The following is a 66,644-nucleotide window of genomic DNA, read 5'->3' on the forward strand; positions in this document are numbered from 1 at the left end:
AGGAAAAGGGGAGAGAGGAGTACAAGATTTAGCTTTTGCTAAGATGCAAAGGCCACATCTTGTTGTCTGATACTTGACTTATCGACATGGAAACTCTTCTGAGAGGAGAGATGGCAGAAAAGAAGAGCCCCCCTTTTTAATTTCTCCGGATTGCAACAGCGTACTGTCAGGTGAGGCTGACATATAAAAACATGTATTACAGCATGCTTTACCATCAAACAAGGGAGCACATGCCATCTCCCACACAGTCCGGCCCTCCCTCTACTGTTCATCGGTATGCAGGTGGCGTGGTGGTGCACTGTGGGCAGACTGGGCTGCCCTGTTCTCCTCTACATGTCTGCTAAATGACAGTAATTATTTTCCTGGGCTGCAGGCGACTCATGCATGTTTTATTTCTACCTCCACTTCCCCCATCTGCCTGCATGGCGATGCATGGCGCACACTGAGCTGGAATGAAAAAGGGGGGGAAAAAAACAACAAAATATTTTATTTGTCTCCATGCCGTCCTATGAGTCCCTACTGGGTTCTTCAGCCTTCCTTTACGAAGGCAGCCTTTTATGGCACTGGAGGGGGTTGAAGGGACTGACAGATGCTGTTAGGCTGGTCTCATGATGGTCCAGACACAGATAAAGACACCTCATGGAGGTTTGTACACACACATTCTGCTATTCTAAGCGTTTTGTCTCAAAATGGCTACCGTGACTCCAGGTGTCACTTGACCAAACTGCCCTGACAGAACATTTGATACAAAAGAAAACTAAACTTGTCAGACTTCAGTCAGGCTGGCTGATGAATGCATTAACTGGAGAAGGTCGGATTTTGTTTTTTTGTTCACCCTCTCATGGCGCCATGTTGTGTGTCACATCGTCTTGTGACATGCAGCTCGTTTGGTGCAACTCAGGGGATCTCTAATACCCCTGCAGCTTTCATAATGAACATGTGGCTTCTCTCTCTTGGGCACAATTTAGCGTAATTCATAGGCAGAGGACGGGGCATTAGCCAGATGGTGCTGTGGGTGGCATCCTCTCTCTGGCCATCCATTAGAACAACGCTGGTGACAAAATTCCAATGTGAGGAGACAGACAAGGTATCTGGTTTCAGTATCTGTGTGTGTGTGTGTGTGTGTGTGTGCGCGCGTTGAACAGTGTGGATGTTTTACGTGGTTAAATGATCTCTCTATGCTCTCATGGGGGAACAAGTAAAATGAATAAATACATGAATACATTTAGGTACAATGGCAATATTTAAAGACGCAGGCACACAAAATGTTTCTAAAATGAGAATTCTAAACTTTAATAAGATTAGAAATAACAACAATCCTTCATACCACTACTATCATATGACACATATTTTGAAATGATGCATTGCTTATTGGTCAGTTTTCATTAGAATTTCATGTCAAATGAACATTGTTACATCCAACCAAATATCCACAACCAGGTGTGGTGATGATGATGATGATGATGATGATGATGATGATGATGATGATGATGATGATGATGACCATGGCTGCCATCTTGGTTTCCTTTGCAACAGCAGACAGCGCTGATCAAGAGTATTAAACAAACCCTATATCTGAAATGACCACTTCTGGGAAACAGAAACTAGCTGCAAACTTTGGAGTTTTTAAATTGAACTTTTTTTTTTTTTTTCATATCCTGCAGTTATGAGCATGATTACCATTAATTTGGAGTTTGCTCCAGGGTGTGTTTTAATTAATGTCAATTCATTATTTTGGTTTTTACAGAAAGTAACTTTACTCACCACTCTTCCACATCAGATATCTGGCAGGGAAAGGGGAAGTTGCTTTTATTTAGAAAAAACTTTTTTACCCCCAAATACATATTTTGTACCCAAATTCTGTTTTGTTTTTTGTTTTTTTGTAGCGCTAAAACAGTGGGGGCGGCATGGCTCAGAGGTAGAGTGGCTATCCAGCAACTGAAGGGTTGCTGGTTCGATCCTCACTTCCACCGGCGACTATGTCAAAGTATCCTTGAAGAAGATACTAAACCCCTAATTGCTCCTGATGGCCCTGCAACCAACTGGTGACCCGTCCAGGGTGAACACTGCCTCTCACCCAATGTCACCTGGGATAGGCTCCAAGCCCCCCAGTGACCCTTGATGGATAAGCAGTATAGAGGATGGATGGATGGATGGATGGATGGATGGATGGATGGATGGATGGACTAAAACAGTGTTAGAGCCACTCCTGTTTATTAGCTGACCAGAAAGATATCACGAAATGAATGCTCAAGAGCAGCATCAGCATGTCTGCACATCACATAACCCTCCGTGATACATCAAATCATCTTAACGTCTTGCAAAACTAAACAAAACAATATACGAATGTCAATGCTGAGAAACAGCTTTTTATGATAATTTGTAGATAACATATTGAACTTACACACCACAAATTATCCTTTTTTTCCTGTATATGTGAGTAGTGTGTGTGTTTCATATAGCTGCTGACTGGTTTGACCATTCCTTAATGAATGAAACCCTCTGAATACAAAATTCCCAAAATTATTCAACATGTTTTTTGAATAATTTTGAATGACAAGAAAACACATTCACCAAATGTATGTAAAAAGGCCAATTATTTTCAACCGGTTCACAAATCACAAATTGTGGTGGTACCTGCAAATACCTCAGACACACACATGCACTGGCGCGCACACAAACACACACACACACACACACACACACACAAAGGTGTGTTCGCGCACATATTAATAACACACGCTCACACTTATACACACAATACATTTTGATCAGCAACCCAGCCTTGCGTGGCTCTCACTTCGTCAGTGGAGGTGTCAGGGTCCCCATGGCAACTGTATAATGGGGCAGGCCTAATTCAATCCCAGGGGCGAATGGTGGGTCTGGCGGAGACGCTGAGGGAGAATTGGTCTGGGTCTGAAACCTATTCAAGTCAGAGCTGATGTGTTTTTGCAGCTCAGTCACCGAGGAGAAAACATTCTGTCTCCACTCGTAGCCAACTTTCCCATTCACTCAGAATCTTTCTTCTTCTCTACAGCATCCATCCTCTTCTACTGTCTCGCTCTCTCTGATCGTTTTTTACCATCTTCTTCCCCAAACCTCACTCTTTATGCACTTGCTTTCCAGTATTCTCTCCTCATGACTCTACATCCCTTCCCCTCTCTCTCTCTCTCTCTTCCTCCTTCAGTCTCTCTTCGATCAATACCTCATACACTGTCTCTCCTTCAGACTCAGGAAAATAATAGGATTTCATTAGTACCTCTGGATCTTGTTGTATTATTGTTATCCCTCCCCGAAGAAGACAGGGATTAGCGCTGGGGCTGGAGACAACTTAAAGTAATAAGCCTGGAGCCAACAGTCCACAATCACACATACACACCGAAACACATACACCCACCAAGGTGAGCAGGGAACCAGAAGAGGAGGCGGTAAAAATCCACACACGGAAAGGGAGGAGGCAGCCAGTACTCTATTCCAGTATTGTTAACACTGTACCAGACCAATCATACGGCTTCAGATGTTCAGCCCAGCGAGAGTGGGGCTTGTTAGGGAGGGAACAGTTTGTTACGGGTGGGGGGCGGGGGGGGGAAGGGGGGAACGGTGCATAACTCCTGTCACTGGTTCTGCATATAGAAAGGCCTGGGACTGGCCTGAGGCTATCTGTGTTTGCAGATGGGGGATGGGAGGAAGGAAGTGGGTAGATTTGCATCCCTTTGACTCTATATCTCCAAGCACCAGAGGAAGAGGAGTGGAGAGGCTGCTGCGTGAAAACACACACACACACACACACACACACACAAAAATTATGCTGAGAAAACTGTTGGTGGGCAGCCGTTTGTGATTGGTGCGGTCAAACTCAACTCATGCGAGCATTTAATCCAATCTGATTTACATACTGTAGTGTTCGCCACAGTTGCACTTGACATAAAGTGTTTTTCACAAATACACTCATGAGAGGGAGAGAGAGAAGACGTCGAGGCGAGGCAGCACTGTTCACAGAGCCATGCACAGGCTTAGAGATTGGCCATTACATTGACTTGAATAGATTTCTCGTGTGCATGAATAGCCCAGTGAGAGAAAAGAAGACAAGGTTTCCTCTCCATGGGCTCATATTGATATTCATAGTGGCTCTCCACACAGAGAGCACAAATGTCACTGAAAACGGCCTTGATATATGCTCTCATTCTCCCCTCTTCCTGTCGCTCCATCCCTCTCTCTCTCTTCCCCTCCTTCTTTGTTCCAGTTCGCCGGACGCTCAGTGCCTGCTGCTGCTGCCGGAAAGAAGGAAAAAAAAAAAAAACTAGACTGGATGACTGAGTGGGACATCATGCTGGTGCTCATTTAGGCTTTTAATCAAGCAGCAGCGGAATGTTAAAGCTATCTCTTCCCGTGAAGCCCGTTAAGCTTGACGATGGTGTTTATTCCAGCAGCGCAGCCTCACGACCTCCTTTTACATATTAAATGTCACATTACCTGGAATCTCAAGCTCTCTTTAGCTACCAGAAGATGGAGGCTGTCGTGAAGTCATTCCCCCACTCAAATTCCACCTCTAATTTGTTACTGGCAACAGGATACTGAATTAAAATGCGATGGAGTCCTGTTACATGCGTGTTTTATGTCTATGAAACATATTAGCAGAGGAACAGAAGAGTCAAGTGGGTTTTTCCGCCATTTCTCTGCATTCATTGTGAGATTATAAACACTGGCAGACAGATTTATAGTTTTTGGACAGGCATCTGGCAGAGAGTTGGCAATAACAGTCAGAGAAGAAGTGAGAGTATTTTTGGGTGGGAGCAAGCGGGTCACAGGTGCATAAATCTCTCTGTATTAGTTAATTGTCTTTGGAAACCTTTTGAGTGACAGCACAGTTGGCTGAGGAAGTAGGTGCAGGGTTGGGGAAGAAAAATAGGAAAAAACCTTTATATATATATATATATATATATATATATATATATATGTGTGTGTGTGTGTGTGTGTGTGTGTGTGTGTGTGTGTGTGTGTGTGTGTATATATATATATATATATATATATGTATGTGTGTGTGTGTGTGTGTGTGTGTGTATATATATATATATATATATATTCTTGTTAATAATGAAACTGTGAACAACACCTTGCCAACAAAACGTTATTCATTCCCACCTAAATGGGCTACATGCATACTACCGGTGGCGTAGACATCATTCCTGTTTGCTGTGATTTGTGTGTTTGAGAGCGTGGAGAAAGAAAACAAGTCAAAAATCACGAGTGAAATTCAGTAAAAGAGCATAAAACAAACAACAGATGAGGTCCTCTAGAGTTGTGTAGTGCTTCGCTGATCTGGTTGTAGTTCAACTGACATTTGGCTGACATGTTATACATAGTTCAATATCTTCCAATTGCTTATAATGATTACTGATATTGGAACCAATAAAACATTTGTGGGCCAGAAATTGTGAAAGAATAAAACTAAACGATGTGTGTAACTTTGTTCAAACATTTTATGTTCCTCCGAGGCTCGTTCCGCTCTGCCTGAAAATGGCGAGAATGTCAAAAGAGGTAAAAAAGATGGCACCACAGTGTGTGCTCAGGGTGTAAGTTATGGCTGTAACTTTCTCACTCTGTCAGGCGCTTTAACCGTCTGTCCTAGAGGACACATTAACTTAGTATCCTTAAATAAAGTCCTTTAAATAAAGCTGGGGGAGTTAAATAATGAGAAAGCTGCTCCCACTGTCCTTTCTGCTTTTAAATGAACCTCTGCCTTTCTTATTAATGTCCCCTTATCGCTCATCACGGCCACTGACCTGCTGCTGTAACCCCTTCCCACTCAACCACATGAGGAGCTCCGGCAAGTGGTCGCCGCAGAAGTAATTGAGGGCAATTTTCAAATTAAAATTTAAACCCCTCGTCCATCTTCATGCAGTGGGAGGGAGCGGAGGAGAGGAGCTTTGGGGTTGATGACTTGATCAGGTTTTGCGAGCCGGGCAGGTACTCAGGCTTGGCGAGGTGGGATGATGAACGAGGGGCATTAATCTCTGTGACAGAGAGAGAGAGGAGTTAGCAGCGGTGATAGCAGCGCTAACGGATTTAATTAGCATTTAATCAGACGCCTCGGGGCCGATGGAGGGGGAGAGAGGAGATCAAACTCCAACGGCCCTCTGTAAGAAGAGGAGGAAAGGAAGACAGTCCCTGTAGTAACCAAGCTGATGCTGCAGGCTGTGTTGGAGAACACATGCCTGTGATCCTTTTTTGTACCTCTGTAATGATCGCGAGCTCGATGCACCACAGAGGCCCTGGACCTTTTGCAGAATAAGGTAGTATTCGAACATAGAGTGCACTCACAAATATGGCACAAGGGCTTTTCTTAGATATAGTTCAACTCCATGAGCGCTAAAAAGATTATTAAAAGACAACTTTTTCGCTGCCTGGGGAAAGCTGGAAAGTTAGTTGGAGGACATCTAAGGCCTCGCTGAGCTTGAACTTTCACAGTCGAATCATAGATTAGCCACTTTCTTGGATGAAAAGGTCAAAATGCATTCATAAATATCTAAGTCAGACACGACTCATTTTGTTGCGAAACAATCTAGCAAAGAAGAATTCATCCATCAGAAAATTAATCCCTCCAAGATTTTCTCTTTATCCATGTTTTCTGCCTGTTTTAGGACCATGTCAAATGAATGCATCTATTCTGCTGGAGACTTGCAACTAGAATGAATTGTAGTTTCACTTTACAAAGAAACCAGACACACAGACGCACACACAGAAACCGATCAGTAATAAAAAGGGAAATCTATAAAGAATCAGAGGAGCTCTCTTCTCTGCACCACTTAAACAGGCACTCCACACATAACTCTGTGATTTGGTCATCAAGAGCTCCTCACACATTTTCAGAGCCCCACAGATGTCTGCTGTCTGCATGGAATGAAAAAAATTTACACCGACGTCTGAATCCAATATTTCCAGCAACACAGTTCCAGCCGGTTCTGCGGTCTGCACAACAGATTTCACTCATATTACAGTGAAGAACAAGAGAGCAAAGGGATTCACTGCGGGGATATATTGGATTTAAACATTTGTTGCACCCTTTGCAAATATTTGATCACTCTGGGCAAAAAAAAAAAATCTTGCGCAATCTCTGCTGGATAACCAGTTTGCAGGGCCAACAGTATGTGACGGATTCATGGAAAAATACATGAAGTATCAGAGTCACAATCGGGTCCAGAGAGCAAAACCGTAGTGTGTAAAGATTTAACTAGCAAGAACTTTTTAGAAATCAGTCAATTTAGAGACCATCTTGCAATAGGAGCTCATGCTGCAGTATAACAGGAGTACTCAGTATTCATGGGTAGGATGAGAAAGCATTCTGAGAGAAAGCATTCTGATCTCAGCCACACACCGGGAAAGTTTCATGACCGCATTTTGCACAGATCTGACACTATCAGTGTTGAGACAGTTTTGGACCTTTTGAGATGTGATTCTTTTATTCTTAAATATGGCACCAGTTTTAAATCTTGTATCCTCCACCAAGCAGGCCATGTTTTTGTCTGTGTGTCTTTCAGCAGGACTGAAAACCACAAATAAACTAACTCAACACTGGAACAACACAAAGCAGAACAAAAAAAAAATGACAGGGTGATTGTTTAAGATGACACAAGAATCTGACATCCAAACCAAAGTACAAACTCAACTAATGACACAACAAGAAACAGGTGTGAGAACGTGAGGGCAGGTAAGGAGCTGATTGGGTAAGAGACACGAGGAACAGGGCTGGGACTGATGAGGTCTGATGAACTGACGAGACACAAGGGAGAGACTCTGAAAAGGCGGGAAACTGACAGCGACAGTATAAAGCTGGTGGAGAGGCACAGGAGGGAAGGGGAATGCAGTTCAACAGCAACTGACTACAAAAACAAGAAGCATCAAGCAGAAACACAAAAGTGCAACCAAATGTCCAAACGAAGAGCCTTCTGCTAAAAATGGGCATAGGCCAGATGGGGCGTGTCACAAAGAGCGTTATAAATATGGTCTCTACCACCACCTACTTGACACAGGAAGTGAAATTTTTACCACAGTGCAATATTAGTCAAGGATCTGTTCATAATAACTTTCAACTTTAATCAGGGGCTGAACACAAAAGTGTCAGGGGCTAAGAGACTGTTCTGGAGGCGGTATACCCTCTCTGAGGAGTTACTAGTTCATCATGTGATCTTGTTCGTCCTTTGCAAGCACCCCGCCCCCCCCTTCCCCCCCAGCTTTAGATGATGACATAAAGTCTTTAGATACAATTCACCACAAGCCTCTACTGTGATGTTTCTATATCACACTTTCCAGGGTTGAAAGTTTGACAGACAGTTGTACGAGTTAACGTCGAGGCCTCGCTGTGAAGCTGTGGCGCAGTGTGTGTGTGTGTGTGTGTGTGTGTGTGAGAGTGAGGAGGAGAGATGGAGGAAAGTGAATGCTCCACATCTTTGATGGTGATGGTGAGGAAGAGGGCTTTTGGCATGAAAGGGACCCGTGTGTGATCATGATGTCATTAGAGGTATACAGTGAGACAGGCCGGAGGAGGCTGCTGTACTGCGCTACACCCAGGGGACGTCATTACCAACTGGAACTGAGCAGGGACCTGAGCACAGGTCAGACACACGGGAGGTGGCACAGCACACACACACACACACACACACACACACACACACACACACACACACACACAGGTGGACATTGGTACACACATGCATGAGTGTGTTTTACACTCAGACTATTTCTCCCAGGCAGGCATCCATCACATAACAAATGGACAGTTCTATCTAGCCTCTGACACTAGATGATGCGTTTGTTGCTCAACCTGACAAATTCCGCTATATCTAAGTGGACAAATGTGCCTCATTAATGTACACACACACACACACACACACACACACACACGCACGTGTGGACTGAGAGCACTTGCTGCGCTAGGTTGCAGTGTGTAGCAGTCTGCGCTTCATTACTGTTCACACACAGACAGTTGCAGTGTTTTTGTGTCAATGTTTAATGAGGGGCTGGGAGTCTGGGGACCTTACTGCTGTCAGTAGCTCCTGTAGTCTGGAGCTACCACCTGTTCCCATTCTCTCCCTAAAGGCCTTAACACACACACACGTACTTGCACGAAGACACACGCAAACACATGGAGGCATGCAAACAAGACGCCGCATGCACAATAACATGTCGACACAAGCGTGCACACACACCTGACAAATGACATACACTGATTTAGTCATCCTGTGGCACCGCTGTCAGTGTTGGATGCATGTAAACAGGTTATTGTGGTTGGCTGAGACTGGCTGCCTGACAGAAGCTACAAAGACCATGGGAATATCAATTGATACGTTTCATATTCCCAGTCAGCTCGCAGGGATGACAGTGTGAAAGCTGCTGCCAGTGAGAATGAGCCCCCTCTGCCTTTTTTTTCTGACACCGTCACTTGATGGAGATCTGAACTGTCCTGACTGATTGGCACTCAATGAAACGCCAACCATGGCCTGCTAGCTCACATAATGATCCATGACAGGCTCTCTGAAATACAGAGCAGCCAACTTCTTCCTCTTTTATTTTGTCAAGGGCTGGGTGTCAAACTACTTTTATGTGTATGTATTTTTTTTTCTATCAAGTATTTAAAGATATACTTGCATAACATATATAAATACTAACAGAACAAATATCCAGATTTTCCCAAATAATTTTGGTTTAAAAAAAAAAAGAGTTGAAACAGACAAATTAAGTGGAAATCGTTGTATATTTTCACGTTATGAAAATCCCAAGATGCTAAACCTAAAATGTGTGATGTCATTTCCATTTCGTTAAAGTTGTTCTTTTCAAAAGATCTCATTCAGGAACCAGCATCAAAGTCCAGGTATCACACGTTTTTGATCTATAACGGGTGCAAAAACAGCTGGGACATAAATATACATTTCAAAAAACTAACTTTTATTAAAACAAAACAAAAAAACAAAAAAAAAACAAAAAAAAAAACAAAAAAATCAATTATTGACTCATTAACAAGATTATAAAACAGTGATTTTAGTTACATAAATAAATTGATATCGGTGTATCAAATCTTAATTTCATAAGCATGTATACATGGGTCATTGTAATAAATAAAACGGGAGGGCAGAATATTCCTACACAAACCAAATAAAAAAAATAAAAAATAAAAACAGCTAGAAAGACTCAGAGGAAATTCTGAAGAGAGAGACACTGGACAATGTATTTTTCACCAAACACACGTGAGGAGTTGCTTTTTGTTAAAGCATGAGTTACACAGCCATTCACTTACTAATTAAGGACACTAAAGCTGGGACCAAGGTGGGTCGTCTCTCACCTCTTAGAACGCGTTTGGTTGTTAGATAGATCTCCTGTTTGGTTACTTTAAAGCGTTAAGACAAGGCAAGAGAAAAGGCTGCTTTTATCTTTAATGAAACACAAGATCGAAAAAAAGAAAGATGTGAAGACAGGAAAAGAAAAAAAAAAAGCTGATATAAAGAAAGGAGAAAAAAAAAGGGCAAGTAATGAGAGGACAGCTTAAAATTGCAGAGGAGACACTGGAAATTCTGTGGTGCTACGGGAGCCTGTGCACTTAATCTATGAGTCTTATTGAGATGCACAACTATTGACACTGCAGAATGAAGCAAACTTCAGCCAGGAGATGTCCTTAAATGCATGTAAGGCCGGACACATAACACATGACTTGAAATTCCCAATTAGCTCCTGCATAAAGCACATTATTTCTCATAGCATATCGTAGAAGAATATGCTAAGACAAAAGCTTACATGCATAATTAAACATTAATCGCCCACTGGCCTGAAGTAGTCTACCTCCCTCCCTTTCTAGTCGGCAGGAATGAAGTAAGACAACAAGGTTTTTTCTCCGCCATCACCAAATTGACCCAACCCACAGTACGGACAGGGTCCAGCGTCTCAAGCACGTACAGATGTGGGCTCGTGAGTCCGTTCGACAAGGTCTGTCTAGTCCTTCTGATATGTTCGACAAAAATGAAAAACATAAGAAAAGACAAAAGAAAGGAGAGCGAGAGAACAAGAGAGAGAGCAAACTACAGCGGCTTCAAGTATTTCACATTACATAGAATACTCTGTATAAATTAGTTAACATATACTTTCAGATCCTCCATATTCAGACATATACTATGGCATATATACAGAGTACAATAAATGCTCGCTCATGTTGTGTCACGTTTTCATGTTTTTTTTCTTCCTCTTCCTGTAGTCAGTCGTTCATTTGTTCCGCCTTTTTTTTCCTGTGGAGAGAAATCCCTGAGAACGTTCTGGTTGACAATTACTGAAGGTTCCACACAATGAACGAGAACAGTAGAAAGTCTCATTTCTATGAATCACATGCACAGAGGGAAATGACACTGGCCTATTCTGAAAATACCAAACACTGGTGGCTATAGAGATGGGTTTGTGTGTGTTTGTGTGTGTGTGTGTGTGTGTGTGTGTGTGTGTGTGTGTGTGTGTGTGTGTGTGTGTGTGTGTGTGTGTGTGTGTGTGCACTAATTTCGGGGTGTAAGTACCGTTAGGAGAGCAGTGACGTACAGCACACAGCACAACTCCATATCTCCTCATACCTTTCATCTCAATAGTGAATCTCTTGAATTAACGAACTCTGTTAGCTCTCATAGATGATATACATCATGATAGCATCTTTAAACTGGGAGCAGGTTCAATACCATATCATGAGGTAGTCTTCTCCCTCTGAGATTCTGCTTTAAAGGAACACACCAGTTTTTTTGATAAATACACTTATTTGCATTCCAAACAAAGCCACACAAGAAGATGCATATCCTTTTTCTTCTTGTGTGTAATAAACCAACAGAGACTGGCTGAATGCTAGTTAGCTTAGCGCAGTGAATGGTAGTATGGTGGGCGTGTTGGCATATCTCTATCTTACTAGCACAGCTTCCAAAACCTGCAGCTCTTCTTCAAATACACACATTTCTGAATTTTGGTTTGCTAAGAAGTAATCTTTCTCATAATCCATTACTGACTCGGCCACGATTAGGAGTAGCATTCGCTATTCCGGTTGCTAACTAACATTGTATTTTGTCACAGTGGGACTTCTGAGGTGCTGCATCAAATCTCCTTATCAGGAAAATAGTTCCAGCTATTTATCTGATTCTAGAATGATATCTCGTGATTTTAAACTGTTTCATTGTGAATATTCTGCCCAATTCTGGTTATATTTTCATGCTAACCTGCCCGTCTACAACCACTCACTGCGCTAAGCTGGCGAGTATCCATTTTTTTGTCTGACTGAGGAGGATGAGTGAATTTCCCAAAAAGTCAACATGTTCCTTCAGTTCGAAACCCAGTTATATCAGTGATTTAGTCCAATTTGCGCTGTTGAAATCACAGCTGTCCTCCATCACGTGAATGTAACGATTATACTCCTTATATTTGTCTGATGTGCCATCTCTTCAGAGCTTGCGTACTGTCCTCTGCCTGAAACAGCAGGAGATTACAACACTAAGAGTTAGCTAAGAGCATTGTTGTGTGTGTGTTGAAGTTAATGTCCAGGACCCAAGAAAACTAATGGCTGCTCAAGTGCTGTTGCTGTCTGGAGAAATGCTGAGGGTGGCTTTCTGTCAGTGCTAACCCAACTGTGCTGAGCCGAGCCAAGCCGAGCTGTGCAGTGCTGCCCAGCGCCCGCTGTTGAGGGTCTGGACAGAGGGGAGGTGCTCTGTGTGGTTTAAAGCCTTTAGTTTCTCTTTGAGGACAACAGTTTTCCTTTTTTTTTCTTTTTTTTTTAACACGAGCGCTATTGTAGAAGGGCTTCAGCCACTTAACAACATATAACTCAATATACACTGAAAAAAAGGAAAAAAGGGATGTTTTAAATCATAAAAATAAAAAGGAACAAAATTTAAAAAAGCCATTTCACTTTTCCTTTCACACACATGTAGAGAAATACACACATTCACAACGTGACAGATTTCCTCTCTTCTGAAAAATAAAAACACTTCTGTACACATAGTAGTAATCATATTATTAATAATAATAATAATAGTAATAATGTTTATAACAATAACAACAGCAAGAACAATAATACCGCGTGTGGCTCTGTTGATTTTTTTGTCATCTTTTCCTTTCTCTTTTTGCTTCATTCTACAAGTCACATCCCTCTTTTTTCTTGTCTATTTTATACGTCCAAAAGAAGTTCAAAAGGCAGACTCAAGTTAATAGAAAAGTACTAGCGTGGGAGGGGCGGGGCCTCAGCCTCAGCCGAACCGCTCCCTCACCAGCATCATTAGTTTCTTTTTGCCCTTGTAGATCTGTTTCAGGTTGTCTATGAATTGAGTGAACTGAATGTGTCCGTCATGAGCCATCATGAAAGTCTCCCGGGCTTTACCCAGGAACTCTATGAACTCGCTGTAGTGCCGTGGGCTGATGTGTGTTAGCCGCGAGTGTGTGGTGTTGATGTAGGCCCCGATGGTTGCGTCCAGCAGCTGCCTGAGCGGCGCCTTGTCCAGGGACATCAGCTTACCAGAGTTCCTGCGACTGTGCAGCGCCGACACCATACCCGGCGTGGTTAAAGTGCACCGTCGCAAAATGTCAGAGAGCACAGTGGCACACTTCACGCTCTTCACCACTAAGGGGATAACGGCGGCTAGCTCGTTTTTCCCTAGGGAGTGGCTAAGTGCACAGGCCCACAGCACATCATTGATGGCCGGGTGTGTGTCCTGGTTGTAACTGAGGTTCAGATGAGCCATCGCTAATGTCGCTAGCTTATAGGCTCTCATAGGGTAACCACGGTGTTCCATATAGCGTGCTATCGTGAACAGCTGTGTGTAGCTCATCCCTGTTGCCGCTGCATCCAGTACAATCTGGTAGGCTGTCTCGAAGGCAATGTGGTCCTTTTCACAGAGTGTAAGAGCAGAGAGTGCGCAGTTCTGAGGGTCCTTCATGGCACACTGCAGGGCAAGGGTGCGGGCGGAGGAAGCCAGGTTCTCCTGTTGGTGGCAGTCCAGGTGGAGGCGGACGATAGTGCTGTTGGACATGACGGTGGTGGCGACGATACTGGTGGCTTCTGTTGGGGTGAAGAGGGTGAACCAGCTCTGCATGATGCTGTCCAGCGCGTACACTCCTGACACACAAATACAAAAGAGCAAAGATGAAAGTTGGGCGCCAAAGGAACAAAATCCTGCACAACAAAATTCCCCCCGACATCACTTACCAACTTCTGTGGCACATGTAACTAACCAGCGCACCATTTCTCTCCTCCTCCAGTTTAACGTGGACAGAGTTATTCTCATCACCTGAGCAGGACGGAGAGGAGAGGAAAGGAAAGGACAGTTGTGAAAAACCCCACTCCAGCAGGACAACTGTAGATGCAGATTGTATTACATCTTGAAACATGGAATCACATTTCCTGTGGATGATTTGTCATGAAAGATCAAAGCACGACTGTTTTGCATTTGTATGTGGCTAAGGCTCACATCAGCTGTGACAAACCCCCGAGCAAACTTTCAAAGGAAATACTTTTGATGGGGGGGGGGGGGGGGGGGAGATTACAAATAAATAAATACATACACTTTTAATAGAAACATAGTCTGTGGAAAATTAGCTTGGTTTAGTAGAGCAGCACAGCTGTACATATTTGAAAGAGCCAGCACAAACCCTTTTAAAATAGCAACATATTATGTCAAAATGAAGTCCCACATGGCAGTCAAATGATACAAAAACACAAAATTAACGTGTTGCAAGGCAATGAATTGGTTGCTAGACCTTAAAATAACTTTCAAATATGTATTTAATTACAGTATTGCCTGTCGTGATGTCTGTGTATCATACATGTATGGGCCGGCTAAAAGCTGAAGCACAAAAAACTATCAGAATCTGTCTGTGAGGGTCTGTAAAAAAAAACCTACGTATCCAACACTATAACTTCTATTACAATAGATTCCTGTCCAAGTTGCACAAAAACAAACGCATGGAAAACAGCGATAAGCTAAAAGCAGAGTCAGATGTGGGTCACAGAATATGAGGCTATTTTACAAAATAATACTTCTGCTCCCTCACCGTGTCCTCATGTTCTCAGATGATAAAATAAAAGTTATTGAAATAAACGTTTGTACTTTGAAGGTCTTCATGACCGGATCACCAGGCTGAAGTTAAGCTTTGTTCACAGCCACACAATTCAGATCTAAACATAAATGAGGCATTATGGCGGGGAGGTGTCAAGTCTGTCCTCTCACAAATTTAAGTCACAAGTTGATGTGTGACAAACTTCCGAGGCGGTTTAAAGCAGTTATAAGGATCTCGTGACTTGATGTGAATACCATCCATCCATCCATTCATTTTCTACTGCTTATCCCGTAAAGGGTTGCGGTGGGGCTGGGGCCTATCCCAGCAGCTTGCACCCTGGACGTGTCACCAGTCCATCACAGGACCAACACATAGAGACAGACAACCATTCACACTCACAGTCACACCTACGGTCAATTTAGAGTATCAATCAGCCTCGTCCCCTCTTGATGTCTTTGGACTGTGAGAGGAAGCTGGAGTACCAGAGAGAACCCACACAGACACAGGGAGAACATGGAGACTCCACACAGAAAGATCCTGGGCTGGAGCCCGGGATCTTTCTGTGTGGAGTCACACTGTGTGGAGTCTTCTTTTATATCTTACACAACAGTTTTAATATCAATCAGGTTGCTGAGAACACATAAGCAAAGTATATTTATTTAGATGGAAAAAAGTTATTAAGCTTGCTGTTGTGCTGTTCAGTCATTACAAAAATACAAAATAGAAACAAAAACACCAATGTGAGTCTTAGTGGACATCCGATACTGAGCTGACAGCGACGCACTACCTGCAGTCCAAGCTCCAGAGAGACTTTGAGAAGCGTGATGTCAGGCAGGCTGTCCATCAGCGTAGCGATCTTGAATGCATCCTGCGCCAGTTTGAAGATGTGAGACGAGGAGTGAATGTTTTTCTGGATGGACTCCAGGACTGTCTCCAGCCTGCGACTGTCACCTGGAAGACAGACACCGGCTCTTACTTCATCACGCTGCTTACGTATATATGTGTGTGTGTGTGTGTGCGTGTGTGTGTATATCTGACAAACATCTGTATATGTGTGAAAATGTCAGACCTTTGGCAGCAGTGAGCATGGTGGAGGCCAGCTCACACTGCTGAGACTCGATGTGGCTCAGCGTGAACCAGCGTGGGTAACGGTTTGGCACCACGGACACGATGTGGTGAGGTCGAGACAGGTCACCAGACGAGGCCGTCGATTCCAACACCGGCAACCTAGCGGAGAGATATGGGGAGGCAGTGACATTAGTCATAAAGTAGGAAATTTACTTTAATTTAATGCACCATTAATGATGTCATGAGTGATAAGGTACAGAAATAAAATTTAGGATCATTCATTCCCGTGTGCTTTTAGTCAAAATGACCAAATTGAGCCAAAATGATTATGATTACTAGACCTACATTCGTTCCAGTACTGAGCAGCTATAAATGTCAAGTGTCCTGTAGCAAATATTTAGCTGTTGTCAACGTGAATTTGAATGTGATGGATGTTTGTATTCATCAAAAAGTGTTCAAAGTGGATAAGAGAGCTGGTGGCACTGCTGTGTTCTGATGGCTGAGCTCTGGACTTCCTTAAATGCGACCACGGTAAACAAGAAGAAGAAACTGAAAGCCGTGTTTCTCTCTCAGGATCCTCTCAGAGGTGTCGCAGGACATTGATAATAACCTTATGAGCTGGTCGGTGACAAATACAAGCAGTTTTGCTAGTTGCGGCCGTTCTGCGATGGCAACCATAGCTTTCTAGATAAATATTAAAGAAATTAGTGTAATTTTCATCCCCTGTGAATCATTTCTGCCCAGGTTGAAAAGTACTGGAGTGATCCTTTAATGTTGAGAGTAGCAGAGAGACACCCACCAATCACGATACTCTCTTTTCAAGGAAAGTCTTACAAGGAGACAGACAGAAAAAGTCTATATGAGGTTTGAAAGTGACTCCAAAATGAGAATGACTTATGTGATCACAGGACTACATCCAGCCTATCCCTGCAATTTACTTCTAACCTAGTAGTTAATCACCTAGAAACCGAGGCATAATTAGTATTTTCTTCACCCTAATTGGTCACGATGAAGTCAGAGCTGTGTAACACCTGCTAGCGGATGAAGCAGCTTCACGGGTTCCTCTTCCTCATTATAATAACACTGACGGGCCAAGTCTTCACCAGCACCACCAGCAACCATTACTACTGTGGCCGTCTCATCTCCTATGCTGCTTCACTCCTCTTCCCTCCACTCCCACCACCACTTTCAAAGGTCTTCTTTCCTTCTGAAGGCAGCACAACCTGGCCTTCTCTCAGCCAATCACAAAGCTAATTGAGTCCACGGGGAAATTAAGGAATTCACCTTGCAGCCTCGTAAGGCTGGACACACATCAAACAAATACCGACACACATGAATGAAAACACACCCGCGTTTGCACACGCACAGACACACACAGACACAGACACAGACACAGACACACACACACACACACACACACACACACACACCTGCCCTTTTGAAAGCACATCAAAGAGGCCTGGTAAAAGCAATGTGATGCTAAATGCCAGTTTCAATTTCAGAGCAAAAGTGCATGTGATACTGTTGCCACCTGAGTGAAGGCATGTACAAAAACAACCTCCTCTTTGCTGGGTTTTACCCGAAAGAGCACGAGTGGGTCTCATCTCTCTGAGGGAGAAGGTGACAGAAAAACCCTGTTTGGATATGTGAGAGTGTGAACATTGACACTTGGAGTAAAATGGAGGTTGGGTTTTTTTTTTTGTGCTTTTTTTTTTTTTTTTTAAGTCCAAGCAACAACTGGGTTCATTCCACATACATCTAAAGAGCTGCTAAAAGCTTCCACCACTCTGGGGCCTTCTGGAAGATTCCTGGGGTGTAGCAAAGCAAAGAAAAAGGGCCCTGGGTAAAGATGGAGGCCTCATCAACATTCCTGTCTTTGTTTGGTTTTCACCAGAGAGCCAGAGGCCTCCATTGGAAGAGAGCTTGAGAGGCTTGGCCTGCTGAAAAATAACCTCCTCAAAACGTTGGGAGGAAAATCCATACTGGGCTATTGTTCCGTGAGAAAAAAGATGGAAAAAAAATCCTTGTGGACTTCTGCGTTGACTCCAGTATATTCCCTTGCCTGAGCACCTTGTAAACTACTGCAAAATGGTTAGCCATAAACATAATCATCCCTTTGCAATAACACTACAAACTTGAATGTCAAGTGCACTTAAAAGCTCAAATTAATGTTAAAATTCTTTTACAGCCTTTTAAGTGAACATAAATGCGCATCAATGACAGATAAAGAGAGAGTGAGAGAGCAAGAGAGAGAGAGAGCTGTTAAAAAGGCAATCAATCCACTGTGCCAGGCAGCGAATAGCACCCTGTCACATCTGAACGGGACGCGGCATCAAAAACATTCAAGGGTGACGAGAGTCTACAAGGGACCACAAAGGACAGGCGGCGTGTAGCGAGTGCGCAATCAATGGACGGGTTGTATTCTCAGTAGATCAGGAGGATTATTTACAAGATTTAGTGAAAAAGAAAAAAAAAAGAGGGTGACATTGATAAAAAGCAGTCCAAGCTGGGTTGGGGTTTTTTTTGTTTTTTTTTTTTTACCTAAATCCTGAAGCCCTTTGAGTTTCTGGTCAGTATCACCATGACGACTGACCTCTCTACCTCATGGTCCTTTTCCCCTTCTGACTGTAAACACCCTTCAGTCTCATAATTTATTAAGTACACATCTATCAGCTAAGCTACACATCCGCTTAAAGACCTCCACTCTATACACAAAGTTTAAAACCCTTCAGCGGAACAGCTCGCCCGCCTGACAGGAAGTGAACCCCCCATCAGAGTTTGCAGCTCTTTTTTAGCAGATGCAGCCCAACTGGATGAACATTCAACAATATCTAAAAATAAAAATAAAATAGCAATCCAGATATAAAGGATTACAGTATTTTGTGATGTATTCATGCAGCAAAGGTGTGGAGACGCTAAGTGCGGAGGTTCTCTAGAGGTTCTCTCCATCCAACTTCACCATTAGCTTTATGCTAGTCATTAGGGAGACAGAAGAGAAAAAGCTACAACAACTGAGGATGAAAATCATCAAAAATGTGTATCTTTTCACAGGATAAGAATGACAATAACTTAAAGACAAGTGTATGTCAGATACCTGCAGGTGTTACTGCTATAACGTTGTCATGATTTATTCATTGTTGCAACGCAAAGATTAAGGATCATGCAGAGGATCAAAGGTGGTAGATTAGACAGAGCATCTAGATTCATTAGCTTTGGAAAACTCATATCTCACATAGAAATCTTATATGATAACGAGCACTTGGGATTCTTGGCTTCCAGAAAGCGGAGCGAAGGACTGTGTGACTGCTGAATTCAGATTCTGGGCAGCTTGTGATGCAATAGGCAAGCTCCTGTGTTTTTGTGTTGGCCGCCCACACCAAGCCATCACACAGCATATGCTGCTCACACACGCTTTAATTAACCTCACCCACAACACTAAATACACAAAACACACACACACACACACACACAGACACACACACACGGAGCGGATACACATTTGTTTACAGACCAGTTCGGACTTCCTCTCGTTTGAAAAATAAAAGCTGGTTTGGAGAGAAACTATGAAAAAAAGGGAGCAGGAGAGCTCTAGTCCTTCTCCCTCCCTCTCTCTCTCTCTCTCCTTCTCTCTTGCTCTCTCTCCATGTATCAATGATAATGTTATAATGGGTCCATTAAAATAGCCCTAGTTCCTTTACCTCTTCCTCTATATTTAACTGTCCAACGTCCCGTGGGAGTGGGGAGGTATATGCTATCATATTACACTACGCTACATTACACACATTCATTATGTGCTGAGTAGACACCCCTGGCTCCCAGGAGCACCCATAAGTGGCCATATTATTCTAAATCGCTGGTTTCACACTACAAGAGTGAGGATGGAGGAGGTGAGGAAGCAGGGAGAGTTAAAGGAAGTAGCAGGGGAGGGAGGAGAGAGGCTGACTCAGGGAAAACAAATTTGGGACAAGGTTTAGAGGTGAGGAGGGGACACTCAGTCCAGCCGTGGCTTTTAAGCAAATGGTTCCAATTCCTCAAAGTGGGCGACTGCAGGAAGATGTGAGCAATGTGTTGGCTGTCCTTTTGTTCTCCAATGTCCAACTGTGACACTTGATGGTGTAAAGCCTGAAAAAACTCACTTCCATTATCATTTGCCAGTTTCTCAGTGTCAGAGGCTTGGCTTTGTGGAAACACAACAAACATCTTTCCCACACTGCCCTGTCCCTGTTGGCCCTGCGCGCACGTACGTATGTGTGTGTATGTGTGTGTATGTGTGTGTGTGAGAGTGCGTCCTCCTCATTACAGCCACACTAATTACACTCTCATTAATGTAATTAATATTCACTGATCCAGCTCCCACTAGTCACAACATCAAAACACAGCAGCGCCGACTGATTAACACACATGTACACATTGTCCACAGATGAATACACACAGGAGCTTAAAATAGAGAGATCACATGGACAATGCAGACTCAGACCCACAACACACACGCGCACGCACAAACCCACACACTCACAAACCCACACACTCACAAACACACAATCCTCTTCATGGATTCTGTCTGCAGAAGATGTGTATCCCAAAAATCTCCTGATTACAACCCTGATTCAGTGTGTGTTAAATAGGGCAGATTGCCACAGATATGTTATCTTGTGACGTTAAGCTTGGTTAGCTGAGTCAGATGCATCACAATATGAAAAATTCTTATAAATTCTGCTGCTGGAATCTGCACTAATCTGGATATAACATCATGTTTTAAGTGATTAATGGCGGAAACCTGGAAACCGTGTGCTTAATCGCGATCTTCAAAGGTTAGTTAGACTCAATCACTTTGTTGTTTCGTTCAGTCCAAACAGAGCTGTGGTCGCTGACAACATTGTTTGTCTCACTTTCCTCTGCATACTCTTTGCTTTTATTTCTTCCATAATTGATTGCTGCAACACACTTTACTAGAACTAGCAGATCTAGCATCTGTAGATTGCAGCTAGTACAGACTGCTGCTGCCAGTCTGTAATCAGACAGCCACATCGCACAGGTCCTTGCTGCCCTTCATTGGAAAATGTCCACTTTTGGGGAAAATGCACTTGTTATTCATTATTTTTATAGTGTTGAACGAGAGCATTTGGAAGTAGGATTGTGTAAATGATTGCTGTGGGAAAAATTGATGAAAAATAAGAGATCTTGTTCTTTTAGAGTGAAAAACAAAGCCGGTACAACTTTTTTCTGAGTGATTCGATGCAGCACTGCAGAAGCCCCGTCATAACAATACAGGATAAAACAACAGCAACTCAGAATGTGACGTTTTTCCTTCTTTCTTTTTCTTTTACAGTGAATTTTAAGCACAAACACTGTTCTAACTTACACAGGAAATTTTTATCTTGCAGAAATGTGTGTTGTCTCCCACTGCTAGCATTCATCCCCAGCTAAGCTAACTTACAGGCAGCCATCTGGTGGGTGTCTGGTGGTCCGTAATGCACGCAGAATGGAGACATGGTTATCTATCTGTTTGTCTGAGGTTAAAAATGAATAACATAACATTAAATTTATGTCACAAAATTCAGCACACTCCTTTAAGATTTTACTGAATAATATAAGAGATTTATTTATATTTGAGATTTGCTAACTGCCCATGAACCAGATCGCTGCTTGATATCCTCTAGCGGGGCCTTATTTACAATTACAGAATCTTGTCATGTGACCAAAGATGACCAGACTTTTGCTGTCAAATCATCTCAGCTGACAATGTCAATGTTATCTTTAAAATCTCCGCTTAAAACTCACTTTTATTGCACAGCCTTTCCTTCACTTATGATAGTTATTAACATTTTTAAATCCTGTTCATAAATGTTTTCAGGAGTCATGTTTACGCTGTGTTTTTTTTAATTTATAGAACTACACATTTTAACTTTGTCTTGAGAGGTGCATTATAAATTATTACTCTCTTAATTGTTAAGCTGCACTTCAACATGATTAAATGAATGCATCACTGTCTAAATAGCCTCAGGAACAGTTGCTCTGACAGTAAACACATCATAGCTGGGTTGATGAGTGCTGCTTCACTGCTAAAAGCTGCTGATTTGGTCAGAGAGGATTCAGCCAAGTCAGCTGAGTTTGAAGATTTGTTTAACAGTTGTTCTGCACACCTCCAGGTCTCATTTTAAAGCTGCCCACCATTCAATTAAGGGTTTTCCACTGGAATTTTAAAAGGCTTAATTATCCCACATTTGGGAGGATTTTATTAATCCAGCAATCTGCATGGAATTCTTCAAATGAGAGTCAGTAAAATGTGATTAACAAGGTTTTGACATAATTACAGCAACATACGCACACCTACCGCATGGCTCTCAGTGCAATTTTGTACGCCAGTTCAGCGTCATGAGGTAGGAGAGAGGTGAAGAGATAGCGGGCAAAGGTGTGCATGGGAACACTCTCTCTGTGGACAATCTCCCCCAGACCAGAGTACGGACCAGCTGCACAGAAAACACACAGACATGGAGACCACTATTAGTCCAATCAGCATACAGACAGTGAGGAGGGTCTTATCTGGTCTATCCCCCCGAGCCAGGAAGAGTCAAAGTCATGCCACGTTTAAACAAACTGTGATGTCAAAAACCATATGGTCATGTGCAGACTTGGCCTTGCATTCTCTCTCTCCTGCCCCCCCCCCTCTTCCTGCATTTCCCCTCGTCTCTGGTGGGTTATTTTAAACTCCAACAGGCTCCTAAGCCACAGACCACATCACACAGTCGCGCGGCTGCAGCCTCCAGGGGCCCGCCGAGGCCTCGGAGCCGGGTGCTCTATTAGTAACAGAGCCAGAGGTGGGTGGTCGCAACAGGCCAGGCCAGCCTGGGGTTTGGGTGGGGACTGGAGTAAAATTTAAACTGGGCTGGGCCCTACAGGATGTGCCCCCCTCCCCTCCATCTCCCTTTCCATAACCAAACCCCAGCCGTCGCATTCGGCTCCAGCTCAGTCCTGTAAATGAACACACTGTTGTGTGTGTATGCATGTATGTGCTGACACAATATCCCTGGTGTTACTGTGCAAAGAGCTCATTTTGGTCTGGCCCGGGGCAGCTCAGCCTCTATTTGCACCACAAAATGAAAGGATAATAAATAGTGAGACAGAGTCCGGTGAATTTTTTCCTGTTTAGGCAAGAATGTGTGGGCTTTTTGGTGTGTGGGAGGGAGAAAAAAGACAGAGGGGAATGTGTCATATATATATATATATATATATATATATATATATATATATATATATATATATATATATATATATATATATATATATATATATATATATATATATATATATGTGTGTGTGTGTGTGTGTGTGTGTGTGTGTGTGTGTGTGTGTGTGTGTGTGTGTGTGTGTATGTATATATATATATATATACACACACACACATACATACATACATACATATATATGTATGTATGTATGTATGTATGTACGTATGTATGTATGTATGTATACACACACACACACACACACACACACACACACACACATATATATATATATATATATATATATATATATATATACATACATACATACATACATATATATATATCTGCATGTGTGGGGACAGCTTGGAGATCAAATGAAATAACAGTGCAATATTCTCTGGTCGCGTTCTCACCCTCTAGAAGAAAGACGGCTTGTTTACGGAAGATTTTGACCAAGAAGTCGTCCAGTTCCACTTCCTGCAGCTTGGCCAATAGCTGCTCTTCATTACGACACACCTTCTCTTGAGCATATAACCCGTCAGGCATCACCCGCTGCTGGCCTAAACCAATCAGAGCCGTCTCCACTGCTAGTGCAACATATGATTCACCATCTCCTAGCAATCGCTGCACGGGCATTCGCTGGAGGTCTGCTCGAGTTACCACACTAGAACAGTCTGTGAAGAGAGCAGAAAGATCTGAAAAGAAGGAAGAGAGCTGGTGTGATGTCAGACGTCTGAATGCGATGATCATCCAAAATGAACTCTGATTATTGTGTTCACTATTTCACCTCAGAGGAGATTGTTATTTCTGCGGGGAGAGGAGGAGATGAAGGACTGAGGAGTGTGAGGGAAGCGAATTTAAAAAAGCACAAGAGAAGGAGATAAGACAAGAAACTGAAGGTGAGTCCACTATAAACTATTCAAAAGTTGGGGAATTCAAAAAGACTTGAAAAGTGTGAGGTGTGAAAAAGTCCATGGAATTAAAACAACCTCACTTCCATCAAAAAGACAGAGATGTCAGTATCACTCATCTATTTTCTAATCCCGTATTAAATATACATGAATGGGAATAATTTTATTCCCTGAAAAGCTCAAAGTTAGAACATTAATACATATCTGTTCCAGGCTATACAGCTTTGTTTCCTAGCATCAACTTATATTTACACTTTAATATACAGACTAAATGTGTATTGGCTCAAAAATTAATTTTTCATATTTTACCATAGCATCACCAGCACTATCTTAGGAATGTGTGTGATTTCTTTCTTTTTCTACCTGAGAGGTCTAAGCAGGTGTTGGAGCCCTCCTCTCCCACTCGTCCCGACTCTGTCAGGGTGCTGAAGAGGGTGCCGATGGGATCCAGGGGATGTCCCACCCAGCCCTCCATGTTGGTAATGGAAGTATGACCTTTATGGAGCAGCTCTGAGACAAGAAAGACAAACATTTACTGAGTGGTATTTCCAAAATACACCCTGCAAATGTAAATATCTTCAATCTAGTGATGTCAGTAAAGAAAGAAATCAAAGGATGCTGGTGATTGATAACAAGCTTCACCTTTCTTGTGCCGGCGGAAGTGCTCTAGTTGCCTCTGCTGTTGCCGTCGTAACGTGTTCACCACAGCGATGGCCAGTCGGAGGGCTTCCCTGGGGTAGCCGTGTGAGCGCAGGGCGTCCACTCTGGCACAGGCTGTTGGGACGTGTTCTGTTAAAAAAAAAAAATGAAACAAAAAGATGATGTTTAAGTACAAAAATCTCTCACAGCATGGAAATAACTCATCTGCTGACACACACACATACGCTTTAATATTCCACAGAAGAAACACTAACCATGCCACAGAGGCCAGCCACGTGAGTCAAAGAGGGAGCCCTCCTGGTTGTCATGGTAACAGTAGTTGGCATAGAGGTCACTGGCAATAATGTGCTGGAGATGTCTGTCCTGCCAGTGGAGGTCGCAGGCCTCGATGGCCCGTGTGAACACAGTCCTGTGGGGTCGCATCTCTGCAAGAGAGGTGAGGAGGAGGAGGCTTCTTCAGCGGGGACGGATCATCATTGCAGTGTTGTTTTTTTAAACCTCTAGTGTTTTAGGATCACTTTTAACCACATGCACATATTTTAGCATGAGCATAGTTACAGTAAATATGCCGGTAAGAATATCTTCTACAAATCTGGGCTTGGTTTAAGTGCAAATAATCTCCAAAGGTTGATCATCTTTAGTGAATGTAAACAGGACAATGAATGGCAGCAACCCTCCATGTGCGTGAGCTGCAGCTGCTCTACTGACGCACCAATTCAACGCTTTGCACTTCACACCTTTTCCACTGGGAAATACGATGTTATAAAGCAAAAACGTTATTGACAGACATATAAACCCCGTCAATCTCCGACCTTGGTTGCCATGGGCACCCTGAGGCAGTGAGTGGGTGAGGTTGGGCAGCTCGTTGCCGTGGTTTCCGTCTTCCCAGGGGCAGACGTCCACACTGTTCCACCTGCGTAGCTGCCGCAACCACAAGGACTTCTGCTCTGGTTTGCAGTGGGGGTTCAGTACGATGCACATCCACAGGGCACCTGGACACATACACACACGCACACAGACACACACACAAATACACACATGCTTCAGTCACCTGCCCCATTTGCCAATGACGTAGACGATGAGTCATACATGTCTTTTGAGATTAACACCATCCTAAATACAGTTATCTTGCAAGATTTACAGCTCGAGGCAGTTTTCAAGGAAGCGCAGCAGTCAAAACATCTTTCCTCTTTCTTTTGGAGCACATTGTGTATGCCCGCCGCCATTTTGCACTGGAACACAAAACTCTGTGAAAACAGAGAACTTAACTGGTCCCGAGGCAGCGCTGACTGCACACACATCATTTTGGAGTAAATTGGAACAAACAGAATATGAAAAGTGGCTACGTCTCCTGGGATCCAAGCACATTCAGGGATTTTACTCTCAAGACTGCTGGAGATATGTACACCCCTCTCTGTGTATGTGTGCGCGCATGTGTGTGTGTGTGTGTGTGTGTGTGTGTGTGTGTGTGTGTTTGCGATTGTGTTGCTCATTTGCATGTGCGTATAGGCAGAGAGTTTGGGAGAAAGGACAAAGACAAGGACAGAGACAGGACATGAAGAGAGAGAAAAGAACAACACAAAAGGTAGAGAACAGAGGGAGCGTAGAAACTGGGGAAGTAGAAAATGAAACGGGAGCGAAGATGATTTGGACGAGGAGACATGGGTGAGGACGAGTGAATGAGGCTCAGCTTTTGTGTCTGGAGGAGAGGAGCAGCTCAAAGGAGAGAAAGACAAATGGGGGGGGGGAGACAGAGAGAGAGCAAGAGAGAGAGAGAGAGAGAGAGAAAGAAAGAGCCGAGAGGCAGCATTCACCACACATCAGGGGGAGTGATAAGGACTTGGGAAGAAGGGTTTGAAGTGTGGACTTCAAAGAGGCCATACACACACATCCAATTCCAAAAATACGTGGGATTGAAACAGATGAGATCATTGCACGGTCCTCACAAAGTGCAGAACAAGACCAAAGGGAGAAAACGAACATCATCATCATCAACAACAACAACAGCAGCAGCAGCAGCAGCAGCAGCAGCATCAACTGGGACTTTAGAGAGACAACAAAGGCGGGAGACAAGACGACTGCTGTCCTGGTGACTTGCTTTTTGGGTTTGTGGTTTGTGAGCGAGAGCGTTTGTCAGTAGAGCCACACAATATATCAAAAAGAAAGACTGTGTGGCGAGCAGCACATTGTCACGTCAACTAAATATATAATGTGAAGTGTTTGAAAACATTACAGGGGTCTGAATGTTACAGGTTTGATGAGGTGACCTGTGCTGTGTTAAATAGCTCGTAACTCAACAAGAATCTACATTCACTGTCAGAGGGAGGGCGTCAGTGTGTGTGCGTGTGTGTGGGGGGAAACAAATAAACACGTCAAACATGTGCACTTGTGTGCCTTAGTGTCAATGTCTGACTTTGATCAATCACCTCACTAAGTCTGTTTATGTCTGTGCATACACTTAGAGATGTGTGTCTCTGTCCACATATGTAGGACTGTGTGTGTGTGTGTGTGTGTGTGTGTGTGTGTGTGTGTGTGTGTGTGTATGTGTGTACACATCTTTCCTCCTTACCTAGCTCGTCCCAGAGCTGTCTGTACTTGTCGGTCATGGTGGTGCCTTGCTGTCTCCACAGTGCCAGCCGAGGGTCGGCCATGAACTGTTCTGTGATCAGTGTTAACATCCTCGCTCCGTTGGAGTCACGCATCTTCAGCATCTCTCTCACCTGGAGGAGGACAGACGAGGAGACAGGAGGATGGTTATGTACATGCCCCACACACACACACACACACGCGCGCGCGCGCACACACACACACGCATGCACAAACAAACGCCAATCCCCACATAGACTTATACTGTATTGATATATTTGGTGTATTGATATACCAAACAATTAATAATTTAAAGAAAGGTCAAAAAGAACAAATTTGATTTGACTACATTTAAATCGAGTGGGTTTGGGAATGCAAAGAACAGGTTTGTAAGGGCAAAATAAGTCTGATTTTTCTTTCCTCAAGTGTTTTGTGAGTCCTGCAAGCAAGGACATACTTCATCAACCACGTTTATTCGATAAATCTTACAGAAAACCTACTGAAAGGATTTTCATGGTTTATGGTGAACGGAAGGAACACGGGCCAAGATTTCAGGGTGGATTCAAATCACAAAGTAGATCCAGAATTTGTATTTTCCCACACTCCACTTTCTTAAACTTTGCAATATAGGATTTTTTTTTTGTTGTTGTTGCTAAATTTGTATTATTTACATGGACCTTTGTGGGAAAAAAAGCATATTGCAAATTTCTGGAAATAAATTCACAAATATATGACGGTTTCACTTGTGGATTGGTTTCCAGAAGGGCAAAGCATCGCCACGGACCGTCCCATCACATTCTGGAGCAGACACAAAATCATGAACTAGATTTTCTTTTTTTTTTTCTCACTGTATATGACGCCACAACATTGTTTTGGTGGTCTACTTTCGATTAATGTTTCCTAATAAACTTATTCTCCGTTGGGCTATTGGTCTTGGTGGTTACTGCTGGTTACTCTGTTTGTGGGTTAGGGTTCATAATGCTACATACCAATTTTACCAAGTTATGTAAAAGATGCTCCGATCCAACATTTTCCATCCATGGTCAGACCGAGTTTGCTCTGCCAGGATGACAAGAGACAAAATTCTTCTTCTGTCCTTTTGTCCTCTCAAGTTACAGGGTAATTTCTTATCGCCCCCTGTCCTTGGTCTGCTTTTATTAATTCTTAAGCCATGTGGGGCAGCAGAAGCAACTCGTGGACAATAATGACATATCTTCATGTTTTAAGTTAATATTTGTTCGCAAACAGTTGCTCATTTACACAAATAGGAGTAACAGAGGAGCTTTACCATTCTAGCAGTCACTTTCTGTCCATTGGGTGATTTGAAGTCCGATATTCACTCTTATTTAGCTCAGTTTCAGTCTCAGTCAGTCCTGATGGATAAATCTGGCTAGCTGCTAAATGTTTGGTGCTGAGCAGATAGTGCACTTAAAGGGTTAACATCCTATTTTCTCATGCTCATAGAACTTGCTGGACCTGACATGGATATGTGTGTGTGTGTGTGTGTGTGTGTGTGTGTGTGTGTGTGTGTGTGTGTGTGTGTGTAGCCTAAGCGTTATGTGACTGTAAGTGGTTGTTTGTGTGCTGAAAAGGACATAACAGACGTAGAGCATGAAGCAGAGAATCACACTAAAAGCCGGGCAGATGATAATGACCTTGGTTTACTGTCTCTACACTGAGCATAACACATTAACGCTGGCCTCACCTTGCTTCTGTAATACACAGCAACAGAGAGAAGCGCGCATCTCTAATGTAATCGTTTGATCGGCAGTACAGAGCAGTACGTACTACGAGCTGTCCCTGCTTTAATCTATATATCTTTCTCCTGCCTCCCTCCTGCGATTAGCTCCAGCTAAGAGGCAGCATACCACTTTTAATGTATGTGCCAATATATGTCTGGGATTACTTTGAACAAAGGCCGCTTTTCATGAGGGAATTGAGGAGATACACTAGAGAGAGAGAAAGAGAGAGAGAGAAAATATTAACCAGATGCAGAGGAGAGGATCAGGGGTGAAACTGCGTTTGTGTGGGAGAGAAAAGAGAAGCTAAAGGGCAGTATGAAGTGTCGGCTTGCAGCCATGGCGGCGAGGGTTGGTATGTGTTGCGTGTGTGTCATCATGAGGTGCATGTGAATGAATGCTGTTGGCTCCAGACCTTGCTGAAGAGCAGGTTGAGCTGCTTGCCCGAGCCGTGGTATCCTCCCTGGGAAAGGAAGAGCTTGACTTGCTCCTGAACCTGCTCTTCATCCAGGTGCCAGCAGTTCTCGTCGTCTACACTGGCTCCTGCTGTGGGGTCCGGGGCCCCTACACATGCACATGCACGTACGCACGCACACACACACACACACACGCACACACACACACACACACACACACACACACGCACACACACACACACACACACACACACACACACAAAAAGAGGTATGATGTGAATTTACAGGCAACAATACTATGAATAATACGAATGTGAACAACAACCTTGAGCTTTATTTGTGAATTTCTCTTTGAAAACACACACACTACTCAATCTGTTCAAATTCTAACCTTCAAATAAAGACCTTGAACAAGACTGGGGAGGAAGAGATGTATAATGTTGATCAATAGAAACCAAAGCTGTAAATATTCTCACAATCTATTCATTCGGGGGGGGGGGGGGGGGGGGCCTTGTTCAAGAAAATTTCCACAGGTGGTGGTTTCAGTTTCTCTCATCACCCATTCCTCGCTCGCCAGGTAAACAATATAATGTCAGCACAAGATCAGGGAATTCATGCAAGAAATATTTAGGACTGTTTAAAAATCTTGCAAAGATGTCACAGAAATTTACAGAAAGTCATCAAAAATGAAGCCAATTCAGACGATAACGAGAGAATCTAACGAAGGCTTTTCCATTTACAGAGCGGACACACAAATGCTGGGCGGCGGTTACATGACACAAAAACATATAATCCCTGACACCCGTGTTAGAAACGAGACACTTGAAAAGATTCAAAAATAAGCTCAAATGATTCATTTTATAATTAAAATAAAAATAACCGTTATTTGCCGTTCTAACACAATGTTGCATGTAAAGCTGAGCAACGTAAACGATTTTATGTGCTTTAAATACAAAAAGTATGCTTTTAACAGACACACTAGTTACGATACAAGAGGGGAGCATTTTCTAAATCTGAGGAAGATCTTTACACTCATATTATCTTCAGGAACTAATCTAATATTTATTTTTGCAAATTTTGCTCATCCAGAGCCGACTTATAGTTGTCAGACAATAGTGCAGGTTTTATTATACTTTTCACAACATAAAACCAACAGCAAAGCATCCAATTGCCCTCATAATGACTTCATGAGAAAAAGGCATCAATTATAATTTTTCATCAATTTGTTGGAGAATTTTACAGCAACAATTCAATAAGATACTTTAATTCAGACAACAAATTTATGGATGGTGGGACGCATCATCATTCTGGCGCATTCGCCCTTTTATCTCCCATCTGACTAATTATGCACTCCTCCATTGTTCTTTCCTTGCTTGTCTTTTCTGTTATCTTCACATCTTTTTCAACATTTTCATTCATTCTATTTTATTTTATTTTATTCTAAAAAAAACGTGCAGCGCTCCGAAAGAGACAGGAAAGGAAAGACGATCGTGTTTCACTGGTTTCTTATTTGTGCCTCTTCCACCCTGTGCTTTGCCTCTTTTATTAAAGCTAAGCAGTATCAGGAAGAAGAGTAATGCACCTCTATTTATCTCTTCACCCACCCCTTCGCCCGACTCTCTTCCTCAGAGGTAAATAACGGCTCCGAAGTCTTGATTAGAGACACACAATCTCTTCTTTACTGTCTGGATCTCACTAATGAGGAACATTGATCCTGCCACACTTTACCTTCATCACGGTCAATACACACATGCAGGTATAGGCAACACACAAACCGGCACGTTCATAAACATGACCTTCGTTTCTCTCTCTCTCTTACACACACACACACACACACACACACACACACACACACACACACACACACACACACACACACACACACACACACACACACACACACACACACTTCCTCACCATGAACCTGGTTGATCTCTGAATTCTGTGACAGGATCTCATCGGCCAGTTTCTGTGCAGTAGGCAACACTTCGGTGTGGTGGACCGATATCAGATACTGGACAAACTTCTGTAACTGGTCTCTGCTCATCTGAAACAGGGTTTCTGAGATAGGCAGATGAAGTTTGACCTGCTCGGGCTTCCGTACTCGATAAAGTGACAGCGCCACCACGTGGGCGCAGTAGAAGATGTCTTTGTTCCCGCATGTGCATGTTACTGCCGTGATCTTGCAGCGGTCGAAGCTGACACTGACGCTGCAGACGAGTTCTGGGGACGAGGGTGTGGCCGGGTCCGTCACTGTGCCGCTCAGATGGAAACCTGAGAGACAGAGAAAGAAAAGAAAGGGTTAGGTTTAGTTTAACAATGTTTGTGTGTTCACTATTGAGAGGAAAGGGGATTTTTGGTCATATAAAAAGAAGTAAATTCTCCTTTTTTGTCTTATATCGTAGTTAATGGCTATTAAGGTTTTGAAAAAATTTGTCCCATGAAACCACTGTGACTATGACACGCAATTTTATCTATCTATCTATCTATCTATCTATTTTATTTATAATCTCCAAAAAACTATGGTCTGGTTTTGAGTATTTCTTGACATTCTACTTTGACCTAAAAACACCAGAAACCTGAAGACTTCAGCCCACAACCTCCTAAAATCTCAGGACTTTCTGAAAAACACTTGCTTGTATTTTCAACATCAATTAATGCATTTATTTTCAGCCTCTGTAGCAGATACAAACACCAATTTGAAAACCAAAACCAAAAGCTAGTCAGATCTTAAAGAGAGAGTTGCCAAAGTTAATGCTTCATTGCTTTGCTCATTTCTAAACAAACCAGTTGAGTGACTAGTGGAGATTAAGCCCAGATAACCACGGTGCTCTGAATACAGCCAATAACTGCAATTCTCCCTCCATTTCTGTTGAATAACTTGTGTGTAACTGGAAGACTTCAACTCATTTCTGATAACCAAAACAGTGAGGATGGACTTCACCCATCATACGAAAACAGACTTGGCCACGATCACTTGGCCTAGGGTTCTCCCTCCATGACAGCATGATCAGGACCAGCTGCAGTCCACAGTTAGCATTCTGATGGAGCGTAAATGAGCCTGACAGAAATCTAGATGAAGGAACTTGGCTCTGCGATGCACTCCAAGAGGAACAGAGAAAGAGCGGAGGAAGTGAGCGGTGAGTGCGGCTGTTACAGTATGAATTATACAGCCCCTTGTTTGAATATAATGTTTGATCTTATCCCGACTGCGCTATCTGGAGGCGCGGCTGGTCATTATGCGAGGATGAATATGAATGAGCAGGGCGGGGTCCGCGGCAGTAGCCTCAAACATGCATTGATGAACATATGAAAGAGACGGGCACGCACACACCGAGCTGCTGTGTGAGGTCATGCATTTATTAATAATGGGAGTGGTTAGCAGAGACGGAGAGCAGCTTATGAATGCATTTATGTGCTCAGGAGAGATCTCTGAAATATGTGTGGACCGGGTGAAGACATACATCTCTTAAATATGTTTATCAAAGAGCTGAGCGCACGCGCGGCTGTTATATCAAACATGTATTAATGCAGATATCAAAGCAGCTCTGTGTTAGGTATGGGGGGGTATTTTGTAGCGTATTGATGGGGATGGGGTGAGAGGTGCGCAAGCAGGCTGAACAGAGAACAAAATAGCTTTGTTTTTTTTTCTTGAAAATGATAAGGAACGGGTGGATCTGAGATGAAAAGGTCATGACCCCAACGTCTAACCTCAGCTGTGCTTTCGGGTTTCGTCTAAATAGTTGAAGAACTTCTATTCACCCTTACTGAATCAGACAAGTTTAAATTCTCATCAACCCCACAATTATCACTGAGGCAAACCTTCATGACTTACAGCTTATAGCACTTTTCTCTGCATTCTTTCAGGAGCAACACATGATATATCCAACGGAGGAAAGCTATGGAACATTGCCATGGAGATAGGAGGAATTACATGTTTGTTAACAATATCCAAAGATGAGGAGCAGGGATGGACTGTGGCAGCTACTTGCAGCTGTAACAATCAAAGTCTGCCTGTCTGAAGCTATGAAAGAGAGAGAGAGAGAGAGAGAGAGAGAGAGAGAGAGAGAGAGAGAGAGATGCTCTGAGTCACAGGTTTACACAGTTGCAGCTGGTTGTAGAGCAAAAAAGCTAACTTATTTATCTAGGTAACAATAGTTTAAACAGTGTGAATGAGTGTGTGTGTATGTGTGTGTGTGTGTGTGTGTGTATGTCTGTGTGTGGGTTTTGTGTATGCATGTGACACAAGCTTGCGTTTGGAGAGGAGACACTTGTCCAGGGAGAACATCAAAAACACATGAGAGAGCTCAAAGAAAAATCAACCTCTGACATAAACACACACGCGCGCACGCACACACAGATATGCACACACACTTCTAGTTATAAAAATGCACTTTGAAGTGTTTTACTTTTTTCCCCAAATGTAAAATTAACACAATACTTTTTTAAATGAATAAAAGATGGAGTATTAAAAATGAAATGGTGATAAAAGACTTATCCTTATCCAAAAGGAAAAGTCTGTTGTGTTTTCCTGACTTTAATGGACTCTCTCTCTCTTTCTCTCTCTCTCTCTCCTTCCAAGCCTTTTTCATCCGTCCCTCCCTCTGTCGACATTCCCACAGCTCTTTCGCTCTCGCTCTCTGACAGATGGGTAGGTAATGAGTTTCGCCTTTCCCCGTCCAATCGTCTGGGCACCAAAAACTGCCCCCCACGCCAAAAAATGCCCTTTTAATTTAGCCAAGTGCTGAGTACAGGGATATTACTGTTTGGGTATACACACACACACACACACACACACACACACACACACACACACACACACCTCCCATGACTCCTAGTTGGGTGGGTATGAAACCTTCAATGTCTCATGTGCTAGCTATTAAAGAGCCTGGTTTCCCCTCACCCAGTCCACCCAGCTCCCCTCCCCGAGTGGTGCTCAGGGCTCTTTTCTGTGCATGTTCAAGAGGCCAGGGTTGGCTTTCAAAGTAACCATGGCGGCCATTTTTAGAACAAGGCCTCTATGAGGTTGCCCTAGAAACCCCTTCTGACCGCCCTGGTGAAATCACACTTGGCCTGAAGCACTGTGTAAGGGAGCATGAACAGTGTGTGAAACTGTGAGTGAGAATGAGCATATGTATATATATATATATATGTTCAAATCCCACAAAGGCTCGCGGACCACCCACATTCATTGGGGGACCTACATCAAAGCATTCCCCCAAATAGTCCTTTGCTCTATCTCTCTTTCCAGTTCGAAATTGTGTAAGTGCTGATAAGCCTGTGTTCACTCTCTTGACCGGCTGGGACCACCTCCGTCTATTCAACAATGAGGGGGGGCAGAAATACCGGATTCATGCTCTAAATTCAGCAAGGAAGGGTCCAGACTAAGACCCACAAACTCCTTTAACATGCATCTGCTGAGATGGAAGAATGCCACCTTTATACGCTCCCTATAAAACAGGATTTAGCTTCCCACATGAAGGCAGGGGCCGGCCCTGAGATGTCTGCTTGCCGAAGCACAAAAGTGCTCAGTGTTCCAAAATCACTGGACTAAATTAGATTGAGCAACATACATATATTTCCGCAATCAAATTAAGATTCCAAGTCAATGGAGAAAATTCAGGCCCAGCAGTGGGAAGGTCATTAAGTTTATTGGCTGAATTGGTTCATGAGTGACTATCACCTAAATCTAATATGGCACAGTGCAGTTTCACATAGTGCTCTCATCCGTTTTGTTTGTGTGTGTATGTGTGTGTGTGTGTGTGTGTGTGTGTGTGTGTGTGTGTGTGTGTGTGTGTGTGTGTGAGAAGTGAGTCTGGATACAAGATTGATTTCAGTGCTAGGAATAAGATGAAACAAATGGCCTGGTGTGAAAGCAGCAAAAGATGGTGGATAGACAGCAAATAGATATTTAAAGCCCATTCGCCTGCACTGATTCACTTTAGCCGTGCACATTAATCAAATTACCTCACAAGCTGCAGCTTCTGAGATCCAGGCGGATACTACAGTAGATTCAAAACGGGATTCTAGTCTATGTTGACCAAAGATAGCCTGCTTAAAACCTCCCAGAGAAAAGGCTACTGGACTGGAATCCAATCCGTTCGGTTGGATTGAACTGAGAGGCCCCACTGAAAGGTGATATGAACCACGTCCGAAGAAAAGCAAGGATCTGCAACGGGTCGAGGCGAGGTCGAGGAATATTGGGCAACCCCCCCCTCACCTCTAACACTGCCTCCGTCCCACCCACAGCTAAATGAGAGTTTGCTTCATTGCAGCTCCTTGAAGTGGCCCAATTACTATGGCTACAAAGACAAATGCAAGGCCTTTCAGCATCTTATAGCCTCTGTGTTTGTGTGTGTGTGTGTGTGTGTGTGTGTGTGTGTGTGTGTGTGTGTGTGTGTGTGTGTGTGTTCATCTAACAATCAGTACAAGCCTGTGTGGTCCTATAAGGAAGCACCCATACAGAGACTATAAACAGAGATCAATGCTATTCTGCAGGAGACCTTGCTCCAAGCGTGCGTGTGCATGTGTGTGTGTCCAAGGTGTGGGATGGGATAGAATAACACAGCTGAGCTCCAGAGGCGGCCATATTTATGCCCTCTGGTAGGCTGAGATCCCTCCCCAGATGTGTTTTCATCACATTCTCTCTCCCTCTCTCTCGCCCTCTCCCTCTCTTTGTGAACTCGAGTGCTGACAGACACAAATAACAATAAATTAATGTTTTGAAAGATTCTATGAATTTCAATGTTTTTACTTCCGCTTGAGATTCTGACAGCAAAATCTGAATGCTAATGATAGGGATGAAGGGGCAAGAATATTTGTGTTATGTATGTGTGTGAGCATGTGTGTGTGTGTGTGTGTGTGAGTGTACTGATGGCTGTGTGGGTGATTAGAGTTGTCATCAACTGGCAGCTGGAATGACAGTCGACTACTGGACTGCTGCCACTTTGTTGCCATGCGGCACATCAGGAGTGACTTGCAATTTTCTAACTATCACTTTCAAAATGGATTCTAATTTTGCTGGACTTGGCCTGTCAGGCAGCGCCGGTGTTACCACACTCCTGACTGATCCCAAAGTTTGCTGCTGAGAAGACTGACTGGCAGCTACTGAAGGATAGAGAAGCCTCTGTTCAGGAATGAGATCAACAGAAGGAGAGCGAAGTTCAGGAAATTAGTTCAGGTGATGGAACAAAATTAATCATAATTCACAGCGTCATGGACATGGGCTCTTTGGAGAATAACTGTATATGTAGCCAATTAACGCTGTCCTAGAAGTCGACATGTATTAGATGAAAGAGGTGGGCAGAAGTTCTGCTCCTCGATGTCACGACTTGAGTTTTTTTGAAGAGGATTTTTCTGGTACAAAAAGAGGGATTAATAACAACAGGAACAACGTTCACAAACTGTTCTAACATCTGTTTATAGCAAGATTATAATTCTAAACATCAGTGCATCTCGACAATCAACCAATGCTACCCTGCATGCATTCAAGAACTCATTTGGAAATCTGTTTGTGGTTGTAAACAAAAAAGAACATGTCATATATGACTATAAATGCCACAGTAAGGTTTGCGAGGAACAAAGGTTTACACTGGATGTGTTCCATGAGAGCAGAGTACTTCTTCATTCTGATAAACTCGAATTCAGACCTTTCTGTCTTTGTCTTGGTCCACAATGGCTGACCTACATTCATCTTGATACTCCAGAAATTTGGGTTTTAGAAAGGCTCGCGGGCTATTGGTGTCTCTTTATTAATGGGGTTCGGGTTAGCACAAATATCCTTTACTATGCTAATCAGTTAACTCCATGTTTGCTTTTAAGAATTAAGTGGTTTCAGTCTTCTTGTCTAACTAACACACCGATGCAGCCATATTTTTAGTTATCCTTTTCAGCTCTGAATATTTGCAGTCATGTGGAATCATAAATAACACCAAAAATTACAATATACAGGCCACAAAACAGACATCTTGCCTATATCATGACTTGGGGGAATTTAAAATCCAAGTAGCAACACTGATTTTCATCCCTTATAAAACGCTTGAGATAAATCTGTTGGAAATTCGCCTTAAAATCACCCCCCCCCTCACACACACACACACACACACACATTTCCTCTTCAATCTGATACAGTTATTTGTCAGATAATTTAAATCTAATTGTACAAAGCTCCACTTTCACTTTGTTTGTACATAGATATTCTGGAAGTAATTAGAATTCAAACATTGCTCAGCCAAAATGTATGCTCTCATTAACAGAACGATTTGTCTTCAAAGACAAAATAAATCCTAATTAATACATTATTAGAACAATACTTGAAGAAACTGTGCGGTTGGTCCCTTTAAATTTGTAAAAACCAACGCAACAAAACAAAGCGATAATCCGGAGAAAGAGTTCACGAGTCAGACGATGACCTTGGTCCATGTAATTATTTTTTTTCAAACAATGCAGGCTATGCTTGTTGTAATTAAATATTTAACACTTTATTCTAAAACGACTATCAGGTGTAATTTCAGAATGACACCTGAGTGATATTGGGGACCATCCCTTTAGCCACTATTCTACAAATCTCTGTCACTGGAGAAGCCGACAGCCGGCTAATTCCGTCTCCTGGCTGTACATTAACTATACATTATCCCAATCCATGTGCAAGGTTCATTAGTGTGAATGAAATTACAGCTGGCTGGAAATGAATGTGTGTAATTAGCAGGGGTCTGTCCCAGTAGAGCCACGCCAGCTATAGACAGAGGTAATGGGATCCATTGAAAAGTCGTTGTCTGCTACTTTAGGGGTTTAGCGTCTTTTCTAATGACAAACCTATACAGTGGAGATGGTCTAGCGCTAGCATCCTCTGTAGTAAAACACACAAGCACTGCGTCACGCAACACAACAATGACAAATGAATGTAACAATGCTCACTGGTTTGGAATGTGTGTATGTGTGGTAGAAGCTTTTTGTTGGGAGCTCAAGCATGATTTGCACAGAGAAGTGTGCCAAAATGACATTTGCTTTGCATGTCAGAACTGATTACAGATGTGTTTCTCTTGCTTAATTCGAACTTTGCCCTATAAATCCTTTTGTGATTAATCCTTTAGATAAAACATTTATCTTGGCATGAAAGCGAGACAAAAAAGGTAGAACAAAGTGCAGCAAAAGCCTCTACACACAGACCAGAAACAAAAAAAACCCCCAACAAAAAAACGTAACTCCTGTGCATGTTACCATGGCTGAAAGGGGAACAGAGACTTTGCATATGAAAATATCAGAACAGCGTAGAGAACTACAGCATGACTGGGTGCACATGTGCAAGTGTCTGTGTGTGTTTTTAGGCCCACTTGTCCACGCCAGGAAATAACCTTACACTCTTTACCCTTCCCATTTCGTTTTGGAAAGTCACCCGACACACTCCACTTCACACACACACACACATACACACACACACAAACGCACACGCGCCTATCGACACGCATACCACCCCACCCTTTGACACACACTCATGATACCTTCACGCATGCACGAATACTGGCTTCAGTGGCTCCCTGCAGTCAACCTCCTTCTGCTCACAAACAGCCCCACCTCTTTCCTTCTTCTCTCTCCAATAACCTACTCCTGTTCCCCCTCCCACGACACACACACACACACACACACACGCACACACGCACACACACACACAACTGCCTAGCCCTAAGCTGACCCGTTGTGTGTACTGACGTCACATACTAGACAAGGGGAGGCATCATTCCAGACACAGACACATACACGTGCACACCCACACATACACACACGCACACACACACACACACACACACACGCACACACAGGCCCCAGCCGAGGAGGAAGCTGCATTCCAGCACAGACACACAAACACACATCACCACGCCTGGCTGAGGGGAAGCATGGGGAGCGCTCAGCTGTAGCGGGGAGGTGGGGAAGAGGGGAGGCGTGTTGGAGGAGGCGAAAAGGGAGGGGAGGGGGAGGAGGGGAGGTTCAGAGGAGGGAGCGATGGCTCTGAGCCAGTGTTCCTCTGAGCTCAGCACTTCCCCTTTCAGCTCCAGCCAGCCGCTGGTTTGCGTAATGTTGCCCATGCAGCTCTGCCGGCTTGCACTTAACCCGTTCCTTCCTGGAGTCACTGAGGTCACTGTTCGGCAGTGCATACTGTATCCTACAGTAAACCCTCCCCTGTCCAAAAATCCCCAATATCCCGTTACAGAATCACACACTGGACTACTACTTATACTTCCACATTATTATCCGACAGATGAAAGAACACATAAAATAATACACATTTACCAGGAAGTAGGTCAAACTTGTTGATGTTTTTTTTTTCAATAAAGCAGACCTCCCTATACTCTTTTTCAGGATAATTCCTTTTAATAAACATATAGCTGTGAAAAATTAATTAAAAAAAACTTCATTACTCCCTCAAAGGGGCAATTGGAGGAAAGTGTGTTTCCATTCATACAAGTATATTTAAGAATAGTAAAACAAAATCAAGGTATTGATTTGATGATGTCTACAGCTGCCAAACAATATCCAACACCACAAAGGAGGAGGCAAAGTCTCCAAAGACCTGGATTCATCTCTCTTGTGAGGGCATGGATTCTTCGGCAATAACCACGCCAGTGTTCAACCATGTCCATATGGAGCTCAAAGCACCTCAACACTCATTTTATATTACAAGCAGTTTATGTGAAGCAGCTCAGGTATAACAAGCATGCTGTTCCCTTAAATGTATTGACTTTATGTAGGCCTAATTGACCATTTCTACCCAGGAGCTGTGTGACCTCCTACATCAGAGTTTTCACCCGCACCCCCCACCCCCGCGTAAAAATCCCAATGATATTTGCTATTGCTCACACTAACCACAGCAGACACTGTCCACAGCGGAGGGATGGGCGGAGGAGGGGAGTAGATGAGAGAGAGAGGAAGAGAGGTTCTCTCACATTTAATATCACTTGACACGCGTCATCCAGCATCTCTCAAACAGCCGCTGAGCCCGTGTCACAGCCGCGGCTCTGGTGAAGACACTGTGCAGGCGTATAGGGGGTGCACCTTGTACACACAAATAGAAAACAAAGGCAACCCAAAGACAAATATCTCAGCCACCTGCCGCTGTGATCAACGGGCCGCTGAGGGAGAACGGGAATAACAGGGATGAGGACAAGTAAGCGTGCGTGTGTGTGTGTGTGTGTGTGTGTGTGGGGGGGGGGGTGTTGTATCTGTGCTGATTCACCTGCAAGCTGTTCCTGTAAATATTTGACGTAGATGTTAGGACCTCACTAAGTATTTCAGACTATAAAAATCTTATATCACTTGGGCCGTTCAACTGGTTCTGACGATATTCATCGGTGAGAAATGTTCTCAGGGTGAGAACCTGCAACCACATGTGGGAATTGAACACTCTCAGTAGGTTTACACTTCACTCCCCTCCTTCTCTCCACCTCTCTAGATGGTTTAGGTTTCGACTCTTGAGCTAAAAGCAGGCAACTGACATCAAAACCTTTAGAGAGACCCCTAGTTCCCAGAAACAGCTCTCATTTCATGTAAATAGCTGCCTTTCATTGAGATAAAGTGCACCCTGCTGGACAAGAGGGAGACAATGATCACCCTGGAGCCTCTTTTGTTGACATCTGTATGTGTCGCCATAACAACTCATGACCGGTAAGAGCACGTATGTATGTGTATTTGCATTCATTGGCTGTATTTGTAAGGGCGCACGCTGTGCACACATGTCAGCAAATACAGCGAGGTACACGAGAGAACACACACACACACACACACACACACACACACACACACACACACACACACACAAACAAAACAATACTCTTTTCATTCTCTCTCAAAAACAAAAATACCAAAAACACTGAAAAAAAAGACAGAAATGCGACACTAATCATGGGTGTCTGGTCAGCAGGGAATTAAATGGCTAGCACACAATAAAGTTTGATTTTAATACAAGTGGGTTAAATATCCACAATTTGGGGAGTTTCTATTCATCCAACTTTGCAATTACTGCAAATGTCTGCACAATCAAAGTACACACCGTTTGATCAAATTAGCATTTTCATAGATGACAAAAGAGCAATCATATCCGTATGTAATTATGATGATTATGTCTCTTCAGAGACTCGCGAGGTGCCGGACAACGTCACCTCAGAGACCATGTGAAACAAAAGCCAACTGCTTTGTTTATCCTGTACCATGTGGCTGTACTTTAAGACCCTCGTTAGGTTCATTTAAGGTACCAGAGTGTTAGAGGTGGCGCAGAGGCAGGGGTTGTAGGGGACAGCTAAGGGGTACCCAGTACCATAGCTATCGTAAAGGATGCTGAGTGCACGTGTTTGTGTGTGTGTGTGTGTGTGTGTGTAAAAATCCTCTCCAATGGGCAAGTCAGCATCCACCCATGAAATAGGTCAGTGAAATTTGCCCTAATTAGGTCAGCAGCAGTCAAGGGGTGCCATCCTGCTCAAGAGAGAGGACAAGGGGTGAAGGAGTGTGCATGTATGTGTGTTTGTGTGTTGTTGTTTGTTTGTTTTTTTTTGGGGGGGGGGGGGGCAAAACCAGCAGGTTATTTTGCATTTATACTTTAACTGTGTGGATGTACAATTATTATGTTGTTGAGTTAATTATGTATCGTATAAGCCAAGTATTGCTCAAGTCTCTTCCTCTTTGCTCCTTATCAATGATGAGGAAACAACAATAAACACAAGTTTTAAAGCAGACTTTTTCCTCCCGAGGGTCCAAAAGTGAAACATACAGCAAATGGTGGATCATGGCCATGTAAACACACATTGTGTCGTGAAAATGCAAAAGGTTCCCTTAATTAAACATTATTTAAGCTTTTATGTTAAACAAAAGACAATTTCATGATGATAAAATGATTTTGTTTTTTCTTCTGCCTGAAAAAGAACTAGTGGTTTCATATCACATTTCAGCCAAGCAGTGCATAACAAACTGCAACAGTGTCTCTCAGCTGCCTTACCAAATTATGAAAAAAAAAATGAATAATTAGGGAGCCGACAGAGAGCATTTTACTTCCAAACAAAACACTATCATAATAATGTTTTCAAATTATTTTCATATTTGTGCCTGTTTTATTTATTTATTTATTTATTTATTGTTGCTACAGGCCCACTTTGGGCAGCACTGATTTTTGTGTTCGGAACTAAAGCAAATTCAGACTCATAATAATGTATTTTTTTGCATTAACAAAATGTTTAGTCATGGAAGCTGTACGTTATACAGATAATATTGACATCTGTAAATATCCCGCTATTGGCCAAAATCAAATATCTGCAGTTAAATATTTGCATGAGGGAAAAAAGAATACCTAATATCGTCAAACATCCCGAGCATCACTAACTCACTCACACACACACACACACACACACACACACACACACACACACACACGGAAGAAAGAAGACCCTAGAGCATAGAGTTCTTTACAACTTCAAGCAGTCACGTTCTCTCTACTCAAACATCCCTGGTATCAGAATCAGTGCGCATCAAAAGCCCATTTTGATTGAAAGTGCTTCTGAAAAGCAGTCCGATTCAGTTACAGCGCTTAGGTCTGATTATTTAGCACCCCCACCCCACCCAACCAGCCCCCTCCTTCTTTCCCCCCTCTGGCTGTTTGGATGGTTGCTTCATTGTCATCTGCCTCTGTTTCTTCTCCCTTTTCCCCTCCCTATTTTGAAGAATTCGCATTGGGAGAGAGGTTGTTGCGAGTTGTTGCCAATAAATGGCAGAACACAGGAACCTTTGAAGTGTGCGGTGCGTTGTGATTTGCTTTCATCGTCCCGCATCTGTCAGTCAATAAGAGAAAACGTGATTCCAAAAGGAAAACTTTTGCTGCTCCCCACCCCCAATTTCCTCTTCCTGCATACCCAAACACACAAAACAAAACAACAAAAAATGGCAACAAAGACAGCGAGAATGACAAAGGCTGTATCGGGCTTAAGACAGACAGGGAGTGGGCTGAATAATAATCCACGAGGAGCTGCGATGTGTACCAGAACACTCTCATGTTGCTTCAACGGGTGCACATTCACTCTGCTTCATGCCAACTTACATAAAAAAGGGAAGTTAGTGTGTGTGTATGTGTGTGTGTGTGTGAGTGTGAGAGAGAGAGAGAGAAAGAGAAAGAGAAAGAGAGAGCAACACACTGTAGCTTTGTGGTGCTTTCTGAACTTTATTCTGTCAGCCCACTGTTTCTCATCTCGATGCATTTGGGTGTCAAAGAGTTGGAAGACCATTGACAGGTGTCTTCTGTGGGCAACATCTGTTACTGGAGAGTGATGGTGGAACCTGGGCCTACATCTCATCACACACGCCTGCAGCCTAATTCTGACAGCCAATGACGTTGGGAGGAGGGGTGGTGGGGTGGGGGACAAAGGCTCCCTTCCCTGGGCAGAAATCAAACTTGAGCCCCCGGCTTAACTGGAGATGTGACAAGGCCCACTTCCCCCTTTGCTGCCCCCACCCCCCATCCTCCCCCTGCTGCCAATCATGTGTCATATGCTTCACACTCTTGCCCGATGTTTGTGTGTGGAGCGTATGTGTTCGTGCCGGGCCTGAGCCTGTCCACACAAGTTAAAGAGACGTACAGAAGCGGAGAGGCGAGCAGACAAAGAGACACATAAGGAGTCAAAGAGCCTCACAGGAAGTGCTAAGCCAGAAATGACCAAATGTACAAGCTGAACGTGGCTTGGAGAGAAGCGAGACGCAATGAGTTACAGTGACTAGCCAGGGAGAGAAAGATGCCTGGCTAGAGAGCCTGGTTATGGGAGCCAGAGAACTGAACTGCAGCCAACCTGGATGAGGTCTCTGTCCAGATAAGTTGGGATTGTACCAGGGGCCCAGCTACAGCTTGTCAGAGAGGGGAGGAGGGAGGCAGGGGAGTAAGTGAATTAACAAGAAAAACAGACTGGAAAAAAAGACAGAGAGAGGGCATGCTTATAGGCAAAACAGAGAGGAGGTTAGAGGTTTAGAGGCTTTTCAGCTGCAAAGTAGGATGGTTGGAGGGAACTGCTGGGAGTCAGGCAGGGCTGGATTCGAGGCTCAGAGGCAGGGCCAGGGCTGAGCTGGGGCTGCTGAGAGAAGAGCCAGGGCTAGAGGCCAGAGCAGGGAGAGAGGGAGGGGGCTGGGAATAGGAGGCGGCTGTGGCAGGGCTGGGGCCGAGGCCAGAGCCAGGGGCCCCAGCTTTAGATTTAGTCAGCTGTTCCCCTGGCCAGCAGCTGGAAGGACACATAGAGGGAGAACGTGAGGGGAGGCAGCAGGGTAGGGAGAATTTTTACAGGGAAATGGAAAGTGAGAGGAAACAGAGAAGCACAAGAAAGGAAAATAGCATGGCAATGGAGAGGGAGAAGAGAGAGAAGAGGCGAAGGTGGTGGTGGAGGTTTGGAAAGGGGACAGTGGAAAAGCCATTAGATTCCTGTGAGAGAGAAAACAGGACTGAGGGCAGACAGACTGACAGAAGGTGGTTAGGGCTCACTGGCTTTGCAACCACTCTTCCCGTGCTCTTTCGTTCTTTTCTTCCCTCCCTCCATCCATCAATCCCTCCATCCTCCTCCTCTCCTTCCGTCACTGGTGCGTGCGTGCATGCACGCACGCACACACACACACACACACACACACACTTCCCATATTCAGGCGCAACAATCACACAAACTGAACGAGGGAGTGTGAAGTGAGAAGAGGGAGCTCTCTGTTAGAGCCCTAGCAAGATGAACCCAAAAAGAAAGAGAGAAAACAGTGAAAGGATGAGAAGAAAAGATGCTGTACATGCTAGACCCCCCCCCCCCCCCAAAGAAATGGCGAGATGAGATTTGGAGGAGGAGAGTGAGAGTTTGCCAAAGGGGCAAGTTGCCGCTGCTAGCAAAGCACTTTATGGCCTATTATATTCCATTCAGATGGACCAAGCGTCTGGGATAAAAGCATTTAGTCTGTGCGCTACTGAGTGACTCAGCACTTGGAGCCTTCACAGGTGTACCCCTCATGCATATCAACTACACAATGCATATCAATGAAGAGGCCCAATGAAGTGCATATGGATCACTCATTCCCAACACCTCTGCCTCTCATTTTCCCCTCCACCTACGCCAGCATTTTCCTCCTCATCTTTTCACAGCTCCTGATGGAAACACTCCCCCTCTCTGTTGTTTACCGTCTTTTCAGTTAGACTGAGGTAACAGCACCTGCTCGTCTATAGGTACTTGTCAACCAATAGACGCTGCGGGTCTTTTAAAGGCAGCCGAGCACCTTTGTGTGTTTGTGTGTGTTCGAATCGCAGCTGTATGACCTATTTCAGGGCTGCTGTTGTTTTTTTGTTTTTGTTTTTTGAGAAAAGAACTATGTAACTACACCAAAGTAGGTACTGGAATAGTTTTTTCTTTAGCTGTAACATAAATTTGGAGTATACAAAAAAAAAAATCAGCAGAGAGAACTTATTGATTGCTGTGGTCTATTTTACTTTTCTTTTCCTAGTTGTTGCTTTTGCCGAAATCAAAAAAATCCTTTTAATTCTGTTATAACTCGAAACAGTAAAAGGCCGAAAGGCCAATTTTGGACCCCTCCTGAAGATGTTTACATCACCTGCCACCCCAGTGGAAAACCGCCTTCCATCAAACATTACTGCAGTGAATTTATTATTTAGATGTTTCCACGAAATTAGGATGAGAAATTTCTGTACATGGCTGGAATAGCTGACTCACCCCTTTTCCACTCATTTAACAGGGAGATGGTAGACAGAACCCCTCCCCCCCTACTTCTATACTCCCCCTTCTCCTCATCACTCTTGTCTCCCTGCACCCATCTGCCCTTTCTTCTTCGTTCTACCTCTGTGCCTCTTCATCCCCTTCTCTTCTCCCCTTGGTGGTGGTTAATGGCACAGGCATCCAGTGTGGAATATAGATCAGCGCGAGATGGATGGGGCACCAGGAGCTCTGGCCGGTCCCGTAGGTCCCAGACCAAAGATTAACTAAATATTAGCTGACAGGAAGAGAGAGAGGCAGGGACACAGCTGCAGCTGCTAGTGCCACTGCTGGCAGAACAAACGACAGAGACTGTTTTTAACCCCCTTTGCTCTTGGGAGAGGGAGAGACACACGCAACAGACACACAAGAGATGCAAAAATACACATAACACATTGGGGTGTAAGCAGAGGAACCTTGGGAGAAGACGTCCACTAATCACATTCTCCCCCAACCCCCCTGCCAAGGTGGACTGCAAGGGGTAAAAAAAAAAAAAAAAAGAGGGAATAAATCTTTATTAGGCGATGTGTCCCTGCTTTATCGATTGCTTTGCTCCCTCCGTCCCCTCCTCCCTCTCCACCCCTCTCTTACTCTCCCCTCCTTTTGTTATTTTAGGCGTGTGTCTACCATTCAGTCCAATTGAGTCAGGCTGTACATCAGAGAGGACCATTACCCACGTCTCCCTGGGCTGGGCTGTCACTGGCTGTGAAAGGGTTAGGAGGTGAGGTGATGTAGCCACCCAGGAGGGACAGCTAGCTGGCTAATAGCTAGGCAGACAGCGAGGCAGACAGACAGGCAGCCAGATAGTAGGTTTTGGGCAAGAATGGAGGCAGACAGGGTGGAAATAACACAGTGGCAGCCAGTCATCCTCAACAATGCCAAATGACAACAGCGGCAGATCTGTACTTCACCTACATTCAAGTCTTGAATGGTTCCGTGAGCAGAGCTGGCACAGACATGGCATCCGATAAAGCCACTAATGATTAAAAGGAAAGATTTCAACAAAAGCCCCAAATGCTCATGTTACAATGAGCAGCTAAAAGAAATACCTCAGATTTCATTCTAAATATTTCAATACTATAGGGCCAAAAGCTGGGGCTCGCTACTACAGGCGTGAACGTTTTTACTCACATTACTTTGGGAAATAAAAGAATGATTTTTTCCCCCCTACAAAACCCACTTTTCAATTATAAATGAAGCCATTGTTCACAGATGTTTAATATTGCATGAATACAAGCAGTCGACAAGGACTTTACCTGCATAAAACAGGCATATTCTTTATTTACAGATGTATCTGAACAAATCGGACCAGATGCTAAGTTTCAGCGCTTTGCAGTTGTCTACACTGTGTTCTAAAAGCACCTCCAGAAAAAGGTTGAATCATTCAAAGTATCATGGAGCAAGAACACCAAACTGCTCCTTCAGTGCATCATCTACTTGACTAACCTTTAAAAGCCAATGATATATCAGATGTATTTATTAGTAGCAAAGCATGCAAAACACCAGGATCATTTATAAACTTCTGAAAGAGTCATGCTAGCAAATAGGCCAAGTCCTGTTCCTCTCCTAATTCCAGACAGCAGTAAACAGAGAGCTTCTAAATGTAGAAGCAGTGATAGCCCCTGAGGTCGGGATGCAGGCTGCTAGCACTGAGAACAGCACTGAGAGCAGAAGCTAGCTAGCTGGCTAGCCTTCCCCTGGGAGTTCAGACACAGGAAGCACTATGGAAACATGCTGTATTGAGATAGGGGCAGTGTAAATAAGATATGAGTTGCTATTGCCTGGCTTGGGAAATGAAACTGGAAAATTGAGAGGGCAAGAAAGAGACATCCTTCGCAGGATAGAAACATACGAAGTGATTAGGAGGAGGAGGAGGAAGACAATAAGAGGACAGAAGGATGATGGGCATAAATCAGTAGCTGGCAAGGAAGTAATAAGAGAAAGACAAGACAGAGAAAGACAAAACTAAATTCCAAAGTCAATTGAAAGCCATCCTCCCCATTCTCTGTGTCTCATACCTGGACAGCCCTTGCAGTTCCAGTCAGCATTAACCTGCCACAGAGTGTGCACATCTCACATGCCACGCATCCCAGACATCGCTGCACCAGGCACAGCCAGAGGCACCTCACACTCTCAGCCCCCTCCCCACAGCTCACATGGCAGGGTAAGAAGAGAGAAGGGGTAGACCCCCCCCCCCCCCCAACCCCCTCTCTCTCGATCTGGCTCAGATTTCTGTTCCACAAAAGGACAAAAGCAACTGGGTGCCCAACTTGTCCTGTCTCAGACTGCTTTGTAGGGTGAGAGATTGCTTATTGAGACATGCAAAGGACACATGCACACAATATTGTCCTTTGCTCACATGCTGTTTATTGGAAAACAATCATGTGAACATGCAGCCTTCTTTCAAGTAGCACAATTGGCCACTGGAGGGACAGTCTGACCATGTTGACCTTTGACTTTAGTAAATCCCTTGAGGTCAAGTGAAGAGGTCAACTTTGGGCCAGCTCGATACTGGGGGAGGGACGGGTCGATGAGTGAACACCTCTGTCCCTGTGTGTGAGTGCATTTGTGTGATAGGGGTCAGTGGCAGGTAAACCCTCATTCTCTCATTTGTTTATTCTAAGGCGCCGAGTCACTGGCGCCCCTGTACTGAGAGGCAAGCGAGTATCTTAAAGCATGTGTGCGTGCAAGAGTGGAAATGAGATAGGGTGGGAATGATGACAGACGGGAATGTCATCCACCCTCTTATCATTTACATGCCTCACCTTTATTCAGCTTTACACACACAGCCAAAAACACACTCTGTCAGCCATTAATGCACGAAGTTATCCACAGACACACTCGTATTCACACACAGATAACAAAATACCTTTTGCTTCCAATGCTATGCGAGTATTTTCCCAGGGAGAAGACTGAAAGGGTAAAAATCACAAGAGCCAACTGAATGTACGTAAATGTTAAAGTACTAAATACCAAAATTGTGTCATTCCATCTCTGCTTCTTTTTTTTGTCATCTGATACAAATCAGATGCGTATGAGAACATTTGCCATTAATGTGGTACAACAGCAGGTAACTTTCCACTCTTAAGGCAAAATATACAGTGATTACATACACACACAAAAGCTGTTTGTAGCCTTTGGGCTCCGTCAAAGCTATTTGGCTTTCGGGGAGAAAACAGATGTTGATCAACCAGCACAGAGAGGCTTAGTGCTGTGGTAACAGCAAAAGCATGTGCAGTCTTGAATATGTATTCTTAAACATAAAAAATAAACACACACGCACACGCACACACGCACACACACACACACACACACACACCCTATACATACATTGAACATTCCACTGCAGTAAGCAGAGTGTTGGACGGCTTTGTGCTTATTTCAGCAGCCCATTGGTGCAAAGAGGAATTCATTAAAAAGAAAAAAAGTGAAAGGGAGCATCAGATAGGAGAATGCTGAGTGCTGCATTCCCCTGTTATTATTGCCAAATCGAAGAGAGAAGCACGGCTGGTAATAAAAGTCATTAAATGAAATAGAAAAAATGGCTTTTAATAGGGCCTTGTCATTGTGGATTTAGTAGCCTTTCCGTCGCCTGCTCCCTCGGCTCTGTACCCTTTGCTCACAGAGCAGAGAGAGGCAGGAGCTCTGTGGAGGGAGGACTGGATTCCTAGACAGAGTCAGCCAGCCGAGGAGCTGTGCTGACGCACACCCAGCAGCCACAGTCTGGGACAGGAGACAACTCAGGCTGGAACGGGGACCGAGGCAGACATTAGAGAAAGAGCCCAGGCAGGAACTTTATTACTTTAGATGGTTTATTTTAACAGGGGCAACACATGCTGATCTTGCAGATTGAGCACCAATGAAAATGTGCCAACATTAGCGTGCAGAGTCATTTCGGTTATAGGTCTGGGAGTGTGTCAGAGGCAAGGTGGCAACGGTTGGAACCGGGAATGGTGATTTAAGAGGCATTGGGAGGAAACAGCTGTCTGAGACCAGGAATGAGACGGGGAGGGGGTATGGGGGTGGGGGCTGGCTCCAGTCAGGTGGAAGGACTGGAAATGAGGTAAGCATTAAGCCTAGCTTGATGGCAGGGGGACGGTCCAGTGCTGCATCTTGGGTAAAGTCTGGGAAATGTGAAGAGCATGAGACAGTTATGACTGGGTGTAGAAAATGGAACATGGCTGGCTGGAGGATGTTATGGTCTGTGGTGGGAATGATGTATCTCGGGGCACATCTGGGTTTGGAAACGGGGTTGATTAGTTCGGAAACTTCTGGCATTCTGGGAACATGAGTGAGTTAGCAGGAGATGGTAGATGAGCACTGTCAACAAGGTTTACTTATTGGATTCAACCTTTGAGGACGACAGTAAAAACTGACTGGAGCTGATTGTCTGTCAGTAGTGTAGAAGAAACTGCACCTCTGAAACTCATTCTATTAAGAGCTGAATGAAAGTAATTAGCACATAAACACATTTCAGGCTCACAGCCATGCTAACATCACTTTGCACAGAGAATATTCAATAAAATTGGAGATGGGGGAGGCGGAGGGACTCATTACCTGAATGATTTGCAAACTGAGATATTTCTGATGATCGATAATTTGCTTTCAGCCATTTCCAAGGCAGAAATGACAAATATTCTCAATTTCAGGTTCTCCATTTTTAGCTTTTCTTGTCACATATGACAAAACAAGCTAAATGAAATGTGACCATGGGGTCTCAGAGATTAGCATTTTAGATTGTACACAATTAATAGCCAATGAATGAGCAGGTTACTTTCAAATGAAAATAATTTTCATAGGAATACAATCGTTTATCCCCCACAAGCACATCTGCACAGGCGCATTCACCCACCCACACATGGGTTTCCATCGCACGACAGCTGAAATGGATCCTGTCGTCTTTCTCGTCAACCAACATAATGGGACAAAGACGTGGAATCGACTTCTCAGATACACAGAGAGGGAGAGAGAGAGAGAGAGAGAGAGAGAGAGAGAGAGAGAGAGAGAGAGAGAGAGAGAGAGAGAGAGAGAGAGAGAGAGAAAGCACTTTCCCTTAAGACTCTCCTCACATGAATGCTGCCCCACTCTCTCCCTCTTGGACAGCCAGATGTTTACACTAGCTCTAGGCTCAGCCATGTTTCCATGACGATACAAGCTCAGGGTTAGTCACATGGACAAGGGTAGACCTGAGGCTCTGGATCCCTGTTCCCCCAACACTCTCACCTTTGAGGCTGCTCTGATCATCTGACTGTGAGGTTCCCGGATTACTCAGAAAGAGCTCCTCAGTGGCGTATTATTTAGAACATGAAAGCTTTTGGGTTTTTTTTTTTCTGGTGAATGTTTTTCCCTGAGTCATATTATGTCAGCATCTTTTTATGTCCTGCTTTACAACATATTGGTTTTGGTTGTTAAACACACACACACACACACACACACACACACACACACACACACACACACACACACACACACACACAAAATCCAACTCTGTAACCTAACAGGAAAGTAAAAACAGATCCACCCACATGAGAAGAAACAACCCACACACAAACACAAAGAATAAGCCCTCACCCACCTACAGCTCAGCCGGATAGCGTCTCGCTGAACGACATGCTCGTGCAAGATTTACGTTTCACATCTTAAATTCTGCACCTTCGTGAATGAAATGCTTGAAATGTCGCTGCAGGTCTTCAAAGAGCTCTTTTGAAAGGTCTTGTGAATTCTTAGCTCAAGAGTAAAAAATTATATGAGTGTATTCTTGCACAAACACCCTCCACCTTTGTGAGTTGTGCAGATTTCTCTCCTGCATTTGACTTACAGCTTTGTCACACAAAACAATAATCTGCTCGCGTGTGTGCAAATATTCTGTGTTGTTTTATCAGCTCCTTTGTTTTGTGGGTGCACCGTTGTTGTAAATTATGCCTGATGTTGCCACGGATCAGCCTGGATACTAAAGCACAAGTGATTTAAAGTCAATAAAAAATGACACATGGTTCTACAGCTCCTATTCCCACACACCTAAAACGTGCATTTTTTGGAGGAAACATCAAATTTTAGAGTCTGCGCTATGATTTTCGCCATCTGTGTGACAAAAAGGAACAGGTTTTTTAAAAAAAAAGAAGATGAGGGAACCACCAACCTGGTAGTTATTTCACCGTTTCACTGACATCACGATTTAAAAAAAAGAGTGTGTGAAAGTGAGAGAGTAGATGACGCAGAAACCTAATTAAGATTCTCCAGAGCGTGAACAAATTAACCTGAGTTATGAGCATGCAGAAGCACAAGATAGACACGCACACGCATGCCTGCTCTCTCTCTCTCTCTCACACACACACACACACACACACACACACACACACACACAGACACACATCAATTCGTCTCCGAAATAGGTGGGGCAGAGGAGGATGACATTCACACTCAAACAGGCATGACTGCCATGGACATTCAGTGATATTTTAGGCAGGGGAAAGGCAAAAGATTATCAAGTCCACCATGGAAAATAAACCAAAATAGGCTACAGGGTGTGTTATGCTATTCCACTGAAATTAGGGAAGAAAAAAAATCTTGACAAAGTATCCACCTCATCACTCAGATTTGGGGCAGCAGCATGATAAAATGACATGAAGCTTCATGGGAGACATTAGCCTAACAAGGAAGCTGGATAAAAAGGCTGTAGCATGTAGCCTCCTCCGTTAATGACATTGCAGGGAGCGACATATGCCAGGCATCAGTATGTCACTCCTTAGGGACATGGGGCTTACGGTAACAGGATAGTAAGAATGAGTTGGTAGTGTGTGTGTGTGTGTGTGTGGGGGGGGGGGGGGGGGGGGTTTCTTGGCGCAAAGCCCTGGAGGCAGACAGGAGGAGGAAGAGGAAGAGGAGGAGGGGTGAGAGTTGGAAATATAGGCATGAGGGGTCAAAGGGAGGAGGAGTCCTAAATGAATGAGAAAAGAGGGGATGAACTTGACCCAGACTGGAGGACTAAAACAGGAAGGAGGGTAATGAAGTGCAAACATGCTTTGTCATGCCATGTTAGAGCCATAGGATTAGAATTCTATAATTAGAGGACAGGGCATCATAATACTAGCCTTCCTTTCAGTGTGATGAGCTGCCGAGGCTAAATTACACAGGGTTGGGGGGAGTTTGGGGGGGGGGGGGGGGTCAGGACAAGCAGCTCTGGAAGTTTTCTATACTAGTGAATGATGCTCAGTTACAGCAGCCTCACAGACGGAAACATGCCCCCCCGCTCACCCGAGAGCCTTTCAAATATTTCTGTGATCTGATCAAGATGACATAATTGTCAGGACAGGTGTTATGGGACCTTCCTCAACATGAATATTTCATGTCCTGTTTTTAATGTACGCTGACACTTTAAAACACAGGTAGGTAAGGTGTTCCGCTACCTGTTCGCTGGCTGATAAATTTGTCGCTGCTTGGATGGATGAGGAGAGGGGCCATTACAATACCGCCACAGCTGAGAGGCAGCGTGGATAACACTCACATTCATATATGAATATTTATCTCCAAGGCTGCCATCGGAACAGATGAGCTCGCATGGGAGACAGAACGAGCCATCCATCTCACTCTCTTCCCTTCTCTGCACTTCATTCTTTACCCTCACATATCCCTTTCTCTTGCAATCACCATCTCAATGCCTCTCTCCTCTTTTGCATTTTCCACCCACTTTTTTCCCCTCTAGGCTTCCCTTTCTTGATATCACCCTATCTATTGCTCTTCCCCTTAAATGTGTTCCCCATATCCATTCCCTCCACAGTGCTGATGTATGGGAAGAGATGGTGGAGGGGGGGAGGGAGGAAAAAGCGTGTGATTAATGTCTTTGAGAAAAAGATAAATAATCACAGGAGACTGGGGGCTGGTAGTTGGCCTTAGGGGAGTAAATATGGAGAGTTTTATGGCTGCTCACTTGGGAGAGAGGGGGGTACAGGAGGAGATGGGGGGTACAGCGACAGCAGATCCATTCAACTACATGAGCCCACCCCCACCCCCCCCATACACAATAACCTCGGCATCTATTGCTATACTGTCTTTCATCATCAACAATGAATCCCTTCCCAATGACAGCACACGCACACACACACACACAAACACCACTCAAGTACACACACATGCAAACAACCAGGCTTTTTTTTTTCTTTCCAGGCCAGACCCACTGTATGTGTTTGATGGGCCAATACATGTGGTGTGTGATGTGGCTGACAGCCCCTCCCATGCTGCCCTGCTTTTAAGCCCTCATCCTCCAGTGGCTGCCTGTCCCCTGGAGTAGATTGCATCTTTTATTTATCATTTTCTTTTCCTTGGCTTTATTTTTCCCCACCAAAAAAAAAAAAAAAAATTCTAGGGCGAAAATTGCAATCAGCATAACATGCCCTCCTCCTGCTGTGTGTACTCGCCTGTCATCCTCGACTCTCTGTGAGCATGCAGGATGAGACTGACAGCCCGTGCAGATGAAGACACACACAGACACATGCACAATCTCCCTTTGTGTGTACCAAACCCCCTCCACACACACACACACACGTCCTCCTTCTCTTTCACACACACACACACAGACACACACACACACGTCCTCCTTCTCTTTCACACACACTTAAAAACACATGCATGCCTGCAGAAAATGCACCCCCCATCACTATTTCTGACACACACATACACACACACATATCTCCTCACCGACTGCCTCACACTTTCTATTTCACCCTGAGCCAAGTGTTTAGCTCCCTAAAGCCCCAAAAGAGTGAGCACATAAATGAGCCTAATGCTGGGGAATCTGGTAAACAGGCCAGGGAGGGAGGGAGGGAGAGCTGCCTGCCTGTCTGCCTGCTCCATGGCTACTATTGTGCAGTGCACATTCTCTGAGCCCACAAGAGCTGAAGCCATCTCCACACAGATTCTTTGGAGGCATAGTAAGCCAAGAAGTGAGAGAGGAAGGGGGGAGTTAGAGATAGAGAGGGCTGAGGGAGGGAGGAGGAAGAAGATCATGCATAAAATCTTGTTTGCAGAATGCATTAAGATTCAGATGAACTGGGGAGGGTAATGGGATTAGAATCCTGAACCGTTTCCAAGGGTGTGGAGTCAGATTGACAGCTGAGTCTATTGCACTGACGAATGCAGTTAAATATTGTGGCTCTGTCAAAGGCAACCATCCAGGCAGGCAAGCAGGGGGTTGCTGAGCCCACAGCACCTCTGTTTACTCCTCTCTATATCACAAATAATGCAGGGGGAGGGGGGGGGGGGGTGCATATTTGCTTTTACCAATCATAGCCCGGGCTTGACTGAATATTGGGACAGCAACAGAAAAGCTTTGGTCTGTCTCACAAAGGTGTTTGGCAAACAAAATAGAAGCACTGTGGCTTTAAATCACCGTCCCTCCCACCCTTTCTAAATATCGTCTATTTAGCCAGCGGTGAAAAGATATAGGGGGCTTTTGTCTACGTACCCATTGGTGGGGGCATGGAGAGCTGGAAAGAAACGAAAATAGGAACAAAGTGCTAAGCTTCCAATTGGGATGGCTCCGGGCAATTCAATGCGCGCAGCTCAGTGGGCAAAAACAAGGAGAACTGGGCTACTATAACGGGCTTATCTGAACGTTGGTATTTTCACACAGCGATAGAGTATACTGGTGTGGAAATACCCTGCATTGTTTATAATAGACGAGGCTACGGAAGCAAACACAAGCCCTTTAAAAGTCTGGCACGATTTCGTGGAAAAGGGTAAACAGAGGGGGATATCTGGGTTTATTCTAGGCGGTTTTCCTGTGTTATTCTAGCACTAGAGTCCACTCACCGACTTGTAATACGTTGTCCACCCAGCCACCCTCCAGCAGAGTGACACCCCGTAGGAAAGGCAGCTGGGTCTCGTCATTATTGTCCCCGCTAGTTCCACTTTCCTCTGCTCCAGCGTTGAAGGAGGAATACATACAGATCTCCTTCTCGCTTCTCGGGAATGACCAGTATACGATCCTCCGCTGGACGGGTTCCGGGATCCTCTCGAACCGCTCCTCCACCCTCTGGAACGGCCACTTCTCCGCGACTCTGCGCGCCGCGATGTCGAGCAACGACTCGGGGTTGTGCGTTTTCCCATTCCCCGACACTCCCGGAGCGGACCCTGCGCCGCCACACAGAACTCCCCCAGCCCGCTGCCCCTGTCTGCATGCCGGGTTGTAGCCGGGCCGGCAGCAGAGCCGCTTGGCTGGAGGCTGCTGGACTCGCTCGGCCATGATCGCACCGCTTCCAACCTGCAGCGCAGTTCCTCTCCGATCATATAAACGGGATAAGGAAGAGAAAAGGGCAATCTCGCACCGATTGTTTGCCCTACATGGACAGACTGCCCTTATTTGGAAAGATGGGTGGCGCCTGCGAGTTTCGTGGAGTCCTTTGTGTTGTCAAAGTAACCGAGATGGGCGGGATTTTGGAGCGCTGCCAGCGCACGAGTGGCGCTATAAAAGGAACTGGAGGCGGAATTCCCGAACGTCGGCAAATCCTTTGTGAAGCCGTGCGGGAGCACGAGGGCGGAGCCCCGGCGGCCGACCGCCTTTGAAGTTTCCTTCTTATTTGAGTTTAAAGGCGGGGACTTAATCCAGAGGCGGTCTCGCAGTTTCCCACAGGGGTAAAAGGGGGCAAAAGGCTGACTTTTTTTTTCCTAGTGAGCCTGAGCTACCACCGCGGGCCCGGCTCCCTCAATAACAACATGATGGTTGTTATCGAGGCTTTACTCCAAAGGACTTTCAGCTGTCAAAGATAGAGAGGGCGTGGGAGGGGGGAACATAAAGATGTTTAGCTGGTCATAGTCCTCTGTGGTCAATCAGTCATTGTGGTCTGCCGTCTAGTACTTTGCTTTGACTGGACAATTATTTAAAAACAGATTGTAACACAAGGAATATTTGTCTTTAAGAAGCTTGGATTTAATAATTTAAGTATAATTGGTCAACGTATGAATGCAGCCTGAAAATGTCCTCTGAGGTTTTGGAAGGAGTCTCCTAAAGTTAAACATTAACCTTGATGATGTCATCACCATTTATCTCAGAAGTCTGAAATGGAAGTCCGTCATAAATGCTAAATCTTGAAAGAGGCATGTTGCATTTCTCTGCCCAGTACTTTTGGCATTCATCTCTGACAATTTTCCCCAACATAATGAAAGTACAATTCTTTAATTTCTGCATACCCCATAAAGGACCCCCGGGTGCTGTCATTCACCCACTCCAGTAATTCAACTAACCAAAAAATTGGAAAACCAAAGTATGTTGGACATTCCTCAAGGTCTGGCCAGACCAATAGTTTTTCTTACACTCACCACTAGTGGAGCTGGATGACTATAAATTGTGGTGCAGTCGCTCCCCCCCTTCTCTGTGTGTTGTTAATATTAGCTCCATACTGTGTCTTGTCAAGAAAGAGGGGCCTACTTCAGGATTTAGGGAGTAGCTATTTTGCCCACCCCCTGGACCTCCTTGTCTGATGCCACCACATGGCGGATGTTATTCAAATTTTCTATAAAGTTTGGTCAAAACCACACCGCCAAAGCAGAATGTGTGTTTGCAATGTGTCTGTCGTCTTCTTGAGTTCCCAGCTGCCCCTGTTCTTCCTCTGTGAGTAGGGCTAAAAAGCTGGCCTTTGAACTGCTCTGAAAGTGATCCATGCCGTATGGACGGAGCAGATGTGGCCTAACCTGATTTGGTTTCAATACTTCCCCACAGGAAGTTCACAAAGCCAGGAGGTCCCCCTTTGTTATGTTAGTCATCTTACTTAGAGGGCCAGCAGAGCCTTTGGCTTTTTTTTTTCCCCTTTTTCTTTTACAGAGTGGAGTTATTGCCTTATCATTTGTTTTTTTCTTTAAGCGGAGCAATTTTACATGTGATTAGAACATTTTTACACACAGGACTTTCAAAACAAAGGTTCTGGATTCCTGTGACCCCCACTATTTGCAGATGTGGATGAAGTTTTCAAAAGTTGTGTACACCCACACTTGGCCTATACAAACAGCCCAACTGGAATTCATTTGACATTCAACTGCTATTTTTATGGAGGTTTTGAAGCTATTTTATACATGAAAAAACAGTAAAGTGCTTCTAAATATTTTTTTCAAATCTTTTGTGAATATCTGGAAATCATCTTACAACCCTCTATTTATGTTTCACGACCCCCACTTTTAGAACCCCTGCTTTGAAAGTGGTTGCCAGTTTTTGTTTTGGCAGGGCCAAAACTGAAATGTAATGGTGGGGTATGGGATAGAGGCAAAGTTTGGGCAGCCTTGATCTAAATACTTCAGTGTGAGATTTGATTTGCCCGACTGACAAACTTTTAATTCACATTTTCCTGTTCTCAAAATGTTGTTTTTAGAAGAATAGAGAATAGGAATATCTATCTATCTATCTAGATTGATATATATGTGTATATATTGATAGATATATAGATATAGATATAAATAGATATCTATAAAGATGTAAATGTACTTACATTTGCTATAAATGCAATAAAATGTATGCATAACATCATATAAACAGGTAGGGCCATCATTAAAGGGATCAGCCTGTCTACTTCAGTGATCGTCCCCGTTTTGACCTCGTATCAGCCCAGTTCCGACTAAAAGACTACAGTTCCCACCTCCAGAGGATAGCGTCATAGCCATACAGTCACTTCCGGAGTTGGAACGTTGAGGAACTGGAAACTGACACACACACATACACATCACTGCATTTTCGGTAAGTGTATTAGTATGTATTCAGCTCGTTTTACCGTAACTGGAATCTATGATAATAGATGTAGTGTTGTGTCACCTTGACGGTAATTTGTGTCCCTGTCGAGTAGAGCGTAGTAAGCTAGTTACCTTAAAGTTACAGGCCGTTATGGATGGGTGGGTTAGCTTGCTATGCTATAAAAGTAAAATAAATAAATCAGAAATCCACAACTATTATGAACAGCCTATCAATGGAAAGACGGTACGATTGTAGCCAGAGAACATGGCTCGTAACTCTGCTGTTTCGGACAAGAGGCTAACGTTAGTACGTTTAGCTTAAGTTTATGCGGTTAGCATTGATGTTAGCATAGCTTCTCGAGAGGGCGTTGAGTGCGTTGGCAGTTCCCCGACGATATCCAGGATTTGGACAATAAGTGAAACCGCTGGGCATGATTTTTGGTCAAGGACAGTTGACAAGGTCAGATCACGCCTTTGACGTTTGTTCACGTTCGTTTAATCATTCTACCAGATGAAATCCTTAGGCACTTGTGTCCTATCAGCCCTTGGTACCACATAACTTAATACGACTACAGTACAGTATTGTTCGCTGAGTTGTAGCACATTGTATGAAACAGTGAAATGTCTCTCAGAATTATGATATCTCTTTCGGAACACTCGCAAGATGCCTTAAAATTCCTTGAATACGTGATTAAAAATTTCATATATTTTAATGTACATATTTCATTTCCCTTATGGTCATAAATGACGTGCATTATATTTTAGCAGACCCGTTGTGATTTGTAACAACTTACCTCATGCAACTAACAGTTAATAACGTAAAAAAACATTATTAAGTACATATTGGCATTCACAGTGGTGTGAAAGTGTTCGAGATCCATGAGCCAGCAAATGTATGGTACTTTTCAGTGGTACATGATGATTTTATTTAAAATAATTGTTCACACATCTTCTGTCATTCATCTGATTGTTTCATCACTCATCTGGCTATTTTATAACCACATGTACATGAACTGCTTTTCTTGAAAATGCACCAAATCATAGTCCATGTTCGTCAGTAAATTTTTTTTAAAAAGTTGTATTTACACTGTAATGAAAGACTTCATCCACCTCGCCTGGTTTTTGTATAAGTGAGAGAGGATCCTCTGGTCATTCTTTGTTCTGTATGATACTGCTTTAGCTATGCAGTACTTAATTGTTTGTCATGGCTGCTCACTACTTTCTCTTTTCGTCACCTCTCAGGTTTGATCAGCCTCAGCATTGTCAACCAGGATGATTGATGTTCGGGCGTGGGCGGAGTATGTGGTGGAGTGGGCTGCTAAAGATCCCTACGGTTTTCTAACAACGGTCATACTCGCTCTCACACCACTCTTCATCGCCAGTGCATTGCTCTCCTGGAAACTTGCCAAAATGATCGAGGCACGTGAGCGGGAGCAGAAGAAAAAGCAGAAACGTCAGGAAAACATAGCCAAGGCCAAGAGGACCAAGAAAGACTGAGCTTGTGAAGAAATGGTGAGGGCATGACAACATCATGGCCCTCATATTCCCAAATATGGTGCCCGTCCTTGTCCCAACCTTACCATCAGCACTGGCCCACCACTCCTCATATCCAGGGTATGAGGAGGGACACTGGCTGCCACAGGCCTGCCTGACAGAGCTGAGACGGACTGTACTGCCCAGAGGAGGCTCGTCTCAGTGGGACCTCAGTCAGCAAGAACACAGCGTTAATCTGTATGATGTTTTTATACAGAGGTCTGCTCCTACTACTGTGCAGCTATTGCACCTTGCATTCCATTGTAGGCACCCCTGCTCTGCTGATTTGATATGTAATGAGCATCATGGATATTTTCTTCCAAGTCACGAGCAAATGATGACTTTTTAATCAATAAAGTTTTCATAGTTGATTTGAAAAAAAAAAAACTACAAATAATCTCCTCTTTTTGGATTTGATATCAACTTGTTGGCAAATTATTTCCCCATTAAGTTCCAGTAAAATTAAATGCGCATGAAAAGCTTTTTTTTTCTTCAAAAAGATAATTGCTAAAAGACTTTCTCCATACCTCATTCAGAAATTAAATTTGGAGACCTTCTGTACAGAACAAATGTCTGTCTACAAACTCTCAAGTATGTCATTCAGTATAATCCAAGTATTCTTTGTCCAAACGTGCTCAATCCACATTTTGAGTTAAGCTATAAGTAACAAAAAGTGCTCTTTTTTTATTATTAGATGAAATCAAAGACGGATTATAGTGGAGAATGTGTTTAAAAGTTTGTATGCAGATGTTTAAGATAGTTTTGTTGTTGTTGTTGGTCTCTATTAGCTTCTAGCTAACAATATGCAACTGGTATTTTCTCCATTCTGGAGTCACCAAGACGTAACATGTAACATGTAAAAAACGACAATGGTTTTTTTGGAAGTACTTGAAAGGCTTTTTTTGTGAAAAAACTTTAAATATCAACGAGAAATCCTCAAAAAAAATTTAAATCTTAAAGCTAACCTGTTGTGACGTATCTAACAAAAGAATAAATACAAATAAACCATCATAGAATTTTATATCTTGCTTCCAACTTTTAAAAAAGAAGTGGTGTCGACTTTGAACTGCTGTATCTTGGGTTTGCATCAGATCTGGGACCCTTGTATGTCGTTCCCCATTTGTCTGTGGTTTAAATTCACAGATAATAATAATAATAATAACAACAACAACAACCACCTAAAGCTGCCACAACCAAATGCCTTTTGAAAATACTCAGTAGTTTTGTGTAAAGTGTTCCATCAATTCTTAATGCTTCTGTTTTAAAAATGATACCCGTAATGAGTCAGTAAATACAAGAGGATATTTTGTTTTAGTTCCACTTCTGACAAATTCAGTCCTTCATACAACCAGGTGATGCACGGATTTTACTGTTCTGGATGCTTGAATCTTGCCTGGGCTCACTGTACTTCCACTGTACTTTAGGAAACTAGAGCCCATGGTTCAACACCATTCAGCTCTGTTAACAAGTATTATTTTAGAGCCTTTTAGCTCCAGGAATTCACTCTAACCTCCAGCAAAAGACTCACTCTTCTCACTGGCAATCAATGCGGCATTATTGATAATTTGGAGTGGACGTCATATCTGTCAACACAAACATGATCTCTGTCGCTGGTGTGAATAAACTCTTTGCACCGTCTTCAGGCCTGAACTGATTTCAGAGTTCAGTCCGGAGTTAAGCGAGATCTTATCAATGTATCAACATTTCCCCGCAGCATTCCCATATGCTTTTCCACATGTTTCCACAACAACTAATACTTTCCATCCTCACACAGTCTTCAATGTTCTCTGAGGGACATTTACATAAAATGCATAGCTGTATATTTGAGGTCTGTTCTTCATCGGTATAAAACATGTATTGTGTATCATTCTTAAAAAAAACCCAGACAATTTCTGGCTTCAAATAGTCCCTTATTGTACTTTCACCATGGAAATCGTGTTTTATTGCAGTTAATCCATAAACAGGATTATGCACACATCTCCCTGATTTATCTGATACTTGCTGAAGGGATGACACATGAGCCGATGAAAAACATCGTTTTTTTATGGTTGAGTTAAATCACATGGCAGAGGTAGGCATTTGTTGGTCACCTTTAAGAACATGGCTAAAACGTTTTCATTCATTCCTCAGGAAATATCACATGGACTCAAAGTGATCTGTTCATCATATTTCGAATGTGGAACTACTGGACATGCACCAAATTATCCGAAGGGTGCTTGCATTTATAGGTCATTCAAAAAATATATAATTTGTAAAATGTATTTTGCTCAACAATAATGAAACAATAAATTATGATTTATGGATAAGAGAAATGTTACTTTTTTAATTCCTGATGTTAATGTGTTTACAGGATGCACAAAATGAATAGTTTTTAAACCTTTATAAGATTAATATAGACTATATCAACATAGGTAAATATTGGTTATCGACTGAAAGAACTTGTTATATTTTGTTATATAATTGTTATAATAGCCACACACAAAAAAAAATCCAATATCCTGCTTCCCTAGGAAACACTGCATTCAGAAACACCTCTCCAAGCTAAAGCAGTGTAATAAAGAGGTCAGTAAGGAGGTGATTGGCCTTTTCTGAATCTTTGGTTTGCATTTGTCTAAAGATGTCTCCACACAAAACATGAAAATCCAAAAGGACGATCATATTTATTTACAGACTTTTCCAAAGGTTTATACTTAATAATACAGTCAGGTCAGTTTTAGAGGATATCTCAACTTTATTTCTTGGGATTTGGCTGCCAGGAACCAGGCTGGAAAGTGTTAGCTGTACTTGTGGGTTCCTCGTTGAGCTCTGGTGTTCCAAAGCTGGTGGCAGCTGCATGGCCCTTAGCTAAAGTTCGTGAAGGCGTCGCCACCAGACCCTCTTCATACTCCTTAGCTTGTAAGGCCAGATCGTTCTCCTCAACTAATTTGGCCTTCATCTTTATCTGCTTCCTGTTGGTCTCATTCTTCAACAGCTCCTACAGAACACATGGACATAAATGCATGTATTACACATTATGGTTCGTGATACTCCACATACATGACAAGCAGGGAATATAGTAGAAAAATTTGTCATGGTACATGCCACTGCATTATTAGATATGAATTTTTGGGGGCTATTAGAGTGAACTAGATATGGTCAATGTACAACAACTGCCAGATAACATCGTCATCCTCACGTCACTATTCAAGCACCCCTTCACACTCACCAGTCAAACCATAAAAGCCATACGTCTGTCGAGTAGTTTCTTCATAGCATAATGTTAGCTTTGAGACTTCGAACAATCGAATTTATGCTGCAAAAATCACAAAAGTATTGCGCATTTGTGAAACTATGAAAAAAACAAAACTTATTTTCAGCATGATCAAAAATCCAGTGTATATGTTCCACTGGCTGTTAGCTGGAGGATTAGCATCATGATGCTAATTTCCAGATTGGCCAACAAAAATACTTCATCCCCATAGCAATCTATTGATTAACGATTCAACACTCCAATGTAGATCTTAACGCTACAACTCAGTCCAGCTCATTTATTTATAACTGAGAATAATCCAGCACAGATCAATGAAACACTAAGGCAGGAATATCTTGTATGGAAAAAAATCTGATGCCTGAAAACTATGTCATGGTATATATCATCAAACCGCCCACCTCCACGACGCATCACTTATCTAGGTCTGCTGTGTTCAAGTTACTGAGGTGTGAGTCTCTGAAGATGTGATAAATTGCAAGACGCTGTTAACTGTCTTGATAAACAGAACCAGCGACAATTCTCCTTCGTAATCAACTGCTATTGGTTCGTTTTAAAGCCAGCAACAGTCATCTGCTCACAAGTCACAAGCAGTAAAGACACAAAGTTGCTCTGATCAGCTTCCAGGAACAAATGTGTGTATCAGCAGGGTTTGAAGTTGGACATTCACTCGGAAAAAAAACACAACCAGAAGGCTCGGTTAACCTATAATTGTCTAATATACCCCGGTTAAAAATGTAATGCTTGGACAGGATTGGTAAACTAACACCAGAGGAGGCGCTCTCAGTAGAAACAACCATTCCAACTGATGGAAACAATTATAACCTGAGCAACACACTCTGCAGTCCACCAGCGGAGCAGTTAGCCACTTGAGCCACAGCTAGTGTCCAGTGATGTTTGCCTCTCCCTGGCGTGAGGATCTAAAAAGGAAAGGAGGACTGGGCATAATGCTGTTGTGTTCTGGCACAAGTGAAGAACTGGAAAAGAGAGGGAAGCGTCATGGCCAAAAAACCCTGCTTTGGGGAGGGAGACAAACATACTGAGCTGCTTTTCCAGCCTGTTAATGACAGGATTTAATCCAATCAATTTATGTCGGCTTGGACTGGGAAGAGAGGGAGCGTGACAAGGGGTAGGGTAATGTGCTGGGAGTGAAGCCTTGGCCACATCAACACTGTCCAGCTGTCGATGGCAGCTATTGGGCAGACACAAGGCAGAAAATTGGAATAGAATGTTCTGGCACTAGAGGCAGGGGATGGCATTGGCCACTGGCAGGCAGAGAGGACAGAGAGATATAAAGAGTGAGGGAGAGTGGGTATTGGCCTTCCAAGGGATTTCCTATAGACCCACATTTCACTGGCCAAATAATTTCCAGCATTCTCACATTTAAAGAGCAATAAACCCAGTGAGAGGTACACAAGGGGAAAAACTACACTCCTTCACCATTCCCAGCTAGGAGACTGCCAGAAATAAAACACAAAAAAAGCCCAGATGCAGGCTTCTGCTGGAAAAAAGGAAGTTAACTAGGACATGGTGTCAGTGAGCTTCTTGTTCAGAGGCTGTCGTCGCTCGCCATCAATGCACTTCAGCTGCTGTTTATTTTAACACCTGTCCCCCAAAGTTCCTGGATTTGGATAGAAACTGTAAGATAAAACAAATCAAAGCATTTCCCTTCCATCTTTCCCTCCCTTGTAACCAGTCCCCCAGAGTCCAACCATCAGCGCAGCGGGAAGGTTGGGATACGGGTGGGGTGGGTGGGGTGTACCTCGATAGAGGGGGGCTCCTTCCGTCTGCCTCGGATCCAAGCTGGAGGAGGAGAAAGAGAGAGGAAGAGCAGAAAAAAGGAGAGTGAGAACACCCACACAAACATACGCTGCACAAACAAAACCTGCAGTCATATTTAAAAGCTGTAGCTACAGCAGAGTTTCAAGGCTGTGCAACGAAGCCAGCTAGATTGGAGATTTTATTCAGGGTTTGTTTTGTTTCATTTCGTTTAGTGAACTATAGGGAAAAGATGGTGAATAGTACAACATCCAAGCTATGCACATGATAAACGCAAAAACAGTAATACTGCTTTAGTCTTGGCAGTGCAGGGCCACTGAGTCTCAGAAGAGACAGTGGGGATGTGCTCTGATCTTTCGAATTTGAAAGTACACACTCTGTCATTTCCCATCAATACCCCTGTCCTTCTCTCTCCTCCTGAGTAGAACTGTGTCTGTCTGTCATCTTTTTTTCTTTTTAAGAAGCTCTATTTTGGCTGAGCTGGCTGCACAGCAGAGCAGGTTAAAGGGAGACAGAAAGCGCGCGCGAGAGAGAGAGTGAGAGAGAGTGAGAGAGAGAGAGAGAGAGAGAGAGAGAGATATTTTCTAACTCTTCCTCCAGCTAGCACAGGGATTCTGGGCCTCTTTTATCCCTTTCTTATTTGCATGCTGATGAAAATGCATGAGGGATGGGGCGAAGCAGGATGAGGGGTTTAAGGTGGATAAACCCAGTCTGAGACAGAGGGAACAGTTTGTATCCAGTTGTAAGAAATGTGAAACACTATTTTATGGTACGGTTGTATAACACCAGCAGAAGGTGTCTTTGATAAACTCATGAATATGCCCCCCCTGCCCCCATCATGCAATATGAAGAAAATCAATGAATTAGTGTAAGCCCCAATAGATGCAGCCATGAATCTGTTATTCCATTTTATTTGTGCAGCACATTGTGTACTCTGCTGTCTCGCTCTTTTGT

The 66,644-nt window shown here is 43.6% G+C and overlaps 3 protein-coding genes across 5 annotated transcripts in view; 1 reads left to right on the forward strand and 2 right to left on the reverse strand.

Annotated features, from left to right (window-relative positions):
• Nucleotides 1–9,676: 9,676 nt before the first annotated feature.
• Nucleotides 9,677–56,794, reverse strand: LOC147260030 (zinc finger SWIM domain-containing protein 6-like). Of its 2 annotated transcripts, none has more exons than XM_086206386.1 (14): nt 56,228–56,794; nt 31,584–31,940; nt 29,666–29,814; nt 27,495–27,645; nt 25,738–25,917; nt 25,180–25,350; nt 24,908–25,054; nt 24,629–24,775; nt 23,768–24,049; nt 22,460–22,595; nt 16,127–16,284; nt 15,845–16,008; nt 14,207–14,288; nt 9,677–14,116 (listed from the first exon to the last, which is right to left on the reverse strand). In XM_086206386.1, exons 1-14 carry the CDS (start codon nt 56,658–56,660, stop codon nt 13,251–13,253), a joined length of 3,423 nt encoding a protein of 1,140 aa, XP_086062512.1. In that variant the 5' UTR covers nt 56,661–56,794; the 3' UTR covers nt 9,677–13,250. The 2 variants fall into 2 exon arrangements, with proteins under 2 accessions (XP_086062512.1, XP_086062513.1); XM_086206387.1 differs by having other exon boundaries at nt 23,768–24,028; nt 56,228–56,792.
• A 2,199-nt stretch (nt 56,795–58,993) lies between these two features.
• On the forward strand, nt 58,994–61,680 carry smim15 (small integral membrane protein 15). Of its 2 annotated transcripts, none has more exons than XM_086206391.1 (2): nt 58,994–59,138; nt 60,374–61,680. In XM_086206391.1, the coding sequence occupies exon 2, from the start codon at nt 60,404–60,406 to the stop codon at nt 60,626–60,628; it is 225 nt and encodes a 74-aa protein (XP_086062517.1). In that variant the 5' UTR covers nt 58,994–59,138; nt 60,374–60,403; the 3' UTR covers nt 60,629–61,680. The 2 variants fall into 2 exon arrangements, with proteins under 2 accessions (XP_086062517.1, XP_086062518.1); XM_086206392.1 differs by lacking the exon at nt 58,994–59,138 and adding an exon at nt 59,165–59,591.
• Nucleotides 61,681–63,375: 1,695 nt separating this feature from the next.
• ndufaf2 (NADH:ubiquinone oxidoreductase complex assembly factor 2) overlaps nt 63,376–66,644 on the reverse strand; it is a 13,292-nt gene continuing 10,023 nt past the window's right edge. The window contains exons 3-4 of the mRNA XM_086206390.1: nt 65,674–65,714; nt 63,376–63,638 (exon numbers count right to left, since the gene is read on the reverse strand). Of these exons, the coding sequence (XP_086062516.1) occupies nt 63,396–63,638; nt 65,674–65,714 (284 nt within the window). The 3' untranslated portion in view covers nt 63,376–63,395. The remainder of the gene's footprint in view (nt 63,639–65,673; nt 65,715–66,644) is intronic.

The sequence above is a fragment of the Aulostomus chinensis genome, chromosome 6, assembly GCF_037954235.1.
Source record: "Aulostomus chinensis isolate RoL2024-O1b breed Wild chromosome 6, RoL_Achi_v1.0, whole genome shotgun sequence".
In the NCBI taxonomy this organism is placed as follows: domain Eukaryota; kingdom Metazoa; phylum Chordata; class Actinopteri; order Syngnathiformes; family Aulostomidae; genus Aulostomus; species Aulostomus chinensis.

Coding starts and splice junctions, on each gene's coding strand:
- smim15 (XM_086206391.1), top strand. CDS start 60,404: ATGATTGATGTTCGGGCGTGGGCGGAGTATGTGGTGGAGTGGGCTGCT.
- LOC147260030 (XM_086206386.1), bottom strand. CDS start 56,660: ATGGCCGAGCGAGTCCAGCAGCCTCCAGCCAAGCGGCTCTGCTGCCGG. Junction 25,918..27,494: donor ACAGCTCTGGGACGAGCTAG/GTAAGGAGGAAA, acceptor GTATGTGTCCAG/GTGCCCTGTGGATGTGCATC. Junction 16,285..22,459: donor ATTGCACTGAGAGCCATGCG/GTAGGTGTGCGT, acceptor TCTCTCCGCTAG/GTTGCCGGTGTTGGAATCGA.